General features: G+C 46.3%; 1 long non-coding RNA gene across 1 annotated transcript; it reads left to right on the top strand.

The window, feature by feature from the left end:
* The first annotated feature begins 27,108 nt into the window (after positions 1–27,108).
* Positions 27,109–53,954, top strand: LOC128061556 (uncharacterized). Its single transcript, XR_008200737.1, has 3 exons — positions 27,109–27,148; positions 36,645–36,724; positions 53,797–53,954. It is a non-coding gene; the product is annotated as an uncharacterized LOC128061556 (long non-coding RNA).
* The last annotated feature ends 18,135 nt before the right edge of the window (positions 53,955–72,089 follow it).

The following is a 72,089-nucleotide window of genomic DNA, read 5'->3' on the forward strand; positions in this document are numbered from 1 at the left end:
CAGACATCTCATCAAGCTCCTTTTCAGCATTTCTGTCTAAAGAATAAGAGGGTAGAAACTAAGGACTTGTGAAACAGGATACCCTCACCCTGGCTAAAAGTTATGTTTGCCAAGAAGTCTTCAATTCCTGAGGAAAAGCTTAAAAATATTTTTAAGACTCCCTCTATGCCACCTCCTTGGAACATGCCCAGTCTGTAAAAAGAGGAGAAAGAGAGGGCATGGATGTTTAGGAGGTGGGAAGGTATGTTCTAGGAAATGAGAATGTATATTAATTTAATTTACAGTGGGAAATAAGAACTGAAGAAAGGGTCCATTAAAAACCTTCAAATACTGAATCCTCTTGGTAAGAGGAGTCACATTTTGTGCATCTCTTGGAACCCAGAAAGGAGTGACCGCAATCCACCCTGGACAGAAAGATCCAGGGAACTTTAATCCACTTTAGAGTATAATCATCTTAATAGTCGGCATGAGTTCCTTCACAGCTTCAGCGTTCATTGCTTTCCTCTTATTTTATTCAGACTGTAAAGCAATGGAGAAGACAGCGCCTTCCCTGTTGTGTTTGGAAGTAGCCTTTCATGAGCTTAAACACACAAACCAAAGCTCTGCTTTGTTTTTCTGCCCCTTTTTAAAATCACCTTGAACCCCTTCAACAACCAGTCTTCAAATTGGCCTCCATTCCATAAGAAGCCAGGATGGGAAGAATATGTCACATGGAAAACTGCTTGTGATAAAATGATAGGAACAAGAAGATATCACAGGACTGAGAAAGAATTGGTTGTGAATTTGTTGACTGTTGTTGTCCAGTTACTCAGTCATGTCCAACCTTTGTGACCCCATGGACTGTAACCCGCCAGGCTCCTCTGTCCATGGGATTTCTCAGGCAAAAATACTGGAGTGGGTTGCCATCTCATCCTTCAGGGAATCTTCCTGACCCAGAGATCAACCTGGGTCTCCTGCATTCCAGACAGATTCTTCACCATCTGAGCCACCAGTGAAGACTGAATTGGATGATAGTTACAAGTATTGTGGAAAAAAACTGAAAGAAATATACCTTAAGTACTACCCATGATGAAATTAGGGAAAAATTTTTTCTCTCTGTTTTCCAAAGGTTTCAAAATGTATCTTTTGCAGAGTATGTATCAGTTGGAGGGGGCCTTGGGTTGTATCAGTCGTTCAGCCTGGTGATTGGCTGTCTTCTGGATTTAAGAAAACTGGGTGGAACTCAGGCATCTTTCCAAACAGAGGATCTATGGAAGGTTTTCTTCCAAGATTCGGTACTTATGTCCCTCATCTCCGATTTTTCCTGGAGCAAGCTGAACACACACACACGTACACACACACTCCCTTCTACCGCAAGCTATATGCACAGAAGGCATTGGAGTGTTTCTGGGAGAGGCATCTGTACAGACGCTGTTTCAGCCCAGCCAGCTGGCCCCCACCTTCTCTCCAGCCACTTGAGATGGTGAGAACTCAGCGGTTGCTGAGTCGGACGTGGGAGAATTGCAGAATCCACTGGTGAATTGCTCCTTTGTTCTCCTCCTAATCATCTAATCCTGGGGAATAGAGGAAGGGGTTTTCCTGGGACTTGGGACTCAGCTCTCCAAATCTGTCTGTCTCTGACCCCACCCTGAGGCTTGGGATGGGGAAGGGCAAGTGGGAAGACACCAAGGAGAGGGCGGTGTCAAGGTTGTGAGGCTTTGATCAATGCTCCCTCCAATTACCTTTCTCAAGGGTCTGGAGTTACACTGACCTCATGTCAGGACCCTTGCCTTTTCTGGGTCTGCGCCTGAGCACTATCTCAGAAAGTTGTCTGTGACCCCCTTCCTGCCTCATGTGCTCTCCAACCCATAGCCGGGAGGTGGCCGAAATCCAGGGATCCAGAGCAGACCTTTCATCTGAATGTTAAGATCTGAAATTCTTACTTCCTGGCCAATCACTCTTCTAATAATCAACTTATCCCATGGTCTATACACATGATAAGTGCTCATTTTCTTGTACTTACCCGGTTAGAGCCCTGGGCAAGAAGGTCAGATTCATGGTCTAGTTTCTTGTAAAAACCGTGTAGCTTTGCTCAGGTCTGTGGCCTCAGTTGTGGCTCCGTGAAGCTTGGCAATGACTTTTGTTAATATGTGCGGCCAGCTGCAATGATAACAATAGCTAAATGTTTATTGAGTGCTTGACACTGTGTGGAGAGCGTTACATGTGTTAACTCATTCAGTTCTCATCTCAGCTCCACGAGTGGGTTCTCTTATCAGCTGTTTAGCAGGTGAGGAGGCTGGGGCACAGAGGTAAGGAACTTGCCCAGGATCCCTCAGCTCAAAAGCAGCAGAACCTCCTGCTGAGCATGAACCCTGTGTTTTCAGAGTCCACGCTTACCCCTGGGCTGTCAGGCTTGCTACCGCCCTGACAAGGGAGCGTGGATGACTCAGGGGGACCCACCCTGCCACCCAGAAAGCAGTCATCCCCTACCGGCGAGGCTGACATGCGCGGGCACCACCTGGCAGAGGTCACATCTTTCATTTGTGCGTCCCCAGTTAACCACCGTGGTGTCAGACAACTCAGTGAGCAAGTTAGGTTGAATCGAATGAATGGATCGCCCAGCTATTTAATATCTGCCTGAGGGACTTCCCTGGTGGTCCAGTGGTTAAGCTAACCACCAATGCAGCTAAGCTAATGCAGGGGATATGGATTTGGTCCCTGGTCTGAGGAGATTCCACATCTTATGCACCACAAACCCACGTGCCACAGCTACTGAAACCTAGAACCCGAGCTCCACTGAGAAAGAAACCACTGCAGCGAGAAGCCTGTGCGCTGCAGTGAAGGGTAGCCCCCACTCACTGTACTTAGAGAAAGCTGGTGTGCAACAATGAAGACCCAGCACAGCCAAAAATAAATAAATAAATACATAAAAAATTAAAAAAAAATCTGAGTCAGGGACGGTGCACTTTCCATTCCCGTAGGGGCAGATGCATCTGATACACACTGCACAAAAGAAGCCTTTTTGGATGAAGCAGAACGTGAGATTTTGTTCTGTTTGCTCTTTTTCGTATTCTTCTCTAATATCTACCCCTTCCCTCTCACTTCCCATACGCGTCATCCTCTCTTCTGATTGTTCTCTGAATGTTGTCCTGGTGCTTGTTCCCACCTGCTGCCTGCCTCTCCTTCCTCACTGACCCTGAGGAAGCAGGTTTTCCCCTGGCTGCCCTCTGGGACTATGAACAGATACCTCTGGAGCAGCAGCTTTGGGGGGTACTCTGAGACCCTGGGACTGAGGCTGGGGGCTCATCAGGCCCAGGTGCATTTTTTGCAAGTTTCTTGGCCTCTCTGAACCCAAAGAGGAAGCTGTTGCACTGTGAAATGAAGGGAAAGGGGTAGAAAAATATCCTGAATCTGGATTCTGAAAACTTCTCTTGAAACCCCAAATTAAGAGAGGCCACACTCTTGACGGCTGGGCTGAGCTGGAACGTGGAAGGTCTGGGCTGGTGGATGAACTTGGTGAGCAGCATGTGGACCTTGAAAGCTGGTCCCACGGCTTTAAAGATCGTTTCTTGTTGCATCTGGTTTTCTTTTTGCCCCATGCCAATCTGAGCCAAGGGGACTGAGGGTACAGGCAAACCAACTCATTCCCAATTTCAATTACATGAAAGTAAACACATTGCCCTTTGAGGGATGCCTAACTCTGCCAACTCCAGCCTCCAGACCCTGGCAAAGACCATCTAATGCGTCTAATGGCTTTGGCATGGACCAGCAGGGCATTCTGGGTATGGACAGGATGTGTGTGGGTAGGCAGAGGGATGGTATGCTTGCAGGTTTTGGGTGTCCTTCGCTCCAGGGGCTGTCAGTCTCTTCCCAATGCAGTGACTTAAGAGTAGGTGAGTGGTGGCAGACAGAGGAGGGTTCAGAGAAAGAAAATCGAGAAAAAGACTGGGCGATGGGAAGCCAGCTTCTGGGACACAGTGCCAGCTCGTGTTTCAGAGACTGCTAGAGAAAGAGCCAGGCCAGGTCTCCCATGAGGCCTCTGTGCTGGCCAGACTGCCTGTCCCGCACACCACACGGACTTTCTCTCCCCGCCTGGCTGGTTCAGCCTCATCGGGAGCCATAACTCCTTCCCTCTTTGTAGCTACTCCTGTTGGTCCCTCTACACACAAGTAGCCCTGCTCTGAGAACATAAAGGCAGGTCTCCTATGTCTTCCTGTTCCCAGGAACGTGGCTCAGCAATCTCCAGCCTTCCCTTCATCTTTCAAGCAGCTGGTTCACCCAGAGTAGTCAGCACCCTGCCCTCCAGGTGCGTGGTCAAGGGATGAATGGACATTGGGTCTCCTCTAAGCATCCCTGGGGGCCCTCCCCCTCCCCCTGCTGACATAACACAGCTCCTACCACTCATTGTCTGCTTCAAATATCACATTAAGATCAGCCATCTATTGGGTCCCGTTTTGGTCAAGGTGAGGTGAACTGCTTCAGCAGTCTTACACTCAGATCTCAATGGCTTTGCTGAGGTCACTGACTTCTTGCTCACATCTTCAGAGCAGGAGGGGTAGACTTGCCTGGAGTGGTCATGGGAGGACTCTGCTCCACGAAGTTACTCATCTATCCAGAGGCTCTTTTTATCTATAATTCTGAGTCCTCTCTGGACACTCGATTCTCGGTGGCAGGGATGGCGAGGGAAAGACCTTGGAGGAACCTGTGGGAAGTTTTATGGTCTGGGTCTGTGGATGTTCACCACCACCGCCCTCCCCACCCCCTCAGCATGTGTTAGGCACCTGGTCGACCTAACATTTGGGAAGCTGGGAATGTGTGGCCCTGGAGGTAAAGGCCAATGGTTCAGTGAACAGATAGACAGTCTTTGCTGGAAACACCTTGTGTTTAAGAGCATAATCTTTGGCATTAGAAAGACTTAAGATGAATACTGAGAATCACCACTGAGTAGTGTGTGCTGAGAACTTTGAAGAAGTAATAGACCACTGGAGTTAAGTGGAGAAGTAGGTGTCTCAATTGAGTTCATTTTGACCCCAGAGCTGTGTGTTTTGGGGCTGGTTGCTTGCTCTCTCTGGGCCTCCAGTTTTTCATCTGTAAAGTGAAGCCAAAAATACTCATCAGAAGGTTGTATGGATGAGAAGATGATATGCTTGAACCCTTAGCACAAGGTCCAATCCATAAAGGCCTGATAAATGTGACCGTCACTATTTCTACTACCCAGCGTCATTATGGTTATTAAGAAAAATAAAGATAATAATCACTCGGTCATGTCTGACTCTTTGCAACCTCATGGACTATGGCCCGCCAGGCCCCTCTGTCCATGGGTTTCTCCAGGCAAGAATACTAGAGAGGGTAGCTATTCTCTTCTCCAGGGGATCTTCCTGACCCAGGGATCAAACCTGGGTCTCCTGCATTGAAGGTGGATTCTTTACCATCTGAGCCACCAGGGAAGCCCACCCACTGTCATTATGATAGTTATTTCCTGTTAAATCCAGTGATGGGGGCTGCGGGCAAAAAGTTAAGCTAAGTAGAAACTATACCCAGCCCTTGATGGTCTCAGTCTTTTAGGGGAGATGTCTCCCCTAAATTTTAGTGTGCGACATTTCTTTGTGAAAGGATGACTGTGGCACAGAGAGGGGTGGACCTCATTTTAGGGTTCAAGGGAATGAAGACCTCTGAGATGCAGATTGAAGAGAGGAGACACTTTGAGAGATGGAGGCGTGGAAAGTGGACACTTGGGGCTGGGGATCAGCAGGTGGGTGAGACAGGAACCAAGGATTCAGGGTGGGAAGGGCTGAGCAGCCCATGGGAGATGATGGGCTGGAGCAGAGCCACCCGCTGGAGAGGTACCAGGTCACAGTTCAGGATAAAGGGTAGGTTAGATGGAGCCGGATCAAGAAAACAAAACTTGACCTGAAATGAAACTTGACTTTGTCCTGTAGACAGCACCTGGGCTTCCTTTGCAACCTCTGGCCTTGTCTTGTGCTTGCCCTGAGACTAGCCTCAGCATGTTGTCACTTAAACCCACAAATCACGTTCCTAAAGTGGGAGAGATGCCCCGAAAAGGTATATTCCTTCCCATATAACAAAGCTTTATAACCTTTAACCATCTGTGCTCTCCATCTGGTGGCTAAGGCATTCTTTTCCTCTCTATTAATATAAATTCTCCCCTTTAGTTTCTGTTTTTCCACCCCAAAGAGGGTCCAGGCCTCCTCCACTCACACAGGATTCCTGTCCTTCCCCTGGGGTCATCTTTCTCTTATGCAGAAGAGTCGAGGGCTCATTTGCTGTTTCCTTATGCATACCTCCACTTCCCCTCCTTTCTGTAAGACAAGGGTCTCCTTCCCCTTCCCCTAGGGGATGGCCGAATGTGTTTTTTCTACCCGTCAAACAGATTAATTGACCTCCAACTCCATGGGAGACACTGTGTGTGATCATCGTTAGGGCTGTTTACAGGTATGGGGTAGAGTCACCCTTCCCTGCCCATTTGAATCCAGATGTGGCCAGTGACTGGCTTTGGCCAGTTGAGGGTGTGTAGAAGTGATAAGTCTCACTTTCTGTTAGAGGTTTGCAAAGCTACTGTGGATTGATGTTCACCACACTCCTTCCTCTTTGCCTTTTGTCATTGACACTGATGATGCTTGAGATGGTGCAACCTGGGTCATCTCAGACTGGCTCGTGGAGGGAGGAGAGACAGGTCCTGCATCAGAGCTGCAATCCAGTTCAGTTCACTTGCTCATTCGTGTCCGACTCTTTGCGACGGCATGGACTGCAGCACACCAGGCATCCCTGTCCATCACCAACTCCCAGAGCTCACTCAGATTCATGTCTGTGGAGTCGGTGATGCCATCCAACCTTCTCATCCTCTGTCATCCCCTTCTCCTCCTGCTTTCAATCTTTCACAGCATCAGGGTCTCTTCTAAGGAGTCAGTTTTTCTTATCAGGTGGCCAATGTATTGGAGCTTCAGCTTCTGTATCAGTCCTTCCAATGTATATTCAGCACTGATTTCCTTTAGGATTGACTGGTTTGATCTCCTTGCAGTCCAAGGGACTCTCAAGTGTCTTCTCCAGTGCCATAGTTCAAAAGCATCAATTTTTCAGCACTCAGCTTTCTTTATGGTCCAAATCTCACATACATACATGATTACTGGATAAACCATAGTTTTGAATAGATGAACCTTTGTCAGCAAATTAATGTCTCTGCTTTTTAATATGCTATCTAGGTTAATCATAGCTTTTCTTCCAAGAGGCAAGTGTCTTTTAATTTCATGGCTGCAGTCACCATCTGCAGTCCATTTTGGAGACCAAGAAAATAAAGTATCTCACTGTTTCCATTGTTTCCCCATCTATTTGCCCTGAAGTGATGGGACCAGATGCCATGAGTTTTGTTTATTTAATGTTGAGTTTTAAGCCAGCTTTCTTACCCTCCTCTTTCACCTTCCTCTTTGCTTTCTGCCATAAGGGTGTTGTCATCTGCATATCTGAGGTTATTGATATTTCTCCTGGCAATCTTGATTCCAGCTTGTACTTCATCCAGCTTGGCATTTCACATGATGCAGTCTGTATATAAGTTAAATAAACAGGGTGATAGTATACAGTCTTGATGTACTCCTTTCCCAATTTGAAAGCAGTCCCTTGTTCCATGTCCAGTTCTAAGCGTTCCTTCTTGACCTACATACAGATTTCTCAGGAGGCAGGTAGGGTGGTCTGATATTCCCATCTCTTACAGAATTTTCCACAGTTTGTGGTGATCCATGCAGTCAAAGGCTTTGGTGTAGTCAATAAAATAGAAGGTTTTCTGGAACTCTCTTGCTTTTTCTATGATCCAGTGGATGTTGGCAATTTGATCTCTGGTTCCTCTACCTTTCTAAATCCAGCTTGAACATCTGGGTTCACATACTGCTGAAGCCTGGCTTGGAGAATTTTGAGCATTACTTTACTAGCATGTGAGATGAATGCAATTGTGCGATAGTTTGAGCATTCTTTGGCATTGCCTTTCTTTGGGATTTGAAGGAAAACTGACACTTTCCAGTCCTGAGGCCACTGCTGAGTTTTCCAAATTTGCTGGCATATTGAGTGCGGCACTTTCACAGCATCATCTTTTAAGATTTGAAATAGCTCCACTGGAATTCCATCACCTCCACTAGCTTTGTTTGTAGTGACGTTTCTTAAGGCCCACTTGACTTCACATTCCAGGATGTCTGGCTCTAGATGAGTGATCACAGCATCGTGGTTATCTGGGTCATGAAGATCTTTTTTGTACAGTTCTTCTGTGTATTCTTGCCACCTCTTCTTAATATCTTCTGCTTCTGTTATGTCCCTACCATTTCTGTCCTTTATTGTGCCCATCTTTGCATGAAATGTTCCCTTGATATCTCTAATTTTCTTGAAGAGATCTCTAGTCTTTCCTATTCCATTGTTTTCCTCTATTTCTTTGCACTGATCACTGAGGAAGGCTTTCTTGTCTCTCCCTGCTATTGTTTAAAACTCTGCATTCAGATGGGTATGTCTTTCCTTTTCTGCTTTGCCTTTTGCTTTTCTTCTTTTCTCAGCTATTTGTAAGTCCTTCTCAGAACAGCCATTTTGCCTTTTTTGCATTTCTTTTTCTTGGGGATCCCTGCCTCCTGTACAATGTCACGAACCTCTGTCCATAGTTCTTCAGGCACTCCGTCTATCAGATCTAATCCCTTGAATCTATTTGTCACTTCCACTGTATAGTCATAAGGGATTTGATTTCGGTCTTACCTAAATGGTCTAGTGGTTTTCCCTACTTTCTTCAGTTTGAGTCTGAATTTGGCAATAAAGAGTTCATGATCTGAGCCACAGTCAGCTCCTGGTCTTGTTTTTGCTGACTGTATAGAGCTTCTCCATCTTTGGCTGCAAAGAATATAATCAATATTGTTTCAATATTGACCATCTGATGATGTCTGTGTGTACAGTCTTCTCTTGTGTTGTTGGAAGAGGGTGTTTGCTATGACCAGCGGATTCTCTGGGCAAAACTCTATTAGCCTTTGCCCTGCTGCATTTTGTACTCAAGGCCAAACTTGCCTGCTACTCCAGATATCTGTTGACTGCATAGTTTTGCATTCCAGTCCCCTATGATGGAAAGGACATATTTTTTGGTGTTAGTTCTAGAAGTTCTTGTAGGTCATCATAGAACCGTTCAACTTCAGCTTCTTCGGCGTTAGTGATTGAGGCATAGACTTGGATTACTGTGATAATGAATGGTTTGCCTTGGAAATGAACAGAGATCATTCTGTTATTTTTGAGATTGCACCTAAGTACTGCATTTCAGACTCTGTGTTTGTTGAGGGGAGTGTGGAGAGGATGAAATGAGGAACAGTGAAAAAAGGAAACAGAAAGAAGCCAATGGACCAAGAGAAATGTCTTTTGGGGACAAGTGGTTACATGAGGATGGTACATGATGGGGCTGGTGGTGTGGGAGCATGATTAACTCAAACTTCAGTGCCGAGAGCTCCCCAAGAGTTAGTAAATTATATCCAGTTTGAATCATCCTCAGTGCTTGAATCATGCATTCATTCACTTAAACTAATTACCTATTATGAATTATAGGCACCATGCATTTGAAGATAATCAAGACATAGTTTCAGACCTCCAGTTATGCCAAAGCAAATTTGTGATTAAAACATGGTATGCTTACTCAGGACTACTGGTGTCCACAAGGGAGTGGGCATAACAGTTAAATAGTCAAGTTCCCAAATCACTACAGGTCCTGAGGGATGAACATCAAATCCATTTGTAACCTAGTCTCCAAATAGGACCTTCCCTTTCCCTCCAAAAAAGAATTTGAAATGATCCTCCAAGCCTGGCAGTAGAGAACACTGGGAGTCTGAGATCTTAATGCCTGGGTTAGCCCAAGAGTTGCTACAGGCTCAGACTTTTGCACTGTACTATTACTAGGGAAAGGTTTGATTTTTTTGTTTGTTTGTTTAATTAAACAGACTGAGCAATTTGAGCTTTAGTAAGTGAGCCTGGGAGATGATGAGTAAGCCATGGGATGCACAGGTAAGGAGAGAGGAGCTGTGAGCGCAGCTTGGGGGACAGGCCAAGACTCAACAGTCTGTTCTCTAAAAGTTGAGGCTTTTTATGCTTTGGTGGGAGGAAAAACTGGCAGATGATGAGACCCTCAACACCCCCCCCCCCCCACACCAGACTTGTGTTTGCTTTGGGCAGGTAAAGTTAATGGCTTAGTAAAATGTCAGGAGTTGGGGAGTTGGGGCTCTGCCTGCCTCATCAAACCATCTGGGCATCTTCAGACAGCTCTGAGTTAAAATGCTGCAGGTTCAGGTTATTGCTTCCAGGCTGTGAGAACCTGGTTTGACAATCAGACAAGATTCTGGCCTCCAGAGTCACAAAACCACACAAGATGCCCTTTCTTGCGGCTCTGTCTTTGCCCAGCTTTTTGATCTTCTGGGAGGGCTATGGTTGACACAGGAGCTAGTCAGCAGAGTCAGTGTTGGGTCCAAGGAGAGAGCAATGTTCTCTTCTGGTGCTGGAGACTCCATCTCCTCCTAGAGCAGGTCAGGGAAGGTCCCCAAAAAGGCAAGTCTAAAAAGAAAAAGTTGCATTTTCTGGATGATTACAGGTGTTTCAAGCAGAAAGCTGTTTTTGAAAAGGCACAGAAGGATGAAACAGCCTGATGAAGTCAGGGAGCTGTGAGTGAAGTTAACTAAAGAATAGCGTGCTGTCTAAAGAGTTATGTTCTTACCACTGGTGTTGGTTTTAGGGTGAAACTGCCTTTCTCTCTGCCACTTCATCACTCCTTCCAACCCAAATTCTATTCTTGTTCAGTGTCTCTTTAGCAGGGCTTTCTTCCTTGGGCATTTGGTCTTTTGAACTAACTGAATGTTGGTCACAATTGGTACCTTGGCAATTTTTTTTTTCTTCCTAAGTGGGACCTTAACTATTAATAAATGGCACATCTTACAATGAATGCACTTTAGGTTTGATGAATTATCATTTAGTTGGTTGTTGTACTTATACTTACTTCTCCAAATTCATTGAAACACCACCTTCAGTCTTTTATATAGGTTTCTTTCAGTTTCCCTTGGTTTTTCTCCCTGTTCCCATCATAGTTATCATCTTACATGGATGTCAGTTAGATATTTGTTAGTAATCATGAAAGGAGCATGCCAAAGACTCGCTTTATCTTTGACAACCTTTTCCTCTGTAATGAATTGTAGATTAGGATCAATACGTAACACCTTTCCAGAGGATAGCTTGAAGTAGTGAAAAATTAGAAGTGGACTAAACTGCCAATGTGGAGAAGGAAATGACAACCCACTCCAGCATTCTTGCCTGGAGAATTCCATGGACAGAGGAGCCTTGTGGGCTACAGTCCATGGGGTCACAAAGAGTTGGACACGATTGAATAACTAAGCATAGCACAAATTGTCAATGATAAAGGGTAGCTTTAATAAATCATGATACACTCGCAGGATAGCATGCCATCTCCAATTAAAAATCATGTTGGCAAAGATCGACATAATTGACAGGAGAAATATTCCAAAAAAGTAGAAGATACACCAAAAAAAAAGCAGAAGAGATATGGTATGATCCTGATTATGTTGAAATATTTATGTAGATAGATACACAAAATACGAGTTTTGTTTTCTTCTGTCCCTTTTCTTTATTTTACAGATTTCTACATGAACGTGTGCTGCTTTTATAATCAAAAAAATCTGTTAAATTTGTTACACATATTTGAGAGGTGGGAAAATCTTCACTGTGACTTTAGGGTCAGGCAGGACTTCTTTAATTTTGGTTGGAATTTTGCAGCCCTAAAAACAGAAACTAAGAGTTTTGCAGACTGTTTCCTGAAGACAGTGCCATTAGGTGTGGCAGAAGGAAGCCAATGCCATGCTGAGCTTCAAGAAGGATATTTAAACCAAAAGTCACTGCCCTGTCCTCCTCATCCAAACTTGGTGCCAAAACATGCTACCTGCTGGGTCTCAAATAAAAATAACAGAGAAGTTCACAGCATAACCCAGCTTATGGAAGACATTCTGTCTGCTTTTACAGAGGATTCTCCAGGCTGAAAATGTGGAGCCTGGGGAATTACATATGGTGCATATTTGGTGCATATGGTACATATGAAGCTTCCAGAGTTGGAAGGTGACAAAACATGGATATGATCTTCAACATCTTCCCTATGAGAAGAAGGGAACATCCTTAGAAGCATGAAATGGGTAATTTTAATTTTTTTTTTTTTTTTTTTTTGGTTAATGGCACCACACGGCATGTGGGATCTTAGTACCCCCACCAGGGATTGAGCCCATGCTCCTTGTATTGGAAGTGTGGAGTCTTAACTACAGTCCTGCCAGGGAAGTCCTGCTGATTCATTTGTTAAATGAATGAATTAGGTATTCTTGGTGTTTCAGAGGACCATTTTGTCAGTAGGATATTTTCTTTGCTCTCCCTATGGAAATCTCTGGGGTTCTGACAATTCATTTATTCTTTATGTCTAGCTGTATTGCCCAACTCTATGTTTAAAATGAGAAACAGGCTAGGGTGAGGGATGCCACATTCAGGTGAGAGAGGACTTACTTCGGGGGAGACCACAGATTAGAGGCATCTTCCTGCTTAGCCCAGCTTCTTAATCTTGGCTTCATGCCAAAGCCTAACTAGTTGGTAAAATAGTAGATCAAATATTTGTGTATTCGGGGTGGTTTGCATATTGGTTAGATTGTATCCTGATGCCCTCACAGATTAAGCTTTCAAGGCCAGGTCCTTACAGAATTATGATAATTCTGATGGAGTAGAGAATGTTTCTGTTGCATGTGTTTGCCGGCGGGCTAGGGTGGACTGTGTGTGTAAGTTGAAAACAATTTTCCAGCTGATTCTTTTTTAAAAAATAATAATTTTATTTCTTTATTTACGGCTGTCCTGGGTCTTCGCTGCTGTGTGGGCTTTCTCTAGTTGCAGTGTGTGGGTTTCTCATTGCGATGGCTTCTGTTGTTGTGGAGCACAGATTCTAGAGCTTCCCAGCTTCAGTAGGTGTGGCACACGGGCTCAGTAGGAGGCTCCCAGATTCTAGAGCACGGGGTCAATGTTTGTGGCTCATGGGCTTAGTTGCTCCGAGGGATGTGGGATCTTCCTGGACCAGGGATCGAACCCCCTGTCTCCTGCATTGGTAAGCAGATTATTTCCCACTGAGTCACCAGGAAAGCAAACCCCTCCCCTCAAGGTGATTCTGATTCACTTTTCACTTAAGAACTGCTCATTAGGTAATTGTCGCTTCACTTTTACATCTTCATGAAGGGGTTCTTTTGATGTTGTTTCTCTGGAGCTCCTTCATCTACAGTCTAGGCTGTTCTCTTTCTAGAGTGAAGAAAAGCCTAGCTCATTAATAAGTGGATGCAATTCCAAATGCCCGATTTTGCAGAGCAGTGTCTGGGTGTAAGAGGGGCAGCACCCATGTGTTTCTATTAATCAACTGCTAGATCTCAGTGAATGGACAAGTTCAAAATCCCAAAATTTCTTTGTCTTTTTCATGAGTCAGGCTGGGCTGAAGTTCGAGTTTGCCAAATGGAGACTTTTCGAGTCTTTGATACTATCTGAGGAGGGATAGGATAAGGCCCAGAGAGGCTGAGGGTGTGTGTCCCTTGAAATGGAACAGCAGGCAACAGATCTGGTGTGGGAAGGGAGAAAGTTTGTGGATAAACAAGGAAATATTGGGGATCTGGAGCTGAGCATGAGAGAAGTCCTATGTTCTCTCTCCTTCCCCTCTCATAAGACAAGCTCTGCTCAGTAGCAGGCACTCTGTTCCTCCTTCAGTCAGTCAGTCAGTTCAGTCGCTCAGTCGTGTCTGACTCTTTGCGACCCCATGAATCACAGCACGCCAGGCCTCCCTGTCCATCACCAACTCCCAGAGTTCACTCAGACTCATGTCCATTGAGTCGGTGATGCCATCTAGCCATCTCATCCTCTGTCGTCCCCTTCTCCTCCTGCCCCCAATCCCTCCCAGCATCAGAGTCTTTTCCAATGAGTCAGCTCTTCACATGAGGTGGCCAAAGTACTGGAGTTTCAGCTTTAGCATCAGTCCTTCCAAAGAACACCCAGGACTGATCTCCTTTAGAATGGACTGGTTGGATCTCCTTGCAGTCCAAGGAACTCTCAAGAGTCTGCTCCAACACCACAGTTCAAAAGCATCAGTTCTTCGGTGCTCAGCTTTCTTCGCAGTCCAACTCTCACATCCATACATGACCACTGGAAAAACCATAGCCTTGACTAGAGGGATCTTTGTTAGCAAAGTAATGTCTCTGCTTTTCAATATGCTGTCTAGGTTGGTCATAACTTTCTTTCCAAGGAGTAAGCGTCTTTTAATTTCATGGCTGCAGTCACCATCTGCAGTGATTTTGGAGCCCCCCAAAATAAAGTCTGACACTGTTTCCACTGTTTCCCCATGTATTTCCCATGAAGTGATGGGACCAGATGCCATGATCTTCGTTTTCAGAATGTTGAGCTTTAAGCCAACTGTTTCACTCTCCTCTTTCACTTTCCTCAAGAGGCTTTTTAGTTCCTCTTCACTTTCTGCCATAAGGGTGGTGTCATCTGCATATCTGAGGTTATTGATATTTCTCCCTGCAATCTTGATTCCAGCTTGTGCTTCTTCCAGCCCAGTGTTTCTCATGATATACTCTGCATATAAGTTAAATAAGCTTAGGCAGGTTTATTCCTAGGTATTTTATTCTTTTCAGTGTAAAGGTATATAACATTCTTGAAATAATAGAATTTTAGAAATGGAGAGCAGATTGGTGGTTGCCACCAGTTGAGGAGAGGGTAGAATGGGAAGAGGGGGTGTGGCTCTAGAAGGCCAACAGGGGACCCTTGAGGTGATGGCAACCTTTTGCATCTTGTCTGTATAAACAGCAGCATGCTAGCTGTGATATTGCACTACAGGTCTACAAGATGTCACCCTGGGGGACTTGAGTAAAACGGTACGAGGAATCTCTCTGTATTATTTCTTACAACTGCAGATGAGCCTCCAATTTTCTCAAAACTGTAGATTCACATGAAGCTGTCACAAACTTTAATTAAAAAAACAAAAAGGCTTTTGACTTCCAGTGCCAGGAACAGGGCTTGGAGAGGTTGCCAGTCTTCCAAGGAGGCACAAGGGAGTTCTAGGAGGCTGCATGTGTGCCCTGAGGGCACGTAAGTGGGTTCAGGCCTTGTCTCTAACACAATTTATGCCACTTTAGAAACATTTCATCAGTTTTGAATATGGGCAACTAAACCATTTCCTGCAATGCCAAGACCCTAGTTTTCCACATAGCACCAAGTGTATGGGGCCACGGAGGGTTCCAGATGACAGGAGGTCTGGTTCCTTGGTGAAGGTCTGTCTGTCTGCCTTTGTTCTCTCTCACACCCTCCCTCTCATTTCTCTCCTCCCACAGGCTTCACGAATCCTGCTGGACCTGGTGCTTGGGTGCTGGGTCCTGGGGATACAAGGGTAAGCGGAGGGGTGGGGCTCTCTTTCTTGGGGACCTTGGCCCCCCCTCCCTTTCTCTCCCCTCCCGGGTTGCCGGGGGCCCAGCCACGTGCAGGCTATGGCGGGGGGAGCCATGGGGGAGAGCGCTGGGTCAGCAGCACCAGGCGGCTCCTGGCTGGCTCCCCGGGTTGGCTTTGCTCAAGGCGAGAGCTGTCAACTCTGCCCTTTTGAAAATGAGCAACAAAGGGGAAAAGAAAGAAAAGAGAAAGGGAAGTGGGGGAGCCCAGGGTGGGAGAACAGGTGGGGACTATTTAAACAGAAGGCCTGACTCAGCCGTTTTCTTTCACTGAGTTTCCAAAAGACTGTTTGTTTTAACTCCTCCAGGCGGGTGACAGGAGCAAGGCTGGGGGGTGGGGTGGGGTGGGGCCCATGGCCTTCGATGGGGAGGAAGGAGCCTGGGCTTTGGGGGAGGGGGAGAGTGGGGGTTGGGTGGGGCAAAGCAGGCAACCTCTGGGCTCACAGCAGCCTGTTCTTCTCCAGGGGCCCAGGTTAGGGGTTTCCTTTTGCTTGCTTTCTGGTTTCTGAGCTCCAGGGTTAACATTTTTGTCAAAGGGAAAACTAAGAGAACTTTGGGCCATACAGAGGCTGGGGAATGGGGCCGAGAAGCTTGGGGAAGAGCTATGAACACACCCTGCCCTGAATGGAGAAGAGAAAATAAATGCCATATGTTAGAGATTCCAAAAATGGATCTCAAAGCCTGTAGATGGGAAAAATGACAAGGGGTGAAGAAATCAGACTTCTCAGAATCTCCCCAGTTTAATTATTGTAGGACACCAGAAAGTCACTTCTCTCTTCCCAGAAAAAGGCCTACACTTTCTGAGTACTTCGTTCCATAATTATATTCACAAACAGGGTAGAGCCTGGGGCTTGTAACTAGTTCCTAACAAAGCACACCGCCTGCAGGAAGGCCTCCAGGTCATCACCTTAAAAGGACTTTCATTTATATTTGGTCTCCTCAAACTCTCTTTCTCTCAATGAATATATGGAGTATAACCCCAGAGATGAGTGATGGGGTCTGTAGCTGAGAAGAAGCATGATTTGTAAATTTAGGGAGGTGTTTTTTTTTTTTTAATGTGTGTAAGCAACCATTTTGAAAGATGATTGCTTTCAGAAAGTTCAGCCTAATTGGAGCACTGTTAATGTGATGAAAAAATGAAGTATTTTTTGGATTTCATCAATTTCTCCCTGGGGAGTCAGATTCAACCTGAATTCCAGCTTGAAATACATTCTGAGGAACACAAAGTTGTACTGAGTCCAACAAATAATTAGCGTTAAAAGAAAAGAGTGGAGAAAAAAAAAGTGTGAATAGGACGCTAGGTCGTGCATTTGTTAACTCACCCCCACCCCCACACAGCCTGCAAGACTGCAGCCTAGGTTGATCTTATCAGGTACTGTCCACATTCTCAGGCTCCACTCTGATTGGGGTTCCTGACCCCTCCTTTGTCTCGCCTTCTTCATCCATCCCCCAGTCCTCCCTGGGGCTGCCTGGAAGTAGCTCAGCAAGGCTTTGCCTGAGCTTGTCCACTCCCGCAGGTCAGGGACTCTTGTATTGCCCCTGCACAGAACCCAGCGCGGTGTCAGGCATACGTGCTTATTAATAAATGCCTGTTGACTTTGATGATGGTGAGTAAGGGAAGGAGGTGGGTCTTGGGCAGACCTGCAGTATTTCACCTGGTTGTTTCGCTTGACATCGAATCACATTCAAAAGACAAAAGAAGGAAAAGAAAAGAAAAGAAAAGAAAACTCTCCGAATTTCTACATTTGACCAGATTCCTAATCCATCCAAGGGAATGTTCTCAAATCCTGAAGATACAGGAAAGTTAATTCCTACTCAAATGCTTCTACCTTAGCAGGGAATCGGGTGAGGGGGTAGGGTCTGTGCCTTAAGAGTCTTCTGGAGACTGGACTGAAAAATTAAGAGGTTGGATGAAATGAGAACTTCTCCTCTTTTTCCAATCACTGAGGATGCCATAATTTCCTTTATTGTCACCTGAGCTCCACATTATGGAATATTCATGATTAGGAACTTTAAGTGAGCGTTCCATGTTCCAAGTACTTAAAATCAAAACCTTAAGTGCTAATTAATGCATAACTGATATTTACCATATGGAGTCCACTTAGTTATAGGAACAACAACAACAACAACAACAAAAAACCCAACCCTGCAATTATTCTAAGTATTGTTGTGCTTCCCAGGTAGCTCCGTAGTAAAGAATATGCCTGCCAGTGCAGGAGATATGCATTCAATTCCTGGGTCAGGAAGATCCCTTGGAGAAGGAAATGGCAACCCGCTCCAGTATTTTTGCATGGGGAATCCCATGGACAGTGGAGCCTGGCCAGCTACAGTCCTTGGGGTTGCAAAGAGTTGGACATGACTTAGTGACTAAACAACAGAGAAAAACAAGAACAAAATAGTTGTGCTAGGTCCGTACTAAGCTCTATATGCTTGATCTCTTTTATCTTCATCAAAACCCTTTTAGGCAGATATTATGTTACCTTTTCATCTATTATACCCACTTTATTATTTATCCCTTTTATAAGAAAGGTTGGAGAAATTATGTAACTTGCCTAAAGTCATACAACCGGTAGAATGTGGCGTAGCTGTGATTTGAACCCACATCTATTTTAATCTAAGACTCTCATTCTTCTCTACCATTAATACTCCCTACTTTCCCGTGGGCTTCCCTGGTGACTCAGATGGTAGAGAATCCACCTGCAATGCAAGAGGCATGGGTTTGATCCCTGTGTAGGGAAGATCCCAGGGAGAAGGGAGTGGCTGCCCACTCCAGTATTCTTGCCTGGAGAATTCCATGGACAGAGAAGCCTGGTGGGCTACAGTCCGTGGGCTACAGTCCATGTGCTTGCAAAGAGTCGAACATGACTGAGCAATTAACACGTGTGCACACACACACACACACACTTTCCCCAACACAGAATATTACTATCATATCATTTGCCTTGTTCCTTTCCTTCAGGATTAGTTTCTATTCTGCCTTTTAACATCCAGAACACAGCCTGTGAACCCTCATCATAAGTCTAGTTTGAACTACTTCAGTTCAGTTTAGTAGCTCGGTCGTGTCCGACTCTTTGCAACCCCATGGACGGTAACAAGCCAGGCTTCCCTGTTCATCACCAACTCCCAGAGCTTGCTCAAACTCATGTCCATGGAGTCAGTGATGCCATCCAACCATCTCTTCTTCTGTCGTCCCCTTCTCCTTTTGCCTTCAATTTTCCCAGCATCAGGGTCTTTTTTAATGTCACCTCTTCGCATCAGGTAGCCAAAGTATTGGAGCTTCAGCTTCAGCATCAGTCCTTCCAATGAATATGCATGATTGACTTCCTTTAGGATTGATTGGTTTGATATCCTTGCAGTCCAAGGGACTCACAGGAGTCTTCTCCAACTCCAGAATTTGAAAACATCAATTCTTTGGCACTCAGCCTTCTCTATGATCCAACTCTCACATCCATACATGACTACTGGAAAAACCATAGCTTGGGGTGAGTTGCCATGCCCTCCTCCAGGGATCTTCCTGACCCAGGGATCAAACCTGTGTCTCTTACGTTTCCTGCATTGGCAGGCAGTTTCTTTACCATTAGCACCACCTAGGAAGCCCCTATAGGTATGTATGTGTGTGTATATATATATATATATATTTATACTCATATGTATTTGAAAATATTTTCAACCTTGTTAGCCATCAGAGAAATGCAAATCAAAACCACAGTGAAATAGCTCTCCACCTTCATGACTATAATTAAAATGTCAGATAATAATAGTAACAAGTGTTAGTATGGATGTGGGAAATGAGACCTCTCATACATTGGTTTCCTCAGTGGCTCAGTGGGTAAAGAATCCGCCTGCAGTGCAGGAGACACAGGAGATGTGGGTTTGATCCCTGGGTTGGAAAGATCCCTTGGAGGAGGAAATGGCAACCCACTCCAGTATTCTTGCCTGGAAAATCCCGTGGACCGAGGAGCCTAGTGGGCTACAGTCCAGGGGAACACAGCTGAGCTCACGGCATACATTGCTGGCGGGTGTGTGAAGTAGTACAGTCTCTATACAGAATAGTCTGGGGGTTCCTCAAAAAGTTAAACATAGAGTTAACATGCTGCTGCTACGTCGCTTCAGTCATGTCCGACTCTGTGCGACCCCATAGATGGCAGCCCAGCAGACTCCCTTGTCCCCGGGATTCTCCAGACAAGAGTACTGGAGTGGGGTGCCATTGCCTTCTGCATAGAGTTAACATAAGACCCAGCAATTCCACTCCTAGTATAGACTCAAGATAACTGAAAACATGTCACACAAAGGCTTGTACATGGATATTCATAGTAGCATTGTTCATAACAGCTAAAAAGTGAGGACAACTTAAATGTCTATCATTTTATGAATGGATAAATCAAATGTGGTCTGTCCATGCCATGGAATATTATTTGGCAATAAAAAGGGCTGAAGTACTGATACATACTGCCGCATGGCTGAACTTGAAGACATTATGAGAAGTTAAATCAGTTAAACAGAAAAGACCCTGTACTGTAGGATTCCATTTATACGAAATGTCCAGAATAGGCAGTGCTTTAGAGGCAGAAAGAAGTTTAAAAGTAAATTAGTGGCTGCCTAGGGCTGGAGAGTTGGGAAGGAATGGGGAAGGAGGAGGTAATTGCTCAAGCATTTGGGGTGTCTTTTCAGGGTGATGAAAACGTTTCAAAATCGATGTGATGTTGGTTACATTTTGTGACTAATGAGTGACTCTGAATATACTAAAAACCACTGAACTGCACATTTTATTTTATTTTATTTTTAAAGACGTGGACCTTTTTTTTTGAAGTCTGTGTTGAATTTGTTACAATATTGCTTTACTTCATGTTTTGATTTTCTGGCTAAGAGGCATGTGGGATCTTAGCTCCCAGACCAGGGACTGAACTCTCACCCTCTGCATTGGAAGGCAAAGTCTTAACCACTGGACCACCAGGGAAGTCCCTGAATTGCACATGTTAAATAAATGATCATGTGGTGTGTAAATTAAATTAAAAAAAAAAAGGAGTTAAGTACTAAACTCTCTGCAGTGTTGGTGAGGGAAGAGCATTGAAACAATCAAGCATAGCTGCCCAGAGGAGGTGGGATTCCAGCTGAGTCAGGAAGAAAAGTAGGATTGACTGTGGAGAAGCAGCTTGAGGTCTTCCCAGACTTGGAGGGACAGAATCAGCAATGGCCTGGAGGCAGGGGTCGCCTTGGCATGTGTAGGGGGTGATGAGATGGTTTCCCTGGCTAGTGAATAGCATGCCTTGAAGAACTTCCATAGGAGAATAGTGATCAGGTACTGTAGGATCAACCTAAAGTCCCAGAAATCCAAGGTAGGGCACTTAACTCCACAAGCAGGGAGACACTGAAGTTCCTTGAGTAATTTGGGGAAAGCAGTATTTTAGGGAACTTCAAAACTTCATTTGGCAGAGATGCACAGATGGAGTTAGAGTAGGGAGAGGTCAGTGCTCCTGCTCAGTTGCTAAGTCATGTCCAGCTCTTTGCAATCCCATGGACTGCAAGGTTCCTCTGTCCACGGGATTTCCCAGGCAAGAATACTGGGGTGGGTTGCCATTTCCTTCTCCAGGGGATCTTCCTGATCCAGGGATCGAACTTGCATCTCTTGCGTCTCCTGCATTGGCAGGTGGATTCTTTACCACTGCCATCCTCTGAATGTGCCAACCACAGAGCCTTCCAATTCCTAATGTTCATGCTGCTTTGCACCTTGATTCCCCTTTGCAGACCTTCCTCTACCTGCAAAGCCATGTCCCTTCTCCACTTAGTAAACTTGTAGTTGGCCAGCTTGAATGGGCTCATGTTCCTCTGGCAGGGGGTGAGAGTCAGGATGGAGGGTCCCCAGAGCACAGAGAGCTCTACAGGGGATCAGAGATGGTATTCTGAGCAGTTCTGCCAAGATGGACAGCTCAGCAGTGGTCTGGAGAAGCCAAAGCCTTGTCTTACATCCAAGACAGAGGACAAGGCAAACACGGGGCTTGAGACTTCGTGAGGAACCTGTGACGAGGGCTGCAGAGACTGGTGAGGAAAGTTCAGGATCAGGCATACTTGTCTCAGCCCACAAATGGCTTTGCAGTGGATGTATCCTGGCAGCAGGTGCTGTGAAGGAGCCAAGCTGGGCTGAAAAATGTTACTTCCCTGGACTCTTCTTTCAGGAGACAGAGTGGCTCCCTCTTCTCTGCATTTATATTTGTTACGCTACACATTTAAATGTGTGGGGTGTTAGTGCTTGCTCATCTCCCTGCTTGTGTTGAACAGTAGACTGGTGGGAGCTGGTGATCTTGCGTTTTCTTCCACAGTGGTTCTGCAGGAACCGTCCTGACACATGGTTTGTGCCTTAGTAAAGGATTCATTTGTCCTTTCAATTAATGCTGACCCCTCCAATTCTCCTTGAGGACTTCAGAAGGAGAATTCATGGCTTTGAGATGACTCTGGCTAATATGCTAAAGTTCTTAAAACTCACATGGTCAGTATCCACTTATCCGATGTCGCCTAATTTGTGACATGCAGATGATATCTCACCAGTTGTCTTCTTCCCTGGTTATCATGATCTTATTCCAGTTCACCTCCAACAGTGGATTCTCAGGTGGATCACAAATATTAACTCCTCCTTTTTTTCTATAACTACATTTTCTACGACAGTAGAGGTGGGGGTGGTTCTGGGTCATCTACCCCTTTATCTGTTAGATGTTCCTCTTTAGTCACTTGGGGTTCCCCTGGTGGCTCAGATGGTAAACAGTCTGCATGCAATGCAGAAGACCTGGGTTTCATACCTGAGTTAGGAAGATCCTCTGGAGAAGGAGATGGCAACCCACTCCAGTATCCTTGTCTGGAAAATCCCATGGATAGAGGAGCCTGGCAGGCTACAGTCCATGAGATTGCAAAGAGTCCGACAAAACTGAGTGACTTCATTTTCACTGTTAGTCACTGAGCAATGAGCAGCCATCGAAATGTCATTGAATTAAATAATATGAGTTCAAATGTATGAAACTGAAAGACAGCAAGCAAGAAAGAGTAAGCTGATTGCATGCAGTGAAGTGAGCTTGAGATGGGTGGGTTGATCTGCCATTACCTTCTAGCTTCGGTCCCCAAGCATCACCCAGCACGAGGGGCTCGCTAGCTGAAGGGTGGCTCTAGGTCTACACCACGGCCCCTAAACGCTGCTTGGAGACTTCCCTTGCTGCACAGGATCTCTTTCCGTGTGTGGGCTAAGTCCCTTTACTCATGTCTGACTTTTGTGACCCCATTTACTGTAGCCTGCCAGGCTCCTCTGTCCATGGATTTCTCCAGACAAGAATACTGGAGTTGGGTGGTCCTGCCCTCCTCCAGAGGCTCTTCCTGACCCAAGGACAGATCTCGTGTCTCCTATGTCTTCTGCATGGGCAGGCGGGTTCTTTACCACTAGTGCCATCTGGGAAGCCCTGATCTCTTTCTACCCTGGAATTAAAATGGAGTTTGCTCGACCTACTGAGAGCTAATGTAGTCTCTGTAGCGGACAGAATTGAAAGCCTGTGCTGACCTCATGATAGAGTTGCCTTAGATGCTGACTTTGTATCCAAATCCTCAAGTGAGATGCTTCATGGAGCCACTTCTCATACCTTCAGCACCTGTTGCAATGATGATATGAACTAGGTTCATCCCCGAGGGAGCTCACACAGATGTGTTCTCTCCCTGTAACACCCCCAGGGGGGACTTCTTGTGTCTCTGCAGATGACCAGATGACCCTGTCCTTTCTCTTTGTAAGTGATCTGATATGGGAGAGTGAGGAGGGGGTTGATCTGATCCAGTAAATAATTTCTAACAGATCCAAATATCAGCTTTTGATTTCTCCTATTCTTTTTATTCATTAAGAGGTAAAGGATACCTGACTATTTCTGGCATTGAGAATGAGGTTTAGTCAGCCTCTCATGATATGATGGCTGGCACACCAAACCTAACCACAACAGTGGGTTTAAACAACTGCCTTAGATTGTTCCTTGTTTATCATCCATCCATCTACCTGTCTACTTATTTTAAATAAAAAATGTCCTATACACCTTGGCAAATTTTTGTATATTATAGAAGGAGTGATAGTGACAAGCAAACTCTCTTTTCCTGCTCGTCCTATTTCCCTACTTTCTCTTCCCAATTTTTAAGGTATATTTCCACAAATATTTCTTGCAAAAAAACATTGTGTTCATTGGGGAGGGATAAATTAGGAGGTTGAGATTAATGGATATATACTGCTGTACATAAAATAGATAACCAACAAGGACCTATTGCATAGCACAGGAACTATATTCAAAGTCTTGTAATAACATATAATGGAAAAGGATCTGGAAAAGAATATATATATATATGAGAATCACTTTGCTGTATGCCTGAAGCTACATGACAGTATAATTAACTATACTTCAATAAAAAAACATTAAAAAAGCATTATATTTAAATCCTTATATTTTATTTATTTTTTCTTTGCTTGCTTTATTGATTTCAATATTTACTACATTCTCAGATGAGAGGCTCCTTCTTCTGGGCTGGGAACTGCCTTTCATCCCTACTGCTGCTGCTGCTGCTAAGTCGCTTCAGTCGTGTCCGACTCTGTGCGACCCCAGAGACGGCAGCCCACCAGGCTCCCCCGTCCCTGGGATTCTCCAGACAAGAACACTGGAGTGGGTTGCCATTTCCTTCTCCAATGCATGAAAGTGAAAAGTGAAAGTGACGTCTCTCAGTCGTGTCCGACTCTTAGCGACACCATGGACTGCAGCCCACCAGGCTCCTTTGCCCATGGGATTTTCCAGGCAAGGGTACTGGAGTGGGGTGCCATTGCCTTCTCCTCATCCCTACTAGGAGTGATCAAATTCAAACAGGATCTGGGATGATAAAACTGGGAGTTGTGAAGCAATACATACTCCTGCGTGGAATGCAAACATTTACATGTATTCTCACCTTCCAGGGGGGCCATCTATGGGGTTGCACAGAGTTGGACACGACTGAAGCAACTTGGCAGCAGCAGCAGCAGCAGCGGGGATTACCTGATTGGAGAAAAATTGGGCCATAGCAAGTTCCCAAAGATTATTTCTTTGCTCTGGTTGACGTGTCTTCGGAAAATCTATGCAACACTCCCTCTAATTTCTCCCAGAGAGGTTTTGGAAACCTAAAGAATGTCTCATGAGTGCTGCACAAATCAGTCCCCTTGACCATCTCCCCTGGAAGCTGCCTGTCCTGGCTCCCGGCCAGGGTGCCTCTGATTGTGCAAAGGCTGCAAGAGGCAGTTATGTCCCAGATGGCTGGCCAAGGGGCTGCCCCGCTGGTGCCTGCCTGCCCTGCAGTGAGAGGAGATAAGTGCCCTCCAAGAGCTCTGAACAAAGTGCTTGGAGAGGAGGCCCCGAGGTTGGGGAGAGCCTTTGGATCTAGGGCTTGGGGAGTACTCGCCAGGGGATGCCTTTGATCTGGAGATCGTGTTAGTGGATGCAGGCAGATGCTATTCTGGGCAAGGAGGACATCACAGACGAGACACACAAATCTGTCATCTGGGACAATGTGAGCGGTGCTCTGTGCTGAGCCCTGAACTCAGCTGGAGCTGTCCCTAGTTTCCCAGTGATTCAGATCTTACTTGACTACACAGGCCCGGGTAAAGTTCTGCCTTCTCCCACTCCAGCCCACCTTGGACTTTGGCAGCATTTATTATCCAGAAGAAATGAACACATATTTATTGACAGCCAGCTGTTTGCCTAGCAGCACTGCTTCCATTTGGTGAATATCTTCACTGGAGTTGGGTTGGGTGGGGTGAGACAGGACCCTTCTCTCCTCCTACATCACCTCTGCCCCTCTGCTCATCGCAGATTGTGAAGGTTTTCTGACTATTCGGCACTCATTGAGTGGTTGGCAGCCATGGCCAGAGCATGGCCTAGAATTGGGTTTCCTAGAGCTCAGTTTAGATTAGATGCTTATAGTTGATGAGATGGGCTTCCCTGGTGGATCAGATGGTAAAGAACCCACCTGCAATGCGGGAGACCTGCGTTAGATCCCTGGGTTGAGAAGATCCCCTGGAGAAGGGCATGGCAACCCACTCCAGTGTTCTTGCTTGGAGAATCCCCATGGACAGAGAAACCTGGCAGGCTACAGTCCATGGGATCACAAAGAGATGGACACAACTGAGTGACCTAATCACACAACACAGCTGACGAGATAGAGCATGAAGGGAAGGAGAAGATGGGTGGCTGAGTCCATCAGCATTGGAATTGCCTCCATCTCAAGGTCCTGAGATGCAGTCTCCTCCTTAACATTTGTAAGTTACTGGTCAAGTTCTTTGACCACAGGTTGCCTTTGGGGGTTAGAAAAAAAAAAAGCAAAGAAGAGAGAATATTTTCAGACAGTTCAGAGCCGTTAATTTCTCCAAAAAGGCAGGCAATGTGAAGGTGGGACTAGACGGAGACCCTGACACCCTGGGTCCCAGACTCAAGTTCTCATCCATATGTGCTGCTGCTAATCAGAGCCTGGGATTTCTTGATGCTGCTTGCATGGAATTTTCCGAAAAGATCTGGGTCTCTCCATACACCAGAGAGGAAAGCGGCTCCCAGGATCTTAGGCTGTGTGACTCGAAACTAGGTTAACAACAAAGGAAACCACAACACAGCCGCATAAAGAGGGGCCAGGCTGTGGAGGTGGGTGGGATCGCCTGCCTTGAGAAAAGATGCTCCGAGCTCCATGAAATTTGAGAGCAAGAGTCAGTCCTTATTTTTTGAAAAGAAGTGGGATAGGAATGAAAAGGAATCAGTCCCCGCAAAGTAGGAGTTGAGTCTGTGGAAGGATATTTATTGTAAATATCCCCCATAAGCTTTTGAAAATGATGAGAAGAGGTGTAGCACTCTGGAGAAGTTGGGGGAGATCTGGGTTGCTCTGGAAGGCCAGAGAAGTTGAGTAGGAGAGGGAGGAAAGCGGTGTCTAAAAATACTTGGTGGAGGAAGGGCCCATGAGGTCATCTCCCCAGGATACTCTGTCCACCCTGGCCAGACTCTGGCTCCCGCCCCTTGTCCAGTTCCGAGTACAGTCATCTGAACAGAGCTGGGGCTCAGTAATGAGTGTTGACTGACGGGCAGCCTGAGAGGGACACGAGGAACCTGGAGAGGGTTCAGAGGTGATGAAATGGCTGGAAACTGGAGCTCAGTGGCAAGGTCAAGGGAATGGGACTGGCTCCAACTGGACAGGGACAGGGTGAGTGTGAGGACTGGAGAAAGAACCATTTCTAGTCATCGAGGGGTCAGGTCTTGGCTCTGCTCTGGCCAGGCCAGGATTGAATCAGAGTCAGATGTGACTTTGCTCTTGGAGGTGGACCGTGAGTTCCAAGTTCATTTGAAACCCCGAGGCAAGGCAGAGATGCATTTTCAGGTTATCTTCACAATTACTCCCTTCTGTAAATGAGAGTGGCCAAGACTCTCAGCCTTTGCAACCAACAGATCCTAAAGCCCTCCTGGCCTTTGAGAGTGACTCGTGAGTGGTGTGTTTCAGACAGCTGACATGGGGGTGGCGGAGAGAGTCTTGAACAGGTGGAGACCTTGTCTAGTGCCCATCAGTCACACTCTGCATGAGATCACCCACTTCTACACTGGACCCTGGAAGGACGAACTGCAGTGAGGCCAAAGTGGGTGGGTAAGGACTCTTCTTCTGGGGGAGGGGAACAAATTCACACTTATTGAACCCCTACTATTGCCAAGAACTGTATGAAATGGGTTTCCCATTTAATTTTTTAGTAATTGTATGAGGAAGAGAGGGGAGGGATTACTCTCCCATTTTATAGATTAGAAGATGAAGGCAGGAAGAGAGCAAACAATGTATCCAAACCTGCATAGTTAATGGGGCTTCTCTGATAGCTCAGCTGGTAAAGAATCTGCCTGTAAAGCAGGAGACCCAAGTTCGATTCCTGGGTCAGGAAGATTTGCTGGAGAAGGGATAAGCTATCCACTCCAGTATTCTTGGGCTTCCCTGGTGGCTCAGATGGTAAAGAATCTGCCTGCAATGTTGTACAGTTGGAGTTTGTATCAGGACAGATCTAATTCTAGAGCCCATCTGCAGCTGGTAAGGGGAATGTGGAGAATGCAGTCAGATTTCCATTTGGCAACATGATCTTCATTGGTACCCAGGGAGCATCCTTAGGTCAAGCTCTCTTCTGACTCTCAGGGTCCATGTCTAAATTAAGAAGCTAGTTGAAAGTTTCTTCAGCATCCCTCCCCATCTTTTAGGTCTGGATCTGCTCTAACTAGAGGGTCCAACTTGGAGACTCTCTGAAGCCCCTTCCAGGTTGAGACGGAAGCTGCCTGGGGAGGAGAAGGGTTGCAGTTTATGTCTGGAAGCTGCGAAAGAGATACAATCCCCAAGCTTGGATTTACAGTGGGTATCTTGTTGCCTCAGCCTGGAATCTGAACCAAACCATTTTCCATGGGTGAATTAGCTAAACAATCCAGCCCACAAAGGGAGCAGCTCTGCTCTGTCAGTTAACAAGCTCTGAGGGGTGGGGGTAGGGGTGCACCGAGCTTGGAGGGGAGGGAGGAGACTGCTGGCGAGAAATTGACCTCCTCTTGTCTTGCTGCCCTGAGTCCAGCCTCTCTGCTTGGGAAACTGGGCAGGAGGCTGGTCTGATTTCCCTGTGGTCTGAACGGTGGGAATATTTTTTAGTGGCAGATTATACTTTCCCCGAGGTGGTTTGAATTACACCTGCCCCATTTCATTTAATTAGGGCTGGTGCTGCTGTCTATTGTGTCCAGTGGACCTTCCTGCATGAATAAATAGTAACATGTTTGTTTTCTTTTGGGTGGGGTATTTTTTTTTTTTAAATGATGGGGTTGGCAGAAAATGGGAGACCATAAGAAACTGTGATGAAATCATCAGGAAAGAAGATGTTAGAGGGCAAATTCTCATCCCATTAAGCCTGCAGGGGTGACTCCCCCTCTGCTTCTTCTTGAACCCACTTTCACACAATGTATTCAGAACCTCCTCTGTTTTCACTTCTGTTCTCCAGCCAGGCTTTCTTTCTCTTTGCAATATACCTGGGAATCAGGCATTTCCTCCTTTAGTACTGATTTTCTTCCCTGCCCCTTCTCATTTTACTGTAGTTTTCCATCCAAACTCTCTTTCTCTCTCTCTTCCTCTCTCAATAGCTTCTGTCTACTATGAAATCATTAATAGGGAACTTGTTGAATAAGTCATGGTATGGTCTTGTCATGGGATGTTATGAAGCCAGGAAAAAGAAAATAAAGAACTCTATATGTGTTGACTTGGAACACTTGCCAAGAGACATTGCAAAGAAAAAATGCAAATATTTAACTCTCTTTGTATAATAAAGGGCTGCTTGTATGCACACATACATTTCTGGAAATATACAAAAGAACAGGCAGCAGTGGTTGCTTTTAGGAAAAGGGAATAGAGCCTGAATTTGAAAAGACATATACTCTTATATCGCATATCTTTCTGAGCTATTTGATATATATATATTTTTATCATCTGCTTCCCTGCTGGCTCAGACAGTAAAGAATCTGCCTGCAATGCAAGAGACCCAGGTTCTACCATCGGTTGGGAAGATTTTCTGGAGAAGGGAATGGCAATCCACTCCAGCATTCTTGCCTGGAGAATTCCACGGACAGAGGAGCCTGCTGGGCTCCAGTCCATGGGGTTGCAAAGAGTCTGACATGACTGAGAGACTAACACTTTCAGCTTTCACTTTCATTATCATCTGCATGTATTGGGCTTCCCAGGTATCTTAGTGGTAAAGAATCCACCTGCCGAAGCAGGAGACATGAGTTCAATCCCTGAGTTGGGAAGATCCCCTGGAGAAGGAAATGGCAACTTACTCCAGTCTTCTTGCCTTAGAAATCCCATGGACAAAGGAGCCTGATGAGCTGCAGTCCATGGGGTTGCAAAGAGTCAGACTCAATTTAGTTCTAAACAACAACACAGTCAAAGGCTTTGACTGTGTGGATCACAATAAATTGCGGAAAATTCTGAAAGAGATGGGAATACCAGACCACCTGACCTGCCTGTTGAGAAACCTATATGCAGGTCAGGAAGCAACAGTTAGAACTGGACATGGAACAACAGACTGGTTCCAAATAGGAAAAGGAGTACGTCAAGGCTGTATATTGTCACCCTGCTTATTTAACTTATATGCAGAGTACATCATGAGAAACGCTGGACTGGAAGAAACACAAGCTGGAATCAAGGTTGCAGGGGGAAATATCAATACCCTCAGATATGCAGAGGACACCACCCTTATGGCAGAAAGTGAAGAGGAACTCAAAAGCCTCTTGATGAAAGTGAAAGAGGAGAGTGAAAAAGTTGGCTTAAAGCTCAACATTCAGAAAACGAAGATCATAGCATCTGATCCTATCACTTCATGGGAAATAGATGGGGAAACAGTGGAATCAGTGTCAGACTTTATTTTTTTGGGCTCCAAAATCACTGCAGATGGTGACTGCAGCCATGAAATTAAAAGACGCTTACTCCTTGGAAGGAAAGTTATCACCAACCTAGAAAGCATATTCAAAAGCAGAGACATTACTTTGCCAACAAAGGTCCGTCTAGTCAAGGCTATGGTTTTTCCAATGGTCATGTATGGATGTGAGAGTTGGACTGTGAAGAAAGCTGAGCACCAAAGAATTGATGCTTTTGAACTGCAGTGTTGGAGAGGACTCTTGAGAGTCCCTTGGACTGCAAGGAGATCCAACCAGTCCATTCTAAAGGAGATCAGTCCTGGGTGTTCTTTGGAAGGACTGATGCTAAAGCTGAAACTCCAGTACTTTGGCCACCTCATGTGAAGAGTTGACTCATTTGTAAACACCCTGATGCTGGGAGGGATTGGGGGCAGGAGGAGAAGGGGACGACAGAGGATGAGATGGTTGGATGGCCTCACAGACTCAATGGACGTGAGTCTGAGTGAACTCCGGGAGTTGGTGATGGACAGGGAGGCCTGGCGTGCTGTGATTCATGGGGTCGCAAAGAGTTGGACACGACTGAGCTACTGAAGTGAACTGAACTGAAACAACAACTGCATGTATTACTTTTTCAATGAAGAATTGATTTATAAAAGGAAAACATGAAATATGAAAACATAATGTAAGACAATACATATTTTATTACCAACTGAAGTAGTGATTAAGATCTGGCTTAGAAGATCCAGGTTTGAATCTCAGTCACACCAAATATTAGGTGTATGACTATAGGTAATTTATTCAACTTTTCCAATTCTCAATTCCCTCATCTATAAAATGGGGATAATAAAGAAGGCTGAACCCAAAGAATTGATGCTTTCAAATTGTGGTGCTGGAGAAGAGTCTTGAGAGTCCCTTGGACAGCTAGGAGATCAAACCAGTCAGTCCTAAAGGAAATCAACTCTAAATATTCACTGGAAGGACTGATGCTGAAGATGAAGCTCCAATACTTTAGCCACCTGATGTGAAGAGCCCACTTACTGGTAAAGACCCTTATACTGGAAAAGACCCTTATACTGGAAAAGATTGAGGGCAGGAGGAGAAGGGGATGACAGAGGATGAGATGGTTGGATGGCATCACCGACTCAATGAACATGAATTTGAGCAAACTCTGGGAGATGGCAAAGGACAGGGAAGCCTGGCATGCTGCAGTTTATGGGGTCACAAAGAGCTGGCACAACTTAGTGACTAAACATGCGGTTTTCAATCTTACAGTTTTCAGGGAAGGATATTTGTTAAATATATGAATAAATGGATTTAAGTTTTAAATTCTTTATATAGTTTTCCATGTAAGTAAATGCACGGATCATTAAAAAAATCGTTAAGACCATGGATCTTGATTTTCTGTTTAGAAAATGATGGAGCTGGATAAAGGAAACTCTCAATTCATAAGGGAATAAGTGCCTTGTTTACCTGGCATGTTCCTAGAGGCTGTGGGGAGGAATTGTCAACAGCTGAACCTTGAGGGGGTGAAGACAATTTTGTTGGGCTGCTTGGTGAGGCCATTCTAGTCAGGCAACAGTGAGGTCCAAGGGACCAAAGAAAGAACAGAGGATGTTGGTGAAGTGGTGAGTAAACCAATTTGTTACGAGCTGAAGTTTCTTCCAGAGGGCAATAAATGGAGGCTAGGAGGTTGGAAGCAGCTGTTGAGGGTCTTGAAGGCCAAACCTAGGGTTTCACAGTGTATCCTAGAGGCAATGGGAGGCACTGCAATTGGGATAAGGTAGTGGTTTAGCTGTCTATCACAGTAGAATTAATTATCTCCAAACGCAGTGGATAAAACAACCATTTGTTATGTTCTCAGAGTCAGATGTGTCAAAGATTTGGACTGGGCATAGCAGGAATCATCTGTCTTTGCTTCCTAATGACTGGGGCTTTACTAGACTGAAAATTGGTGGTGACTTGATGACTGGGGCTGGAATCATCTGATGGCTCGTTTACTAGTATGTCTGCAATTGATGCTGACTGTCGGCTGTGTCCTTGGCGATGTCTGTCTGCCAGGACATGTACTCATGGCCGCTCCTGGAGGCTGGGCTTTCTTTTAACATGGGTTTCAAGGATTACCATCCCAAGAGAGGCAGAAAGCTGTAATGCCTTTTCTAATGCAGCTTCAAAAGTTAGGCAGGGTCTCTCTACAGATTCTGTTCATCAAGACAGTGGCAAACTCTTGACAAATTACTAGGGGAGGGAAAGTAGGGTCTATATCCTGATGGAGGAGCAGTATATGGGACCAAACATATACTCATGTTGGGCTCGTTTTTTCAAAATATAATCTGCTCTAAAGAGTGACATGGGAAAAGCCATTCATTCAGAACAAATATTTGTAGAGTGTCTGTTATGTCTTAGGTATCATACTAGAGACTAGGGATAGAATGACAAGTAAAAATTGACATCATTCCAACCGCCTAGAGCTGACAGTCTTGTGGTGCAGACAGACATTAATCAAACCATCATACCAAAAATTTAAAATTTTGACAGTGTAATCCTGGAGGGAAACAGGGGGTTATGAGCTCGTATAGCAGAGTGTGGATTTTATACAGTTAGAGAGGGCAAGAAAGTTTCCCTTAAGGAAGCAATGTTAGGGCTGACAAGTGAAGGATTATAGAAGAAGAGCAAGCGGGGTCATAAGGAAGTGGGTTCTCTGTGTGAAGGTCCCATGACAGATAGGAGAAGGTGTATGCGATGACTATTCGTATAGCCCTGATGAGAGAGGACAGTGGCAAAGAGAATAAATAGCCATCTGTACTATTGAGACAGAAGTTTTATTTTATTTTTTAAAATTTTATTTATTTATGTGTTTCTTTATTCTTATTTTTGGTTGCCCTGGGTCTTCAGGGCTGTGGGTGGGCTTTCTCCAGTTTCGGTGAGTGGGCGCTACCCTTGAGTTGTGGCCCATGGGCTTCTCTTCTCAGTGGCTTCTCTTGTTGTGGAGAAGTACGCTCTTGAGTACGGGTGTCAGAAGTTGCGGTGCAAGGACTGAGTTGCTCCATGGCAAGTGGAATCTTCCCAGAGCAGGGACAGAACCCATGTCCCCTGTATTGGCAGGCAGATTCTTAACCACTGCACCACCAGGGAAGTCCAAGAGAGAAATTTTTAAAGAAAGAATCAGCCAGCTGTACATGGGGAACTTAGGAGAAGTGAAGGGTCAAATGTTTCTATATAGTTTCAGGTCAGGATGAGAACAAGGATGATGCTAACATGAATGAGCATTAAGAAGTCAGAACAGGGAATAATTTCAGTTCAGTTCAGTTGAGTCACTCAGTCATGTCCGACTCTTTGCGACCCCATGAATTGCAGCACGCCAGGCCTCCCTGTCCATCACCAACTCCCGGAGTTCACTCAGACTCACATCCATTGAGTCAGTGATGCCATCCAGCCATCTGATCCTCTGTTGTCCCCTTCTCCTCCTGTCCCCAATCCCTCCCAGCATCAGGATCTTTTCAAATGAGTCAACTTTCAAATAAGGTGGCCAAAGTACTGGAGTTTCAGCTTTAGCATCAGTCCAAAGAACACCCAGGACTGATCTCCTTTAGAATGGACTGGTTGGATCTCCTTGCAGTCCAAGGGACTCTCAAGAGTCGTCTCCAACACCACAGTTCAAAAGCATCAATTCTTCGGCACTCAGCTTTCTTCATAGTCCAACTCTCACATCCATATATGACTACTGGAAAAACCATAGCCTTGACTAGATGGACCTTTGCTGGCAAAGTAATGTCTCTGCTTTTGAATATGTTGTCTAGGTTGGTCATAACTTTTCCTTCCAAGGAGTAAGCGTCTTTTAATTTCATGGCTGCAATCACCATCTGCAGTGATTTTGGAGCCCCCCAAAATAAAGTCTGACACTGTTTCCACTGTTTCTCCATCTATTTCCCATGAAGTGATGGGACCAGACGCCATGATCTTCGTTTTCTGAATGTTGAGCTTTAAGCCAACTTTTCCACTCTTCTCTTTCACTTTCATCAAGAGGCTTTTTAGTTCCTCTTCACTTTCTGCCATAAGGGTGGTGTCATCTGCATATCTGAGGAATAATTTAGAGGGTAAGAAATTGTATTCAGATTGAGAGATGTTGAATCTGAGGCAGTAGTAATATGAAATAACAGAGATATGGGTAGGTAGTTGATTTGTCTGAACAGGTAAGGAATGGAGCTATAGATTTTGAAGCTATTGATAAAAAACTGAGAGATGACACCATAAGCATGGGTTAAATTTTCAAAGAAAGAGGAGGAAGGAAGCCAAAGAAGTAGACAATGAGAATGGTCTGAGACAGAACAGGGGTAGGGAGTCATCTGGAAAGTCAAAAGGGAAAAACATCTCAGGAGGAAGGGGTGGTCCATGATGCCACATACAGCAGCCAGAGCAAGAAGATCCAGCACTGGGCAAAAGCCCACAGGGTAAAGAATCCTCCTGCCGTATGGGCTTCCCAGTTCCTAGGTTGGGAAGATCCCTAGGAGAAGGGAATGGGAATACCCACTCCAGTATTCTTACCTGGAGAATTCTATGGACAGAGGAGCCTGGTGGTCTACAGTCCATGGGATTGAAAAGAGTCAGACATGACTAAAGGACTAACACTTTCACTTTTTGTACCAAGCTAAATGGTTTGGTATAGAGTTTTCCCAGGGACTGGAGACAGAAGGAAGTAGAAGGGTAAGTACGAGTAGAGAGGGTGGTGAGGAACAGAAGGCAGATGATGGGAGTGGCTTGGAAACTTCGTCAGTAAAAGGAGGGACCACGCTTTGGGGAGAAAGCACAGACAGTCAGGTCAAGGAGGCTGGATAAGTTCGAGGAGACCTACTTTCATGAGAGAACAAGAGGAAGGAGCTGGAAAATGCTGGAGAAGCAGCTAGAATGTGGTGGAAGGCAATGCCTTTGGGACTTTAGCTATCACTCTTTGTCTAAGGATTCTCTACTTATATTTTAGGATGGCAACCCCACAGGGTCATGGTTAGGGAAGACCTTGTCAGCTAGAGAGGCATAAACCTAGTAGAGATTAATTAGTGTTTTATTTTATTTTTAAGACCATGGAACCTCAGCTTATTATTTTCTGCTCTGGTCTGAATAAATAGAGGGACTGTACCCACCCACTCCAAACTCTTCCTTCCCGTCCACTCCCAGTGTCTCCTTTTTATTTTTAATTTTATTGAAGTATAGTTGATTTACAATGTTATATTATTTTCAGGTGAATGAATGTTTTAAATCCATTCCTGCCAAGTAACTAATGTCAAATTATAGCTGGAAACCTCTCATCCATATAAAGTTTTGCCTTAAGTTTCCTTAATAATTAAAAAAAATTTAATGTTAAAAATCCCTCCAAAGATGTCTCCTATACTCTCATCATGGCATTTACAATACTATTTCGAAATGTTTTACCTCAAATGTTTACATACTCCCCTCTTCTAACTAGCACCCATCTCTCCAGGCCAGGGGTTGTGTCTTATTTGTTTTAGACTCACTAATGATATTCACAAGATAATTGCAGATTTATTAAAAAAAATATTCTTAGTGAATAATCTTAATTCAGTTCTTTTAGTCAGTCTCCATGACTTTGCATAGTCTCATTGAGAGATGAGATCAACATCTATATTTGAGGCTCTTAAGCCTGTGAAAGAAAAGTGAAAGAAAGTGAAGTCAGTCAGTTGTGTCCGACTCTTTGTGACCCTGTGGACTGTAGCCCGCCAGGCTCCTCTGTCCATGGGATTCTCCAGGCAAGAATACTGGAGTGGGTTGCCATTTCCTTCTCCAGGGGATCTTCCCAACCCAGGGATCGAACCTGGGTCTCCTGCATTGTAGGCAGATGCTTTATCTTCTGAGCCACCAGGGAATCCTGTGAAGCAAAGGCCTGCGAGGCAAAGGCCAAATGACCCTCTTGCCACGATAGCTTCCCCAGTTACCCCTAATCCTGCCTAGCCTGCTGCTGGGCACTGTGGCAAAAGAGAACACATGCGCTGTTTCCTCAGCTTGGAACGCAATGTTCGTGGACATCTCTTTCACACCATCCTTCACCTCTTTATTCAAAACACTTTGGAGTGGCCTTCCTGCCACCTCCAAGTTCCTTCTCAGCTTTATTTTTCTCCATCGCACTTATTATTACTCAATATTTTATACACATTGCTCATTTGTTTTATTGTCTATTCTTCTCTTCTAGAATGTGAGCCCCATGAAGGCATGAATGAAAGCATGCGGCTTATTGTTGGTATAACAAAAAAAGACCACAAATTGGGTGGCTTACACAGAAAAACTGTATTATCCCCCAGAACTAGAGGCTAGAATTTTGAAATCAAGGTATTTGCAGGTTGGGTTTCTTCTGTGAGCTGTGACAGAGAATCTGTTCAAGCCTCTCTCCTAGCTTCTGGTAGCCTCAGGAGTTGCTTGGCTTGTAGATGGCATCCTTCCTGTTTTGACATTGCCTGTTCTTTGTATGTGTTTGTATCCAAATTTCCCCTTTTTATAAGGACACCAGTCATACTGGGTTAGGATTAGGGCCCATCTTAATGACCTCATTTTAACTTGATCATCAACAAAGACCCTTCTCCAAATAAGGTCACATTCATAGGTACTGGAAGTTGGGACTTTAATATCCTTGGGGGGGGGGGGGTGTGTGTTACAATTCAACCCATAATAAATATTTATTGAATAATTAAATGAGGTCACTTCTTTTATTTAGGAAGAAGATGGACCATGTGAAGGTAGAACTGATGCTGGCATTCCTTGGTGAATATGTGACAAGCATCTGTTGAAGACCTGGTAGGGCAGGAGGGTGATGAGGAGGGAGGCTGGGATTGCTGAGCCATGAAAAGCAGGGACTATCTGCAGCCAGACTGAGGCAAGGGTGCCCTTCATGCTCAGCAAAGCAGAGACCAGGCAAGGCTCCGAGAGGTCATCAAGGAAGTGCAGAGTGCTCTGCAAGGAGATGTGAAGCCAGAGGGGATGGCTCATTCTGAAAGCGTCCAAGAATCGCACCAAGCTTGGCAGTGGAGAGCTTGACTTTCTCGTGATCTAGAAGGATGAGCAACTTGGTTTAATGTCTTACCTGGGTCACAGGTGAGCCTGGAAACTAGGAGCTGAGTGCTCTGTGTGTTGTCTTATGTCATGTGATGATAGAATTCTGGGCCATGTGATCTGCCTGCGTCTATGCTTTGGTATGTTATTTTCTTTTCCTTTAACTTCTTTCTTGGTGAAAGTTACTTTTGTCCTTAAGAGGAAAGGGAATTGCTGGTGGTGAGACCAGTTGGGGAGGTTGAAAGCTCCATGTGGCTGGGGAGCAGCCAGCCCAGTTTGAGAGGACAAGGAGATGGGAGCAGATAGACTCGGGAGGGTCCAGACCCAATGGGTTGGCCGCTGAGCCTTTCACATTTGAGGTTTTGATTCACAAGATATAGAACCAGAAAAAAATGTAAAAGGCACGTCTGTGGCCTCCTGTTGCTGTAATATCACTGGATGGAGAAGGCAGTTACACACATAGTCACCGTGGCACAGACTCAGCATCCAGGACATACGAAACTTAATTCAGTTCAAGGAGAAACTGTCAATCATCAGCCAGCAAAGCCTAGACCTGGGATTCAGAGATAAGCTAACAACCTAGAAGAGGAGACATGCATGTAAATGAAAGTTCAGCACCACAGGGAGAGTGTCACATGAGGTACAGAGCTTGCCTCTATTCATTTCTCAGGGCCAACAACCAGAAACCGGGTGGAACAATAGGGAAGTATTGTCTCACCACCTGGAGGCCAGAGGTCTGAAAGCAAGGTACTGGCAGGCTCATGCCCTCTCTGATGGCTCTAGAAGAGAATCAGTCCTTGTCTCTTCTAGATTTTGGTGTTTGCCAGCAATCTTGGTGTCCCTTGACTTACAGATGGATCAGTTCAGTTCAGTTCAGTCGCTCAGTCGTGTCCAACTCTTTGTGACCCCATGAACCACAGCACACCAGGCCTCCCTGTCCATCACCAACTCCCGGAGTCCACCCAAACCCATGTCCATTGAGTCGGTGATGCCATCCAACCATCTCATCCTCTGTCATCCCTTTCTCCTTCTGCCCTCAATCCTTCCCAGCATCAGGGTCTTTTCAAATGAGTAAGCTCTTTGCATCAGGTGGCCAAAGTATTGGAATTTCAGCTTCAACATTAGGCCCTCCAATGAACACCCAAAACTGATCTCCTTTAGGAGGGACTTGTTGGATCTCCTTGCAGTCCAAGGGACTCTCAAGAATATTGTCCAACACCACAGTTCAAAAGCATCAATTCTTCAGCACTCAGCTTTCTTCACAGTCCAACTCTCACATCCATGCATGATCACTGGAAAAACCATAGCTTTGATTAGATGGAACTTTGTTGACAAAGTAGTGTCTCTGCTTTTTAATATGCTATCTAGGTTGGTCATAACTTTCCTTCCAAGGAGCAAGCATCTTTTAATTTCATGGCTGCAATCACCATCCGCAGTGATTTTGGAGCCCAGAAAAATAAAGTCTGACACTGTTTCCACTGTTTCCCCATCTATTTCCCATGAAGTGATGGGACCGGATGCCATGAGCTTAGTGTTCTGAATGTTGATCTTTAAGCCAACTTTTTCACTCTCCTCTTTCACTTTCATCAAGAGGCTCTTTAGCTCTTCGCTTTCTGCCATAAGGGTGGTGTCCTCTGCATATCTGAGGTTATTGAGATTTCTCCTGGCAAACTTGATTCCAGCTTGTGCTTCTTCCAGTCCAGCATTTCTCATGATGTACTCTGCATATAAGTTAAAGAAGCAGGGTGACAATATACAGCCTTGACGTACTGCTTTTCCTATTTGGAACCAGTCTGTTGTTCCATGTCCAGTTCTAACTGTTGCTTCCTGACCTGCACATAGGTTTCTCAAGAGGCAGGTCAGGTGGCCTGGTATTCCTATCTCTTTCAGAATTTTCTACAGTTTATTGTGATCCACACAGTCAAAGGCTTTGGCATAGTAAATAAAGCAGAAATAGGTGTTTTTCTGGAATTCTCTTGCTTTTTCAATGATCCAGCAGATGTTGGCAATTTGATCTCTGGTTCTTCTGCCTTTTCTAAAACCAGCTTGAACATCTGGAATTTCATGGTTCCCGTATTGCTGAAGCCTGGCTTGGAGAATTTTGAGCATTCCTTTACTAGCATGTGAGATGAGTGCAACTGTGTGGTAGGTTGACCTTTTTTTGGTATTACCTTTCTTTGGGATTGGAATGAATAACTGACTCCAAACACATGGCTGCATTCTCCCTTGACCTCACACCATCTTCCCTCCATACATGTCTGTCTCTGTGTCTTGATTTCCCCTTCTGATAGAGAACACCAGTCATTCTGGATCAGGGCCCAGCCTAACGGCCTCGTTTTGTCTTGATTACCTCTGTGAAGGTCGTATTTTCAAATAAGGTCCCATTCTGAGTACTGGGGGTTAGGACAAAACTTGTTTCCTTTCAGAGTAGGGATACAATTCAATCCATTGTTGTTTAGTCACTGAGTCGTGTCCGACACTTTTGCGACCTCATAGACTGTAGCCCGCCAGGCTCCTCTGTCCGTGGGATTCTCCAGGCAAGAATATAGCAGGGGGTTGCCAGTTCCTTCTCCAGAGGATCTTACTGACCCAGGGATCGAATCCACGTCTCTCACACCGCAGGCAGATTCTCTCCTGTCTGAGCCATCAGAGAAGCCCCCATGACATCAGCATGATAATACCTAATTCAGTGTTGAACTGGGTGTTGGATGAGCTCAATATACATTCTGTTAACATTAGAGTGCTTATGTGCCTTCCTGCATGCTCAGTCACTTCAGTCGTGTCCGACTCTTTGTGATCCTATGGACTGTAGCCCACCAGGCTCCTCTGTCCAGGGGATTCTCCAGGCAAGAACACAGGAGTGGGTTGTTATGCCCTCCTCCAGGGGATCTTCCCAACCCAAGGATCAAACCTGTGTCTCCTGTGTTTTCTGCACCACAGGTGAATTCTTTACCACTGAGCCCCTGGTGAAGCCCCTAGAGTGCTGTGTATAGACAAGTTATTTGGACTCTTGGTAGAGCTAAATGAGATCGTCTCCTCTTTAAGTCTTTCTCTTTTGAGCAGGATCCTCTAAAAAACGGGTCTATGGACCATGGCCCATAGGCCAAAACTATCCTGTCTCCTGTGTTTGTATAGCCCATAGGCTGAGAAAGACTTTTATATCTTTAAACAGTTGGGGAGGGGGGAAATCAAAAGAATACTATTTCCTGACATGTGAAAATGATATGAAATTCAAATTTCCATGTCAATAAATGAAGTCATATCAGGGTATGACCACACCTGTTGGTTGATGTCTGTGGCTGCTTTTGCGTTACTAGAGCAGAGGTGAGCTGCGCGACAGTGTATGGCCTGCAAAGCCCAGCGTATTTACAGTTTAGTCAAAAAGTTTGTTGCCCCATGCTATAGAATAATCAAACGAAGCAAATAGAAACTCTGAGCCAAGACCCAGCCTTTGAACGTTCACACTGGCTGTGTGCACAGCCCTTAAATCTTGGGTCTTTGCATCGTCACTCTAAATCTGACTCCTTGGAGTCTGAGAGGAGCAGCCTGAGCGGATCATGGCTGGAGCTGACTTGACAAAGCTCCCAGGGGGAGCCCCGGGATAGGGTGGTCCCCAGATCTGCCCCGCAGGAGAGTAGCAGAGCCACGCAAATCCGATCCTGCCTGCTGCACCTCAGTCATTGAAGCTGCCTCATGTCAGCCTCATGGACGTCGCCTACTGAGAGATCTCCTTTTAGACATAGTCACCTTTCTATATACATGTAGCTCTCTAAATGCCTCTCCCACCCCAGAGCTTTGCCTGGTGATCGAAAGGAGCTAATCCAACAAACAGAATGATCATCTCCGATGGCCTCAGTTTATCACCTGGACAAGCACAGAAGGTTCCACTCTGAGCTTCTCTTTGTTGTAGCAACAGGTGCTCAGGAAGGGGATTGGGGGTGGCTGAGGGGGAGGATGGGTTTAAAGGCCGGAATGGGGCGAGAGGAGGGAGGCTGTGGAATGCTCTTTGGGGGAGAGCTTTAGAAATAGGATCAGCTTCGCTAGTTTGGAATGGTCTGGGACACAATTCTCGCAGGACTCAGGGGTGGCAGATGACACTAGAACCCTTCGAAGTTCTGAAGAATAGTCCATGACAGATATAAGTGTTTTCTGTCCTAAATTGAGAGTTCTTTTTTTTAAATTTTTTTAAAATTTTTACTTTATTTTGCTTTACAATACTGTATTGATTTTGCCATACATTGACATGAATCAGCCACGGGTGTACATGAGTTCCCAATCCTGAACCCCTCTCCCACCTCCCTCCCCATACCATCTCTCTGGGTCATCCCAGTGCACCAGCCCCAAGCATCCTGTATCCTGTATCGAACATAGACTGGCGATTCATTTCTTACCTGATATTATACATGTTTAAATGCCATTCTCCCAAATCATCCCACCCTCTCCCTCTCCCTCAGAGTCCAAAAGTCTGTGCTATACATCTGTGTCTCTTTTGCTGTCTCGCATATAGGATTATCATTACCATCTTTCTAAATTCCATATATATGTGTTAGTATACTGTATTGGTGTTTTTCTTTCTGGCTTACTTCACTCTGTATAATAGGCTCCAGTTTCATCCACCTCATTAGAACTGATTCAAAGATATTCTTTTAAATGGCTGAGTAATACTCCATTGTGTATATGTACCACAGCTTTCTTATCCATTCACCTGCTGATGGACATCTAGGTTGTTTCCATGTCCTGGCTATTATAAACAGTGCTGTGAGGAATATTGGGGTACACGTGTCTCTTTCAATTCTGGTTTCCTCGGTGTGTATGCCCAGCAGTGGGATTGTTGGGTCATAAGGCAGTTCTATTTGCAATTTTTAAAGGAATCTCCACACTGTTCTCCATAGTGGCTGTACTAGGTTGCATTCCCACCAATAGTGTAAGAGGGTTCCCTTTTCTCCACACCCTCTCCAGCATTTATTGCTTGTAGACTTTTGGATCGCTGCCATTCTAACTGGTGTGAAATGGTACCTCATTGTGGTTTTGATTTCCATTTCTCTGATAATGAGTGATGTTGAGCATCTTTTCATGTGTTTGTTAGCCATCTGTATGTCTTCTTTGGAGAAATGTCTGTTTAGTTCTTTGGCCCATTTTTTGATTGGGTTGTTTATGTTTCTGGAATTGAGCTGCATGAGTTGCTTGTATATTTTTGAGATTAGTTGTTTGTCAGTTGCTTCATTTGCTACTATTTTCTCCCATTCAGAAGGCTGTCTTTTCACCTTGCTTATACTTTCCTTTGTTGTGCAGAAGGTTTTAATTTTAATTAGATCCCATTTGTTTATTTTTGCTTTTATTTCCATTATTCTGGGAGGTGGATCATAGAGGATCCTGCTGTAATTTATGTCGGAGAGTGTTTTGCCTATGTTCTCCTCTAGGAGTTTTATAGTTTCTGGTCTTACGTTTAGATCTTTAATCCATTTTGAGTTTATTTTTGTGTATGGTGTTAGAAAGCGATCTATTTCATTCTTTTACAAGTGGTTGACCAGTTTTCCCAGCACCACTTGTTAAAGAGATTGTCTTTAATCCATTGTATATTCTTGCTTCCTTTGTCGAAGAGAAGGTGTCCATAGGTGTGTGGATTTATCTCTGGGTTTTCTATTTTGTTCCATTGATCTACATTTCTGTCTTTGTGCCAGTACCATACTGTTTTGATGACTGTGGCTTTGTAGTAGAGCCTGAAGTCAGGCAAGTTGATTCCTCCAGTTCCATTCTTCTTTCTCAAGATTGCTTTGGCTATTCGAGGTTTTTTTGTATTTCCACACAAATTGTGAAATTATTTGTTCTAGCTCTGTGAAAAATAGCTCTGATAGCTTGATAGGGATTGCAAAATTGAGAGTTTTTAAAGAATTTTCTTAAAAAGTAGTAAGGGAAAAAAAGATTCTAAGGGATATATATATCTTTTTCTTTTTCTTTTTTTAAACTTTTACTTTATTTTACTTTACAATACTGTATTGATTTTGCCATACATCAACATGAATCCACCACAGGTGTACATGAGTTCCCAATCCTGAACCCCCCTCCCACCTCCCTCCCCATACCATCTCTCTGGGTCATCCCAGTGCACCAGCCCCAAGCATCCTGTATCCTGCATCGAACTTAGACTGGCAATTCATTTCTTACATGATATTATACATGTTTCAATGCCATTCTCCCAAATCATCCCACCCTCTCCTTCTCCCACAGAGTCCAAAAGTCTATTCTATACATCTGTGTCTCTTGCTGTCTTGCATACAGGGTTATCGTTACCATCTTTCTAAATTCCATATATATGTGTTAGTATACTGTATTGGTGTTTTTCTTTCTGGCTTACTTCACTCTGTATAATAGGCTCCAGTTTCATCCACCTCATTAGAACTGATTCAAATGTATTCTTTTTAATGGCTGAGTAATACTCCATTGTGTATATCCATTCATCTGCTGATGGACATCTGGGTTGCTTCCATGTTCCGTATATAACTAATCTCTATGGCACAAGCCAGTTGAGAGACCACACTGTCTACCTAGTCCTATCTGACAAGGGGGTTCCAGAGGGATCCAGGAGGGTTCCAGAATGGTTACAGGTTTGTGTATAGCTGAGTCCCTTTGCTGTCCACCTGAAACTATCACAACATTTTTAATCAGCTATGCTGGCGTGCATGCTAAGTCACTTCAGTCGTGTCTGACTCTTTGTGACCCCCCTGGACTGTAGCCAACCAGGATCCTCTGTCCAGGCAAGAATACTGGAGTGGGTTGCCCTGCCCTCCTCCAGGAGATCTTCCAGGTTCAGGGATCAAGTTCACATCTCTTATGTCTCCTGCCTTGGCAGGCAAGTTCTTTATCACTAGAGCCGTCTGGGAAGCTTGTTAATCAGCTATACTCCAATACAAAATAAAAAGTTAAAAAAAAAAAAAAGGAGCCTAGGAAGTTCCATATGTCTCAAATTCTGATTTTTTTTTGAGATATTATGTTTAAACATTAGTGTAAAATTTGATATTGGGGTGTCTGGAGCTAAAGTTCAGAGAAAGCAGTCTGGTGTAGGGCAGCTGTCGGTAAAATTTTTTTGGAAAGATCTAGATGGCAAACAGTAGAGGTTTGCAGGTCATGTGGTCTCTGCTGCAGCTATTCAACCCCACTGTTGTATAAAAGCAGGCACAAATCATATGTAAATAAATGATTCTGACTGTGTGTTAATAAAACTTTATTTACAAAAGCAAATGGCCAGCCAGATTTGGCCATGGGCTATCGTTTGCTGATCCCTGGTAGAGAGTTTTATTCTCTTCTATGTTAGCTTTCTTTGTTCTTCCCTAGCAGATGCTAGGGACTATTTATTGGAGTCCTACGTCAAGGCTGTATATTATTACCCTCCTTATTTAACTTATATGCAGAGTACATCATGCAAAATGCTGGGCTGGAGGAAGCACAAGCTGGAATCAAGATTGCCAGGAAAAATATCAATAACCTCAGATATGCAGATGACATCACCCTTATGGCAGAAAGCAAAGAGGAACTAAAGAGCCTCTTGATGAAAGTGAAAGATGAGAGTGAAAAAGTTGGCTTAACACTCAACATTCAAAAAAATGAAGATCATGGCATCCAGTCCCATCACTTCATTGCAAATAGATGGGGAAACAGTGGAAATAGTGACAGACTATTTTCTTGGGCTCCAAAATTACTGCAGATGGTGATTTCAGCCATGAAATTAAAAGATGCTTGCTCCTTGGAAGAAAAGCTATGACCAACCTAGACAGCATATTAAAAGCAGAGACATTACTTTGCTGACAAAGGTCCATCTAGTCAAAGCTATGGCTTTTCCAGTAGTCATGTAGGGATGTGAGAGCTGGACCATTAAGAAGACTGGGCACTGAAGAACTGATGCTTTTGAAATGTTGAAGAAGACTCTTGAGAGTCCCTTGACTGCAAGGAGATCCAACCAGTCCATCCTAAAGGAAATCAGTCATGAATATTCATTGGAGGAACTGATGCTGAAGTTGAAGCTCCAATACTTTGGCCACCTAATGGGAAGAACTAACTCACTGAAAAGACCCTGATGCTGGGAAAGATTAAGAGCAGGAAGAGAAGGGGATGACAGAATGAGATGGTTGGATGGCATCACCGACTTAATGGACATGAGTTTGAGTAAGTTCTGGGAGTTGATGATGGACAGGGAGGCCTGGCATGCTACAGCCCATGGGGTTGCAAAGAGTTGAACATTACTGAGCGACTGAACTGAACTGAACAGATGCTAGAGCACAGAGAGTGTGTCAGTATATGGCAGGAGTAGCTCTGCCATATGGGAGAGCTGAAATTTGAGTAAGCAGAATCCAGGAGAAAAATGATGAGATGCTCAGAGTCTAGGTGAGATAGTGGTCGACAGTGGAAGGAAGAATAGTAGCAGAAGGGGAGGAGCTAGGTTCGCTTAGTGGCAAAACTTCTGAATATAGATGCTGAAGTCAGGGTAGGCTATAGAGGGAAGACATCTGGTTCCTTGAGCTGTCTAGGACCCTGAACAACCTCACTCTTCCAGGCTCCACGTGACCCACTTCTACAATGATTTCTGCTCTTTTTGGCTACCCTTGCAGTCTCCTAGGATTTCTGTCTCTTTTGTCCCATCCATATTATTGGTAACTTTCAAATCTCTGCTCTCTCAAAAGCTGTTTGTAATAACCCTGCCTCATGATACCTGTTCCAGGCTTATGACCTTCAGAGTGAATTAGCCCTCCTCTATGCTTCCCTGGTCTGGGTATAAATTCCATAATAGCGCAAATTATGGTTTTGCCTTCCTCATTTCTTGACTGTGAAATTTTCATGTGTATGTTCTATTTTACATTCTCAGTGGTTAGTTGGGGAAAAATGCCTATCAAAGGGAGAAATACATAGGTGTGTAAGGAGTTAACTCAAAGCTACTCAATCAGTGCCATCTTGCATGGCTCTCCAGTTATTTTGTTTACAATGTCTTCTTTCTCAGGAGGTTATACTGGTTTTGAAGGAGGGGACAAGGTTGAAGTATACCACCTACAATTGTACTGGGCTGGCCATGAAGTTCATTCAGGTTTTTCCTTAAGACGTTACATAAAAACCCAAATGAACTTTTTGGCCAACCCAGTGTTATATTGTGAGTAGTATATTGTAAGTAGTATAGTCACAAATGGCAGAATTTCTATAGTCAGCCCAGGCTACAAGGGGGATTTGTTGGTTCCTGTAAACATAACAAGGGGAGGCCAAGTGCAGCTGGCCTCAGAGACAACTGGGAATGGGGAAAAGGGGAGGGACAGTCCCTTATCTTAGTTTTTGCTCATGTGTCAGGTTTCACGCCTACTATCTTTACCCCAAGCAGGAACTGCCTTTTTTGTTTCCAGAAGTCTAGTCCAGAAAGTCTTAGGAAAGCATTGGCCTACCTTGGTTGTCTATCCAACCTGTGATCAGAGAGGCAGATTTTCATCACTGGTAGCTCCTGGTAAAATACCAGTGGCATGGGGTGGGAGGAAGACACCCTGATGAAAGGAGGGTGCCTTTCTTAGAAGCAGGGAGAAGGTGTGCCAGGCAGACAGAATGAGAGACACCACGTCAGTGTCTGCCCTTGCTCAGTGCTTGGTCCTGAATTGGGCGGAAACTCAAGTGACCAATATCAGCCATTTTCTTCCCAAAGTGTCACTGCTCATCTCTTGTTCAGTTGATCTCTGGGCTGTGACTGCCAAAACTTTCTCAGAGTAAATGCAGTCCTTCCCTTCCCATGAATAGATTAAGAACCCACCTTTTCCATAGACGTGATAGGGTAGAAATGCTGCCATTGACTCTGCTCTTCTTTGTCAGTCCTTGAGTGTTGAATAAATGAGTCCCAACCATTCATCCTCCCTTCAACACACATTTGTCCAGCACTGTTTTTTTTTTAAAAATAAAATGTCTACTTAGAAAAATAACTTTATTTATTTTGGGGTTGGCTGAGTCTTCTTTGCTGTGCAGGCTTTTTTCTAGTTGCGGTGAGTGGGGGCTACTCTCTAGTTGCGTGCAGGCCTCTCATTGTGGTGGATTCTCTTGTTGCGGAGCACAGGCTCTAGGGTGAGGGGGCTTCAGTAGTTGTGGTTTTGGGGGTCTAGAGCACAGGCTCAATAGTTGCGGCACATGGGCTTAATTGCCCTGCGCCCATGTGGGATCTTCCTGGACCAGGGATTAAACCTATATCTCCTGCATTGAGGAATCTTTACCACTGAGCCACCAGGGAAGTCCTGTCCAGCACTATTTCTTAAGAGTAGTTTAAGGTTTGCAGCAAAATCAAGCAGGAAGTACAGAGTTGCCACTGAGCTTTTCATGAGCTATAGCGTGATCACCTTCTGTTGATGTCATCTCATTTGTTCTGCTCAACAACTCTGTGAAGTAGGGATGCATTCTCATCTCACTTTTCAGATAAGATAAAGGTCTATAAGGGTAAAGAGGCTTGACGAAGACCTCATGGTTTTTGAGGGGTCAGTTTGGGATGTTACTTTCATTTTCATTGAAAACATTCAAAGCAGAAGATTCCAAGGCAGGAAGGGGTGACTCTTCAATGGTAGAATTCTCTACACCTATATTTGATGCAGAGAGAAGTAGCATAGGTCTTGAAATGTTTTCAAAACCCTGAATTCAGCAAACAGACCAGATTTTTTGCCCAAATCCATTCAAGTCATCAATCTTGAGTCCCACTGCGTCTCTTGGAAATGAATCTGACAATTTGGTTAAATGATGGGGATCTGCTGCATGGCCCCTTCTGCAATGCAGATGTGGACGCCCTGACCCCTCCATGCCCATTTCACTGGCATCGAACAGCAACGTCTCTGGAGGGAAAGGTGCCAGGGACAAGGAGGAGGTGGCTGGCAGGGCTCCCCAGATGCCCCCAGTTGATTTCTTCCAGGACTAGTTCTCATGCCCAAAGGAGTCTTGTGGTTCAGCTCATGAGGTCTGCAGGGCTACACTTCCAGTTTCTTCTTTCTTTGGCTTCAGTGTCTCTGAGCCCTGATCTCTTGGGATTAGGGTGTATATGGCTGGGAAGTGAAGACTGGGGCAAGGGAGGGGGCAGTCGAGTGGAGTGGGTGGCTGGTAATATTTTCCAGTTCTTTCTAAAGAGTCTGCCTTCCCTTAATGGACACGGAAGTGAGTCAGCCAACAGACTGCTCCAACTGCAAGATTGGTTACTGGTTACATCATCTGGGCAGCCAGACTTGGGAGGTGGGGAGAAACTGAGCAGGGATTAACCCAGCCCCGAGTGAACTGATAGACAAAGGCTGTGGTGATCAGGTAACCTTTTTCCCAAGCACTGGCCTCAGGGAGGTGGAAGGTAGCCAGATAGTCGTAATAGTGCCCACATGGGTGCTGGGTGGCTGCCCGACCTTTACCAACATTTTAGCTCTATTTTATTCCACTCTATGCTGCTCCATCCTGAAAGTTCTGACTGAGAATTGAATCCCAGGAATATACCAGTGTGTGCGTCCTAAGTCACTACAGTCGTGTCTGCCTCTGTGCAATCCCATGGTGTAGCCCACCAGGCTTCTTTGTCCATGGGATTCTCCAGGCAAGAATACTGGAGCAATCTGCCATTTCCTTCTCCAGGAGATATAATATACCAGTGAAGAGATGATATTGAAACATCTAAGATGTGCAGCCTCGAGGCACCCCCTTTTCCAGTGAGGCACAGGGGTACACATCAGTTAGCTGGTGCTGTGTGCTAAGGCATGCCCAACATGAGTGGTTTCTGACACCATTCCTTAGTGCTGTTTCTGAGTCTAATGAGCTGCTGGGCAGCTCTGCTGAATTGGATTGGGCTCTGTGGTGGGTGGCTCAGCTGGCTGATCAGTGATGGCCTGGACAACTACAGCCTTTCTCTATACGCCTTCTCATCCTCTCCCAGGCTAACTTGATCACATGCAGGGGAAGGCTTCCAAGGGGGCAGCAGGCAAAGCCTCTGGAGGTCCAGGCTTGGGACACATTTGAAGTTGCTTCTGGTCACATTCTACTGACCAAAGCAAGTTTCAAGGCCAGCCTGGATTGAAGGAGTGGGGGAAAGGGCTCCACCTTTGGGGGAAGGGACAGAGACATTTTTGTCCTCTACTCTAGACCCATGAACCCTTATTATGGACAGAAGACTGATAATGCTGTATTATAGCTCTTATCACAAACTGCTAGGCAGGACAGAGGAGGAGGAGGAGTACATTCTGATAGCGGTGGGTGGGGTGGGAAGGAGTTTGGGGAAGAGTTCACAGAGAAGGAAGCCTTGAAGGGCAAATAGCATTTCAACAAGAGCAGAAACACACACCCATTTTGCTTCCTTTTCTGTTCTGTACCTCTTGCCAAAATCCGGCCCTGGACTCACCAGCTACCACCACTGGTCTGATTGCAGGGATTCTCAGCAACCCAGGGAGGGAGGAGCATCATCTCTGCCCCTTACATCTGGAGACAAGAAGGGCTCCAGCAAGTCCTTCCTGTAATTAGAAAAAGGGAGATTCCTTCACTCGTGTTTTTGCCAAACTGTGGCATTTCTCATCTATCTCTCGTCTCTTCTTGAGCTCTGCCCCTATTTCTCTATCTTTCTCCCACTGTGATTTCTGATGGGACTGGTCACTGGAAGTCAGCAAGGAAAAAGATAAATAAAAATTGCTTTCATTCCATTGTCAGTGGAAAACAAATTTGTTTCTCTTGTTTTGTGGTGGAATCGTGCAGCATGTAAAGAGCTTCACCCAGAGCAGGGGACAGAGTATATGTGTGCACTCAGTCACTCAGTTTGACTCTTTGTGGCCCTTTGGAGTCTAGCCTGCCAGGTTCTTCTGTCCATGAAAATTTTCAGGCAAGAATACTAGAGTGGATTGCCATTTCCTGTTTCAGGAAATCTTCCCAACCCAGGGATGGAACCTGTGCCTCCTGCATTGCAGGTGGATTCTTTATTACTGAGCCGTGGGGGGCAGGTGTTGGAGGGAGAGTGGAGGGGGGCAGGGCAGAGTAGGTGGGTTGATAAATGGAGTGGGAGTGGCAGGAGCAGCATCAGTTGCTGTAACTGTTACACCTAATGAGTCTTTGGAACAGAAGCATTGTCTGAACAGACCTCTACTGCCTTAGCAGAATTGCTGGCATGCTTGACAAGTATGATCATTAAGAACAAACAACTTTCTGTTTCAGCAAATGCTTGGGTAGCTCCTTTCTCCTGAGAACAAACAAACAAACAAAAAAATCCCAGAAAGAATCTGTCTGGGGTTGGTCATCCTCTGGTGAAGTCCACCCTTGGAAAAATCCTCAGCCCTCACTTACTGCTGCAGGACCATTACCCTCCCCCCGCCCCCCACCACGCTCCCCCTCCCCCATCCCAAGTGACCCTAGCACCAAGTAGAAAAGGCAGGGATTCTGAGGGCACAGGCATTTCTTAGGTTCCCCAATTGCCATGGCCAAGAATACTTCTGCAAAGAGAAGGATGATGCCCTCTAATCCTGATGTGTCCTTTCTCTGCCTCTGCTTTGCCTTTGAAGTTTCCAGGGCCTTGCGTTTTCTCGGGTCCTGATAATGGAGGCGGTTGGAGTCTTTGGTGGGCCTCCTGTTCAGTTTGCTTCCATCCTGGAAGATGTGGCTGAGAGTAGGATGTGAGAGGGCACCAAGGCAGCCCTGGCTACCTCCACTCACACGTGGATGTCAGATCTCCTTCTCTGTTATTTGTGACACCAACTGTGTCTAAAGCGGAAAGGTTTGGTTATAAGGAGCAGAAATGTAGCTCCAATGAGCTTAGACAAATGAAACATTTATTCCATAATTGAGCCAGACACTGAGGTGCACACAGAAATAAAGGAAGAGATACAGAAATTGAAACCAAGCAGAACCCTGTGGGCATGGGTATGGAAACCATCCTGTCATGGAAGCCTTTCTGTCTCTTGAAACCAGTGTTTCTTGTTTGCAGGGAATAGACCCAGCCTCCTTGACCTTCCCTGAGTTTCAAAGGGATGCAAGAGACAAGGGTGGAACAGCCAAGAAACAATAGCGCAGCCTTGGGGCAGGGTCCTGATTACACCTCAAGGACTATACATAACAATATCTTTGAGCTCTTTATAGAACTAAGTTCAGTTCAGTTCAGTTCAGTCGCTCAGTCGTGTCTGACTCTTTGCGACCCCATGAATCGCAGCACGCCAGGCCTCCCTGCCCTTCACCAACTCCCAGAGTTCACTCAGACTCACGTCCATCAAGTCAGTGATGCCATCCAGCCATCTCATCCTCTGTCGTCCTCCTCTCCTCCTGTCCCCAATCCCTCCCAGCATCAGAGTCTTTTCGATTGAGTTAACTTTTCGCATGAGGTGGCCAAAGTACTGGACTTTCAGCTTTAGCATCATTCCTTCCAAAGAACACCTAGGACTGATCTTTAGAATGGACTGGTTGGATCTCCTTGCAGTCCAAGGGACTCTCAAGAGTCTTCTCCAGCACCACAGTTCAAAAGCATCAATTCTTCGGCGCTCTGCCTTCTTCACAGTCCAACTCTCACATCCATACATGACCACAGGAAAAACCAGAGCCTTGACTAGACGGACCTTAGTCAGCAAAGCAACGTCTCTGCTTTTGAATATGCTATCTAGGTTGGTCATAATTTTTCTTCCAAGGAGTAAGCGTCTTTTAATTTCATGGCTGCAGTCACCATCTGCAGTGATTTTGGAGCCCCCCAAAATAAAGTCTGACACTGATTCCACTGTTTCCCCATCTATTTCCCATGAAGTGATGGGACCAGACGCCATGATCTTCGTTTTCTGAATGTTGAGCTTTAGGCCAACTTTTTCACTCTCCACTTTCACTTTCATCAAGAGGCTTTTTAGTTCCTCTTCACTTTCTGCCATAAGGGTGGTGTCATCTGCATATCTGAGGTTATTGATATTTCTCCCGGCAATCTTGATTCCAGCTTGTGTTTCTTCCAGCCCAGTGTTTCTCATGATGTACTCTGCATAGAAGTTAAAGAAGCAGGGTGACAATATACAGCCTTGACGTACTGCTTTTCCTATTTGGAACCAGTCTGTTGTTCCACATCCAGTTCTAACTGTTGCTTCCTGACCTGCATACAGATTTCTCAAGAGGCAGATCAGGTGGTCTGGTATTCCCATCTCTTGAAGAATTTTCCACAGTTTATTGTGATCCACACAGTCAAAGGCTTTGGCATAGTCAATAAAGCAGAAATAGATGTTTTTCTGGAACTCTCTTGCTTTTTCCATGATCCAGTGGATGTTGGCAATTTGATCTCTGGTTCCTCTGCTTTTTCTAAAACCAGCTTAAACTTCAGGAAGTTCATGGTTCATGTATTGCTGAAGCCTGGCTTGGAGAATTTTGAGCATTACTTTACTAGCATGTGAGATGAGTGCAATTGTGCAGTAGTTTGAGCATTCTTTGGCATTACCTGTCTTTGGGATTGGAATGAAAACTGACCTTTTCCAGTCCTGTGGCCACTGCTGAGTTTTCCAAACTTGCTGGCACATTGAGTGCAGCACTTTCACAGCATCATCTTTCAGGATTTGAAACAGCTCAACTGGAATTCCATCACCTCCACTAGCTTTGTTCGTAGCGATGCTTTCCAAGGCCCACTTGACTTCACATTCCAAGATGTTTGGCTGTAGATCAGTGATCACACCATCATGATCATCTGGGTCATGAAGATCTTTTTTAAAGCTCCCAACTAATGGAAGATGTCAGCATACTTCATTCCAGAGAGACCACCTGAGGCCCAGGTGGCGCTAGTGGTAAAGAACTCGCCTACTAATACAACGGACTTAAGACATGCAGGTTCTATGCTTGGGTTGAGAAGATCCCTGGAGCAAGGCATGGCAACCCACTCCAGTATTCTTGACTGGAGAATCCATGGACAGAGGAACCTGGCAGGCTACAGTCTGCAGGGTCACACAGAGTTGGACACTGAAGTGACTTAGCTCTGCACACACAGATTAAAGGAACTAGAGAAGCTCATTGAGGGATTAACTGAGACCAGATTAAAGGAGTGTAGGCCCTGCACATACTCTGATGTTTTCAACAACCCACCCTTGAACCATTGCTGTAAAACTCCTCTCCACATCCTTCCAACTTGGGACACAGTTTCCAAGGCAGGAGTCTGCTGTGCTCCCCTTTGCCTGGCAAAGGAATAGAGCTCTTCTTTTCCACTTCACCCAAAACTCTGTCTCTAAGATTTGATTCGTGCACAGAGGTGGAGTTTTTGGCATCAAAATCAGGACCCCTCTTCATCACTGTTTGCCCATCTCCACTTCTTTGTGCTTTTCTTCAACAGCTAGCTAGTTGTGACTCCTTCCGAGAGGCTTTCCTCTGGTAGGTATGTGATCACTAGCAGTCCCTACTTAGCAGCTTTGCAGAAAGAGGGTATTGTCGTTCAGTCCTAGGGAAGGGTTATGAGTTTTCCTACTTGGGTTATAAACCAGTGTTGTCTGAACATGGCTGCTAGGCTTTGGGCCCTTGGACTTGTCCCCCTCCCTCTATATAGGACTTTAGGTTCTGGCACCAGAAGAAGGAAGATGAAAAGGTTTGCTAAACAGATCACAGCCAATAAGTGCTCCCACAGGTACAAAACTTTAGGAGATATATACTCCTTTTCCATAGTCAGCAGAACCCATTAATGTCTTCGCTGTTTACTCTTCTTTTAAGAAACAAATTAGTATAACCTAATTACTGTTGTTCTGTCGCCATTGGCAGTGGTTGGTTTAGAAACAGTGTGGGATGTAATTCTGGCCAAAGTGTTATAAAGAGACACTAACTGAAAGACTTCAGAGAAAAGTTCTCATCCTAAAGAAGGGTGATCTCTTTTACAGGCCACCCACTGGTCTTCAGAGGATGCCTGGAGCTGCTGGATCAGGTTGCAGCTGTGAGGACCAAGTCAAGACTGAGGCTGAGATGCTGAGGAAGACAGAGCAGGGTACAGCCAGGTCCTAACGGACCTGATCCAGCCAGCGTGTCAACTGACCTTGGACCACCCTCTCCAAGGACATTTTGCTTATGAGAGGACATTTTCTTTGTTGTTTAAGCCAGTGGTTTTCAAACTATGGTCTCCAGACTAGGAGTTTCAGCCTCCCTTGGGAACTTGTCAAAAATATAAAGTCTTGAGTCTCACCCAGACCCACTGAATTCTGGGGATGTGGCCCAGGCCTGTGGGTTTTAAGGGGCCCTCCAGGTAGTTCTGGAGAGAACTACAGCTAGAACCCAGAGAGGATAGTTGTCATGGGGTGAGTGGTGGCCCCCAAAAGATAAATCCACACCCTAATCCCTGGAATCTGTAGATGTTACTTTATTTGGGAAAAGAGACTTTACAAATCTATTTAAAGATTTTGAGATGATAATCCTGGATTATCCATGTGGGCCCTAAATTCCAATGATGTGTCCTTATAAAGGAAGAGCCGAGGGAGTTCAAGACAGACAGCAAAGGAGAAGACAGGGGAAAGGGGGAGGCCACGTGACCACGGAGGCGGAGATGAGTGATGGGGCCACACGGGTCCTGACAGCGCTGGAGTCTGAGAGGCAGAGCACAGATGCCCCTCGGAGGATCCCCAGGGAGCGTGGCCCTGCCGACACTTTGGTTCCAGACTTCTGACCTCCAGCACTGTGAGAGGGCAAGTTTCTGCTGCTTTAAGCCACCAAGTTTGTAGTGATTTGTTATAGCAGCCCCAGGGGATGAATACAGTCCTCTCCTCTACGGGGAGGACTGCATTGCTTCTTCTGCAGAAAAGCTGGGTCAACCCGAGAAAGTGTGGCAAGGAGGGAGCGGAGGGGGCTGGTTTCTCACTTTCTTCATTCTCTTTGACCTCCAGATAGTGCCTCCCTCTGGCCCACTCCAGAGGAAAAGCACAACGGAGACCCTTTGATATGGTCCATTGGGGTCAGCCTCCAGAGACTCAGAGCAGGGTGGAGCAGGAGGGAGAGGGGCTCTGGAAGGGCAGCTGGAAGCCACCCAGAACACACACAACTGCGGGCAAAACACAACTGAAAGGTAACCTTTGAACAGACCTGGAAGGATAAGGTCCAAACACGTATATGAGCTGAATGTGGCAAGAGTTCGTGCTTTGTGAAGTGAGAGAACGACAACATTCACCTGGCAAAAGTGGCCAGAAGAAGTGGAGATTCTAGTGATGTCTAAGTAATGGGACAAAGACGGCTGGAGGCCCTGCGGGTGAAGAAGTGACTCCTTGCATCTGTCCATGCTTGAAGATAGCTAGAGATGATAGCGAGAGAAGAGGATGAAAGATGTGCAAACAGCAGGTGCTTAAGAGGGGTAGGGAAACAGAATGAGGAGAGGGAGGGACTAGGGGAACTACTATGTCACCTAACGGAGGATTGTGACATTTTTGTACATTTCTGACATTGTGGTTCAGTCAACAATAGGGTCACTATTGCCCCTTTCAGCCTCCTAGTCATTTCTTCTACCGACAGATGAGGACAACCTCATAAGATTTAGGCCCAAAGCCCCAGGAGTTCTGCTTACAGAAAGGTGGCAGAGGGTCTGTCATTTAGATGAGGGGGGCTCAGGGCTCAGAGGACAGACATGCGTGTCCTGGGCTCATCTTCTCAGCCGGAAGTTGCCAGGCAGGGTCTGGGGATAGGGTAGGGTCCATCACAGCCACCATTCTCTGTGGCCCCAGACCGAATCTTTTGCCTTTTCTGTGCCTCAGAACCACGGGAAGAATGAGGTTCTCTCTATCTTGAAGAGACTTTGAAAAGAACAAATAATGGTAAATAAACCAAGGGAAATAAATAAATAACAACCAGTGATTTACCAAACTACACAAAATTATCTAATTACAGAACTGGAAAGAAAAACAAAAGGCTAGGGAGGGGAGGGTGAAAGCGTCTTGGGGTGAGGGGGTGGGGTGATGGCTACAGAGGGATTAAAGGAATTTAGATTTATTAGCAGGAGAGACAACCTGGCTCCCTCTCCTAATTCTTCTTAACAAAGCTTGCCTCGCTCCTGCAGATGCTCAGAGAGGGAACATCTGTCTACAGGCTCCTGGATTCTGACGTGTGAGCCTTTGGTCTAAGGAGTTGTTTTCAAGCCTGCGAACTGCGTGGCACACTCTGGTCTGGGACATTTCCTTATGCACCAAGTAAGGCATAAGCTACAACCACCACCACAATAAAGAGCCCAGTTGCTTAAGGAAATACACATCTGTCAGTCACTTGCCAAAATGCCCTTCTCTGAGTCAGGGGGGTGGGTGTCCCACACCTGCAGAGTCCTACAGCCTGCAGAATAATTCTTGCATGGTGCAAGAATGGTGTTTCATTGTGAGCAGAGACTGTCTCTAACACGTAGGGAGAAGCAGAGGGTTCATAGTAGTTTGTGTTTGGAGTGTGTGTGTGCTTGCACGTGTGCGTGTATGCCACTGAATGTATCTGTGTGCCTGCATGTGATGCTGGGCCAGCAGAGATGGACACACTTCCACGCATGAGATGAGGCCCTGGCCTAGCAGCGAGGGGATGTACGCGTGGGCGTTGAGTGTGAGCCGACACGGAGTCCAGCCCCAGGGCCTCTGGGGGCCTGTCGCCTGCAGGGCTCATTATAGAGGAGACCAGGTGCTTGGAGCGTCCCCAGAGCAATACAGAGTGCAGTCATGAGTTTGAAAAATATTCCTGCGAGAGATATAAATAAAGACTCCAAGCCCAAAGCCAGGGTTTGAGAAAGCCATCCTTAAACACAGGATAATTTATAGCTGCTGCCGTCCTGTCCCGAGGATGACTCAGCTCTCCTAGCCTGAGCAGGCCCAGCCTGCTCCAGTAACCTTTGGGTTTGGCTGAAAGGAAGGCGCTAAAAAGAGAAAGCGCTCCAAGGAAGCCAGTGAGCTAACCACCCGGCTACCGGCTGCCCCTGCTGGGTCCTCTCTCCGCCACCTCCTCCTTCTTCTGGGCAAACTCCAGCCTGTAGAGGACTGATCAGACCCTGGAAGCTGAGGAACAGGCCCCTTGGCTATTCCTGGCTGGCCAGCCCTCGGGAAGTCTCTGAGATGGATGTTGGTCTACCTCTGGGATCCGGTGGGTTCTGGTATCCACACAATGGGCCAGTCTTCCCCAGGAGGCACGATCTCAACACAGACACAAGTAGAACTGGAGAGCTATTCTCAGTCATGGAGACTGTTGAACCTCACCAAAAGAATAGAAATGAGAGTACTTTCCTCTTTAATTAAAAAATAACTTACTCCAGTCAAGTGCCAAAAGTGGGCAGTGAAGAGGGGCAGATAAGCTTCAGCGCTGTGGTAAGTGTGTGGGGGGAGCAGTCAGACTTGAACAGGAGTTAGTTTCTATTTCTCTCCGTAGCCCCCCACCCACACCCCGGCCACTGCCTGCCCCCCTTCCTACATTATATTTTTAGCAGACTCTTTGGCCAACCAAGGCGAAAGAGACAAACGCAAGTACAGAGAGTGCTTATCAAAACCCGTGGATGTTTCTTTTTCTCTTTCTTCTTTTTCCCTTAAAAACCTTCCAGGAGCAGGGAAAGGACTGGAAGTACTTGAAGGTCTTTTTAGCTCCAGGCCTCACCCCAGCTTGGATCTCAAGAATGTTTCAATGCCAAGGCCGTGTGCCTGACTGTCCAAGTGTAGAGAAGAAAAAGCATCATTCAGAGCTATTTTAAAAATAGTTTTGCTCTTTGATTAAATGGCTAAACAGCCCTGGATCAAGTTTTCTCTGCTCTAGCAGACGAATTTGTGTAACTGGCCTAATTTTAACCTGGATCCTTGCATATCAGGAATGTAATCATCGCTAAAGAGATGAACAGTTTCTGAAATCTGTAACTAAGTGTCTTCTTTCAACGTATGTTTAGTAAGCCATTGTGTGTGTGCGTGTGTGTGTTCGGATGTGTGTCTGCAAGCGGGGTTGTTAAAGATCTAAGTGAGGAGGAGTTGGCGTGTGATGCATGGTGAAGTCCAGCATCTTGTGTAGGGTGGGCAAGGGCTCTGACCTCTGGGCAGGACATTATCTTCGGTGCCTCTCTCTGCTGCATGCAGGACTTATTGCTAAGCTATTGTCCAGGAGGGGTGACACTAGGGTGGGACACCTCAGCCTGGGTTATTTATTGCTGTACATAGTGTTTATTTGTGGCACATAGGTGTTTTTTTTAAAAATTGTGTATATGATCCATAAGGGAAGACCCCTTGGAGGAGGGGATGGCAGCCCACTCCAATATTCATGCCTGAAGAATCCATGGATATAGGAGGCTGGCGGACTACGGTCTATAGGGTCACATGACTGAAGCAACTTAGCAGTAGCATGATCAATAAATACTGTTAAAGAGAAGGAAATTTCTTCTTCCATGAAGGAAGTTTCAAGTCAGTCAACTTAAAACACATGCACATACCTCCTCCCAGATCTACACAAGCTGCCTTCATAAATGATAGAAAGCAGAGGACCACGGTAGCTGCATACCTAAAACTACACAGTTTTGGCCTGCTGGGTCGCGTTGGAAAAACAAGAAGCCTGCTTCAGATTTTGCAGCTCAGTCTTTTGAAGTCCACCCTCTGTCCCCTGCCTCCTCTTTTTTCTAATCTCTCCCTCTGGGAGTATTTTCTTTTTTTTTCCATCTTCCCCCAGTTTCTAAAGGCCCCCTGCTCTTTCAGTCACCTGTTTTTTCACATGATCAAAATAAGAAAGGCTGCCGTGATTGGTGTGTGGATTGATTAGCACATGCAGGTTGACTGGCACATATAGATTGATTAGATACTTCTAGATTGATCAGACGGACTTCCTTGGTGGTTCAGATGGCAAAGAATCTGCCTGCTGTGTGGGAGACCTGGGTTTGATCCCTGCGTCAGGAAGATCCCCTGGAGAAGGAGTGGCTACCCACTTCAGTATTCTTGCCTGGAGAATCCCATAGACAGAGAAGCCTGGAGGGCTATAGTCCGCGGGGCTGCAAAGAGACACGATTGAGTGACTAGCACTTCCCTTCAGTTTGATCAGACCCCTGCACTTTATGGGAAGAAACAATGTTGGGGAGAAGTGAAGATTCTCAAGATCCCACAGCCATGGACGAGCAGTACCCTAGCCCTCTGAGACTGATGGGGAGTGAATCTACAATAATTGGTAAGTAAGAGCTGGAGAGAAATTCCACGAGCCTGCCAGATAGAAACCTGGAGGTGGAACTGGGGCTGAGTCAGGCCTCTGCCCTTTGCTAGCTGGTCGCCCTGCTTGGATTAACACTAGGGTGTATTTGGTTAGGCTGTCAGTGGTTTGTTTCTTCTGCTCTCTTTGGAGTAATCCACACACCTGGCAGGGCTCCCCCGATGTCATCTGTTCTCCGAGCAACTCAGCTGCCAGGCAGAAGAGCCCAGCCCAGCAGTCTTGGTTCTGAAGGTTATGGGAAGGCCCTCGGTAAGAAAACCAGCCTTGAATTTCTGGATTCTCTTCCAGAGACAGTGAGGCCCCTTGGATTGGGTTTGCAGTTAAGCTTGAATGCCCCCTCTGCGCACACACTCTGACCATCTGCAGTTCTCGGGGAAACACTCCAAAGATACAGGACCCATCTTGGGTGCAGCAGGGGACCGCAGAGCCAGAATACAAACTTCTGATCCCCCAGGATGAAGGTCTGAAGGAAGAAGCGTATCTGTTGCTCAAAGGAGAGGGGCTGTGTGTGTCTGCACAAGGCAATGGATGGGATGGCCTTTGTCCAAAAGCAACAAAGTTGTGATCTGACAGACTTGTGAGATGGGCTGCTCATGTGCATCACAGCCCACGCTGAGGTCACTTGAACCTGCACACATGACTATCTTGGGAAAGGAGGAACGGCAGCTTCTGGAGAGAATTCAGAGGGGTGCAGGGGGAGAGGAGAAGGTGGAGAACTGAGAGGGAGGCGGTCCACCTTGAGTATCCCCCCTCTGCTGCCCTTCCCCCACCCCTCTCCCCTAAGGCAGAAGCCCAGGGCAGAGGTCAGACTAAAGCCAGCTGATTCTGTGGCTGTTTATACCCTGTAACCAGAGCCTGTGCCTGCTAGGCTGCCCAACAGCTGCGGAGATAAGGGGACGGGCCGTTGCTTCCAAAGGCTGGGTGACCTGTGCTGGCGTCTACCTTGGGGGCAGCTTATCCTGATCATATACCTCGCCAGGGGGTGGGAGTGGGGAGAGGTGGGGCTGGCTGCCAGCTCCTGCCCGGGGTGACCTTCTCGAATCCAGGGTGAATCTTCGAGCTCCATATGGGACTTCCTCCTAGACTCTGTCCAAAGCCCCTGTCTCCTTACAGGGTTGCTTTTTACCCAGTCAAGAGATGAGGAAGGAGTTCTGCCTGTTTCTTGGGTTTGTTTTCCTCTCTCTTTATCTTTGTCATCACAGAAACAGAAAAAACACTTGGTAAAGCTCTGGGTCAGGTGAAATTTCTAGATTCTGCTGCCAGATGCATTTCAGGCCAGGGCATTTCTTGCCTTGCACCCATCCCAGGGCTCCCCTCTGAGGCCTTGTCTTCCGTCCCATCTCCATCCTCTCAGCCCTCCAGGCAAGGGGAGGGACCTCTCTGCCCATTCGGGACTCCCCGAAATAAGGCGGAGGTAGTGAACCCTCCCTGCTGGAAGTCTCCAAACCAGGCTCAATCTACTGGTCCTTCAGTGAGCGGTCCTTCTGTTCCATATCCCCAACCTATGGGGGCAGGCTCCCTCCACCTCCACCTTCCAGTCTGCCCTTTCCCTCTCCCATTCTTTCCCCTCCATCTGCTTCCTCTGACCATCTCCAGCCCTTTGGTCCTGGGCACCCCTCTGGAGCAGGTGGACACCGTGTTCTGTTTCCCAGTGTTCACACCTCTCCAGTATGAGATTTGAAGATGGCTCACATGTTCTTTCCTTTGGTTTCTTGTTCCCCTGCCACTTGGGCTCATCTTAGAGCCCAACACTGGCATGGCGCATGACCTGGGACACTCAGCACTGCCTGCCAAGTGGCTTTTTTCTTTTTTTTTACTGTCCCTGCCTGTCCCTTACCTGCTGGTGACCTGGGCAGGGGTGGAGGTGGAGCTCATGGAGTTGGCTGAGTTTGTTCAACAGCTGCCTCAGAATGGTAAAGGTGAGGGCAAGGCTCTAACGTATGGGAAAAACAACGAAAACCAAGGAGTTTCGACTAAGAGAATCCTGAGTTCAAGTCCACACACGACCAGTGACCAGTTGTGGAACCTCGGTGTCCTCATCATTTAAAATGGGGAAGATGACACCTCACACTTCAGGGTCAGAGGAGATAATGAAAAGGAAGATGCTTGGGAAATTGTTTTTCTTTAGTGTGTCTGACAGTAGGTCTCAGCAATCTTTGCTGCCTGCACGAATACAAGGCAGGAAAAGAGAAGGGTGAGGAAGGAGGGAAGGAGAGAAGGGGAGAGGAAAGAAAGAGAATGAAGCTTGCAGGGACCCCCTGCTTTTTCAAGCATCAGAATCTGCAGCAAATTGAACTTAGAGACTGCTGAGCTTGCAGGTTCTGGCTCCAAGATTTTCTGTGTCTTAACTTTGTAATTGGATACTCACTGACAAAGCTTTTTTTTTTTTCTTTTTCCTTCCCCTGATCAGAGTCTAAGTGAGCTGAGAGTGCATTAATCTAACAGCCAGAACAGAGGGGTTGATTAATAACTGTTGGTGTGTGTCTAGAGGACTTCTCCAAAGAGAGGGTTTCCTAAAGCAGCCAGGCTCACCTCTCCCTGATCCCCGCTGCATTCTGTCCCCCCATTCTGCTCCCCCCAATTCTGCTCCCCGCCGCATTCTGCACCCCACCAATTCTGCTCCCCGCCACATTCTGCAACCCCCAATTCTGCTCCCCACCTCATTCTGCTCCCCCCTGCATTCTGCTCCCCCCCTCATTCTGCCCCCCCATTCTGCCCCCCATTCTGCTCCCTGCTGCATTCTGCACCCCACCAATTCTGCTCCCCCCTCACTTTGCCCCCCCATTCTGCTCCCCACCTCATTCTGCTCCCTGCCGCATTCTGCACCCCACCAATTCTGCTCCCCACTTCATTCTGCTCCCCCCTCATTCTGCTCCTCCCCATTCTGCCCCCCATTCTGCTCCCTGCTGCATTCTGCTCCCCACCTCATTCTGCTCCCCACCCTCATTCTGCGCCCCCATTCTGCTCCCCCCTCATTCTGCTCCCCACCGCATTCTGCTCCCCGCCGCATTCTGCACCCCACCAATTCTGCTCCCCACCGCAATCTGCTCCCCGCCGCATTCTGCACCCCACCAATTCTTCTCCCCGCCTCATTCTGCTCCCCACTGCATTCTGCTCCCCCCCATTCTGCCCCCCATTCTGCTCCCCCCGCATTCTGCTCCCCCCTCATTCTGCGCCCCCCATTCTGCCCCCCATTCTGCTCCCCGCTGCATTCTGCTCCCCACCTCATTCTGCTCCCCACCCTCATTCTGCCCCCCATTCTGCTCCCCCCGCATTCTGCTCCCCCCTCATTCTGCGCCCCCCATTCTGCCCCCCATTCTGCTCCCCGCTGCATTCTGCTCCCCACCTCATTCTGCTCCCCACCCTCATTCTGCCCCCCCATTCTGCTCCCCCCGCATTCTGCTCCCCCCTCATTCTGCGCCCCCCATTCTGCTCCCTGCCGCATTCTGCTCCCCACCAATTCTGCTCCCCACTTCATTCTGCTCCCCCCTCATTCTGCTCCTCCCCATTCTGCCCCCCATTCTGCTCCCTGCTGCATTCTGCTCCCCACCTCATTCTGCTCCCCACCCTCATTCTGCGCCCCCATTCTGCTCCCCCCTCATTCTGCTCCCCACCGCATTCTGCTCCCCGCCGCATTCTGCACCCCACCAATTCTGCTCCCCACCGCAATCTGCTCCCCGCCGCATTCTGCACCCCACCAATTCTTCTCCCCGCCTCATTCTGCTCCCCACTGCATTCTGCTCCCCCCCATTCTGCCCCCCATTCTGCTCCCCCCGCATTCTGCTCCCCCCTCATTCTGCGCCCCCCATTCTGCCCCCCATTCTGCTCCCCGCTGCATTCTGCTCCCCGCCGCATTCTGCTCCCCACCAATTCTGCTCCCCACCACATTCTGCACCCCCCCAATTCTGCTCCCCACCTCATTCTGCTCCCCCCTGCATTCTGCTCCCCTCCTCATTCTGCTCCTCCCCATTCTGCCCCCCATTCTGCTCCCTGCTGCATTCTGCTCCCCACCTCATTCTGCTCCCCACCCTCATTCTGCCCCCCCCCATTCTGCTCCCTCCGCATTCTGCTCCCCCCTCATTCTGTGCCCCCTGCATTCTGCCCCCCCTCATTCTGCTCCCCCCCATTCTGCCCCCCATTCTGCTCCCCGCTGCATTCTGCTCCCCACCTCATTCTGCTCCCCACCCTCATTCTGTCCCCCCATTCTGCTCCCCCCACATTCTGCTCCCCACCCTCATTCTGCCCCCCCATTCTGCTCCCCCCGCATTCTGCTCCCCACCTCATTCTGCTCCCCACCCTCATTCTGCCCCCCCATTCTGCTCCCTCCGCATTCTGCTCCCCCCTCATTCTGCGCCCCCCGCATTCTGCCCCCCCCATTCTGCTCCCCCCATTCTGCCCCCCATTCTGCTCCCCGCTGCATTCTGCTCCCCACCTCATTCTGCTCCCCACCCTCATTCTGCCCCCCCATTCTGCTCCCCCTGCATTCTGCTCCCCCCTCATTCTGCGCCCCCCATTCTGCTCCCCCTGCATTCTGCTCCCCCCTCATTCTGCGCCCCCCATTCTGCTCCCCCTGCATTCTGCTCCCCCCTCATTCTGCGCCCCCCATTCTGCTCCCCCTGCATTCTGCTCCCCACCTCATTCTGCTCCCCACCCTCATTCTGCTCCCTGCTGCATTCTGCTCCCCCCGCATTCTGCTCCCCCCTCATTCTGCGCCCCCCATTCTGCTCCCTGCCGCATTCTGCTCCCCACTTTCACTGCCCCCTTCACGTCCTAGGCTTCTCCTGCTCCCTCTGGAGCCTGAAACGTGTCTTATGCCACATCCCCCTTGGGCCTGGAACATTTCTGATGCCAATCACTTCCAGGACTCTGCCACTTTCCAATCGACCTGGGTAGATCACTGAACCCCTCTGGGTTTCAGTTTCCTTATCTGCAAAGAGAAAAATTAGATACAGCCTTTGTTAGGAAAGCTAAATGGGATCATGTAAGGGAAAGACCTAGCCTAAGGCCTGGCTTCGGGCTGTAGCACAGGTGATGGCCTCTCCTGCTTGGGTTCATCAGAGTAGCTTCCCCCTTCCTCTCTCTGGAGGAACTGTCCCCTTCCCTTCCATTCCTTCCTCTGCTCCTCCCTCTCCCCCAACAAAGACTGGCATTAGCCAATTTCCTCCCTGTCATCAAAAGTAAGCCCATCACCTCCTACCCTACTTTGTGTATCTTTGTTTTACTGGATGTGGGAGAAGTTATAGATTTTAGAACTTTGCACAGTCTGGCAAGCTTACAACTTCACATCTTCTCTGGTGGGATAATAGCTAGAAGCTCTGTTGGGCGTTAGCCTCCTGCTTGAATTCTTTTATTTTAAAGTAAAACCACATTTATGAGACTTCCCTGGCAGTCCAGGGGTTAAGACTCTGTGCTTCCAAAGCAGGGGGCGTGGGTTCAGTCTCTGGTTGGGGAACTAAAGATTATACATGCCACATGGTTAAAGAAAAAAAGAAAGAAAAACCACATTTATTTACTAACCACAGGGTTGATCCTAATTAAAGGAAGACTTTGAAATAGTTGCATGTGAAATGTTTGTGATAAAAATAATTGAATGCAGTGATGAAAAGGAAAAAAAGCATATGGAGATATAGACAGAACTTGCTTATCATCTCAGAGCTAATTGTCATCAAACATGATGATGACATTTTTATTCTGCTTTTTCATAGATCTGACCACAGGTGACATTTTTCCTTATACATTGCACCCACTAATTTTCCATCTCTCACTTTTCTTGTCATTATGCTTTCCTTTCTCCTTCAGTTCCTGGCGTTCATTTGTAAAGTTACAGATCTGAGTTTTTTTGCCATCAGCTGCAGTTTCTTCAACTCTCTCTCCCAGGTTCCAAGAAAACAGTGTTGTTTTCAAAGTGCTCTCAGCCTTTACTGGAGGCCTTTGTCATCAGAAGAGATGACACAATCTAGGTTTTGGCCATTCCCCTGTTTTTGACAGAGGCGTTACTACTTTTACTGCCTTCGTGTATTTATCAAAGTCCATGCCCTTTACCAGACACCAGAGGCTGGTTCTTACACCCTCTTTTCGTGAAGTGTGAGCATTTCTAACATATTTTAGCCAATCTACATATTGTTTTTCTAATTTCGAAGAAAGAACCCATTTCCATTACTCTTCATGCTGATAAACAAGGCACCAGTTAAAAAAACCCGGTTTCGACTAGAAAATTAACAGTGTTGTTGTTGTTTAGTTGCTCAGTAATGTCCAGCTCTCCGTGACCCCATGGACTGCAGCACTCCAGACTCCCCTGTCCTTCACTGTCTCCCGGAGTTTGGTCAAACTCACGTTCATTGAGTCGGTGATGCCATCCAACCATCTCATCCTCTGTCGTCCCCTTCTCCTCCCGCCTTCAGTCTTTCCCAGCATCAGGGTTTTTTTTTTTCCCAATGAGTCAGCTCTTTGTATTAGTTGGCCAAAGTATTGGAGCTTCAGATTCAGCATCAGTCCTTCCAATGAATATTCAGGGTTGATTTCCTTTAGGATTGACTGGTTTGATCTCCTTATGGTCCAAGGGACTCTCAAGAGTCTTCTCCAACACCACAGTTCAAAAGCATCAGTTCTTAGCTGCTTAGGATTCTTTATGGTCCAGCTCATATGACTACTCGAAAAACCACAGCTTTGAGCTTCCATACTTCAAGCTTCCATAATCAAAGGACTTGGGGTGGCTGACCCTGGAGACAGGACTTACCTTCCTGAGGCCCTGGGAGATTGGTTGGAAGCCACCCTCTGCTGGACTTCACATTCTTCCTGGGTTCCTCCCTTCTTGCTCTGCTTCCACATTTTCTTATCAGCCCTTTGGGGGAGCACTTTCATAAACTGTGTGAGATCACTGTGTAAGATCCCTCCTCTCAGATCTGCTTCTGGGGAACTGAATCTAAGACAGCTGGCTGTGCATTTCTGCATGTTGGCGGTTCTCGGAGTTGAAAGAAAATTGGAATTACTAGGGGAGATTGTGAAAAATGCAGATTTCAAGGTCAGGTCCCAGAGAATGTAGTTGACTGAGGGGGGCCCTCAAATCGGCAATTTGGTGAGCTCTCTGGGGGGGTTCCTGCATCGTGGCCCTGGAGCCTCGTTTTGAGAGCCACGGCTGTGGCCCCGGGACAGCGCTAGTTACACCCGTAACATGTTGGTTGCTAGCTTGGGCTTCTTCAGCCCCACCCTACCTTGACATCTGCTGATCCCACAACTCCAAGTGGCTTGGCTTCAACCAGGAACAAATTGCTGCTGCCTATGTTCCAACTGGCACTCCCCTGGTGTCAGGCTGATCCTTCAGACAGGGTCACTTACACACGGCTCTGATTCAGCCAGGGCGCTTTTCAGAGACCTCCATGTTTGAATGCTTGGGAATCACGAGACTTCTCCTTGGCTCCCATTCCTCTGTTCTTTCCAGCATCTGCCCAAGTTGCCCAGTTTTCATGTTCTGGTTACCGAGGCCCCCTTCTCCCCTGCTACACACATTCTTTATCTCAGATCTCAGCAGCATGGGGCGTGGGACAGAGCCCTGAAACTGCCACTTCTGGCAGTAAGTGTGGTAGTTACACACACGAGCATGATTGTTGTGCTTCTTGGGTTGAATCAAGGCTCCCTCACTTACTAGCTGTGTGGCTCTGGGCAGGCTATTGATATTTAAACTCTGTGTGCCTTAGTTTTTTGTTTTGTTTTGTTTTTTAAACTGAAAATCATGAGAATAACTACTTCTGAGAGTTGATCTGTTGCTGATCAGTAAAATGCCCAATACATAAAGCGTGATCAATAGATATTTGCTAAACTTATTGTACAAGCAGAACAAACTTCTCTGACTGCCAGCCAGACAAGCCACCTGGAGATGAAGGTATGTTGTTTGCACCCTCCATGCACGGGGGTACATCCCTCAGGAGCCCTGCTTCCTTTCAGCCCTGTACATTCTCTGCTGTGTAGGATATGAGCAGTAGAAATAAGTTGCCGAGTCTTTTGTAGCTCTGCATGGTTATGCTTTGACTGCTGACAGACATATGGAAATTTTGACCCTAGGGATAGCAGAAGGGACAGAAAAACGACAGGATTTGTACTGGAAAGCAGCCTGGTCCGACGCACACTCACACATACATTCTCATTCACTCATTCAAACACAGACTCACGTACACTGCCTTCCATACATACTCTCACACACGATTTCAAGCAGACTCACACAGGCTTGGTCACCCACTCTCACACGTTGTCTCAGAAATACTTTCTCCATTCCCCACAGTCTCATGAGTGATCCCTGTGGAGTCATAATTAAAAAGACCTTTGAATATTGTATATTAGCACATATACATGGAATCTAGAAAAATGGTATTGATGAACATACTTACAGGGCCAGAATGGAGATTCAGACGAAGAGAATGGACTGTGGACACAGCAGGGGAAAGGGAGGGTGGGACGAATTAAGAATAGTCTGTGTGCATACAGCACCATGTGTAAAATAGATAACTAGTGGGAAGCTGCTGCAGAGCACAAGGGGCTCAGCTCAGCACTCTGTGGGGACTTAGAGGGGTGGGAGGGGGGCGTGGGAAGGAGGCTCAGAAGGGAGGGGTATATGTATGCATATAGCTGATTCACGTTGTTGTACAGCAGAAACTAATACAACGTGGTAAAGCAACTATACGCCCACTAAAAAAAAAGTAAACAATTCAGAGAGGGGCAAAAATAAATAAAAAGAATTTTATTGGAAGTCGGCGGGGGTGGGGGGGTGGTGGCAGGATCTGAGCAGAAGGTTTTATGGGGTCTACTGTGTGCCGGCCGGGCTTGGGAGGTGACCGGCCAACCAGGCTGGATTCCTGAGTCTTCTGGAAAAAGTCTTCAGGCAAAAACAATTTCATTACAGAACCAAATAATCAAGCCCTGTACCTGAGATTCAAGCAATCTGTGGTTGAAGAGTCTGAGACATCTTCCTGGGAGGCACCATCACCAAAGGTAGAAAGAAAAACAACCCAGGTGTGCCAGGTGTGATGCTACACACTTTTAATGAAGTAGGTCATTCAATCTTCTAACAACTGATAGGCAATGCTATGGTCCCATTTTACAGATGAGGAAAATGAGCCATGGTGGGATTTGGTAACTTTCCTGAGGTCCCTCAGCTTGTATGTGTGCAAGCTGGGTGGGAACCCAATGGCAGCTTGCCTCCAGGATCACACGGAGGGGCTGATGTCTGAGCTGAACTTGGAAGCCCTTGTGCAAGTGTAGGGTGGGTGTTGGGGATGAGGGAGGCAGCGAAAAGGCACTCAGGTGGGGAAGTGGATGGCGTGTCCCAGAGAAGGCAGGGCAGCCAAGGTAAGTGAGAGTCAGATCTAGGAGGAACCTGAATATTTGTTTAAGGAGATTGGCTTGTGTTTGGCCCTGTGGGCAATGGTGGAGGGCAGAGGCCAGGAGGAGAACAATTTGCATTTTGGGAGGATGGTTCTGACAAAGTGGATGGAAAGGACCACAGGTTAGGACCACTGTTGGGATGCTGTTACAGGGATATGGTCACCCGAGAAGACATGGGGGCCCACTAAGCCCAGAGGCAGAGTTCAGGCCACTGCAGGGGTTGGATGGGCAGGACTTGCTGACTGATGGCGGGAGGTGATCTTGGAGGAGAAGGAAGGAAGAAGAAAAGTGTGATGGGAGGTTTCTAGCCAGGAAGCTGGAAGGATGGTGGGGGTGGTCACTGAAATAACAACAAAGGAGTAGAGGAAATCAGCTGCTCGGTGAAAGATGAAGAAATTGTTGGTGGTGAGGACATTGTAGAGTAATACAGGACTAGAAATATAATGTTGTACATGTGAAACAATAATTTAATGTTACCTAGGTGAGAAATTTTAAAGTATATACTAATTAATTAAAAAAGTTCGTAACCTAAAAAAAGAAAGATGCTTTTGAATTGTGGTATTGGAGAAGACTCTTGAGAGTCCCTTGGGCAGCAAGGAGATCAAGCCAGCTAATTCTAAAGAAAATCAAGCTTGAATATTCAGTGGAAGGACTGTTGCTGAAATTCCAAGACTTTGGCCACCTGATGTGAAGAGCCGACTCATTAGAAAAGATCCTGATGCCTGGAAAGATTGAGGGCAGGCGGAGAAAGGGGCAACAGAGGATGAGATGGTTGGATGGCATCACTGACTCAATGGACATGAATCTGAGCAAGGTCTGGGAGAGGGTAAAGGTCAGGAAAGCCTGGCATGCTGCAGTCCATGGGGTCGCAAAGAGTCCCACATAACTTTATGACTCAGTTCAGTTCAGTCACTCAGTCGTGTCCAACTCTTTGTGAACCCATGGACTGTAGCACGCTAGGCTTCCCTGTCCATCACCAACTCCCGGAGCCTACTCAGACTCATGTCCATCACATCCGTGATGCCATCTAATCATCTCATCCTCTGTTGTCCCCTTCTCCTCCCGCCTTCAATCTTTCCCAGCATCAGGGTCTTTTCAAATGAGTCGGTTCTTTGCATCAGGTGGCCGAAGTATTGGAGTTTCAGCTTCAGTTCGTCCAATGAATATTCAGAATTGATTTCCTTTAGGATTGACTGGTTGGATCTTCTTGCAGTCCAAGGGACTCTCAAGAGTCTTCTCCAACACCACAGTTCAAAAGCTGTCAATTCTTCGGCACTCAGCTTTCTTTATAGTCCAACTCTCACATCCATACATGACTACTGGAAAAATCATAGCTTTGACTAGATGAACCTTTGTCTCTGCTTTTTAATATGCTGTCTAGGTTGTTCACAGCTTTTCTTCCAAGGAGCAAGCGTCTTTTAATTCCATGGCTGCAGTCACCATCTGCAGTGATTTTGGAGCCCAAGAAAATAAAGTCTGTCACTGTTTCCATTATTTCCCCATCTATTTGCCACGAAGTGATTAGACCGGATGCCATGATCTTAGTTTTCTAAATGTTGAGTTTTAAGCCAAGTTTTTCACTCTCTTCTTTCACTTTCATCAAGAGGCTCTTTAGCGACTGAACAACAACAAAAAAGAAAAGACTTTCTTCCCAAGAAATGAATGGAAAAAGAGCTGATGGAGTAAGGTCTAAAATGTATTGTGATTTCAACTTTCTTTCTTAAAGAAAAATATGTATCTTTAAAATTCTTCCCCAAATCAAAATCTTGGAAAGCATTTGGTTTATAGTATCTTATATAATTGTAATAAAATAATTGTATGAGAAAAAAAGAAGACTAAGAACTTAGACAAGGTACACTACTTAACATATATATGTTTCTCTTATTTAGCTGATTTGCATAGCCTATTAAAAAAAAATAGAGCACAAGAGGGGACTTCCCGGGTGGTCCAGTGGTTAGGACTTCACCTTCCACCGCAAGAGGTACGGGTTTGATCTCTGGTCAGGGAGCCAAGAGCCCACATGCCTGTGGCCAAAAAACCAAAACATAAAACAGAAGCACTATGGTAACGAATTCAATAAAGACCTAAAAAAATTAAAGCATCCTAATGTGACATTTGTAGGAAAGAAAACAAAAGAACATGGGAGAAGACATGGGTGGGGGAGGTGGTGTAGAGATGTACTCGTTTGGAAGGGATCCTGAAGCAGGCACAGGGGACACTGAGCTGCAGGAGGCTCTGCTGGCCCCAGGGCCTGTGGGGAGGCACGTGGGGGCAGTGCCCTAGGAGAATGCCCAAGTGGGAGGAGGGAAGAGCCAGAGGCGCTGGTCGTTAGAGAGGTCAGGCAGAGAGTATTCCACCGGGAGAGAAAGGTCAGTGTATGTGTTCTGAGACTGCACTTATCATTCCCTCCAGCGCTTCCCCTTGGGGCCGGCTTTCTTCAACTGACCTCTTCCCCGTGGCCACTGACCTGGCCTGAGCCCCGGCTTCCACCTCCAGCTTCCCTCCACAGCTTTGCTGGCTTGGAGGGAACCAGCAGCCTGTGGGGAAACCTTTCCCTGAAAAATGTATAGCTAAGACTGAGCCAGCACTGGGAACCGGTGAGCTGAGGGAGCGTGGTGGTAGTGAGATCTGTGGTGCCGATATTGACCAAGATCTCTACTCTTCCCAGCTTTGGGGCACAAAGATGAATGAGACCCATTCTTTGCCCTCAAGGCCTTCAGAGATCAGCACATGTTGGTCTCAGGGTGGAGATGTTGTAATGGAGTCATCAATAGAGGATCTGGAGAAAGAGGATTGACTGATTCTTTCCGGGAGCATGGCGGACACTGCCCCCAAGGAGGAATTTTTTGCATTGGGCCTGGGAGTGAGCAGGGTTTTCTAGGCAGACAGGAGCAGCCCAAAGTTACATGACTATTAAATATCAGAACCAGGATTTGAATGCAGATTTCCTCTATAGTGAGATGTTCATGGTTATTGGCCTGGGCAGCATGAGGCTCTGACGTGTGGTTAAGAATAAATGTTCACCACAGTAGTTTTTGAAAACTGGTTTTTGAAAAACATGGGATCCAGGGTAGGGAGGGCATTCTCAACAAGAAAACCATAGGAAGCAAGTCACGGTGGAAGTAACAGCCAGGAAGAACACGTGATTTGGTGGAGAATATAAAAGAGCAGATGGTTGGGTGTGACAGGAGAAGAACCTGGACAGGAAGGTTGGGACCAAATTATGAAGGACCCCATGGCTGATGTGTTTTGGGTATCCTCTGGCAGCCTTGAGGAATAGCATTTTCTGTGATGGATCAATGTTCTGTATCTGTCCTGTCCAATATGGTAGCTACTGGAGAGGGAAAAGGCAACCCACTCCAGTGTTCTTGCCTGGTGGGCTGCCGTCTCTGGGGTCGCACAGAGTTGGACACGATTGAAGAGACTTAGCAGCAGCAGTCACATGTGGCCACTGAGCACATGCAATGTGGCTTGTGAGGATAAGGAATTGCATTTTTACTTTATCTTATTTATATTTCAGCTTAAAGAACCACATGAGGCTAGTGGCTACTGCATGAAACAAGGGAAGTCATTTGCTCCTCACAATAAGTTGGGCAGAGATCACTCGTCCATTTTTAGGCAAGCTAAGGTT

This window comes from Budorcas taxicolor, chromosome 2 (assembly GCF_023091745.1).
Source record: "Budorcas taxicolor isolate Tak-1 chromosome 2, Takin1.1, whole genome shotgun sequence".
In the NCBI taxonomy this organism is placed as follows: Eukaryota; Metazoa; Chordata; class Mammalia; order Artiodactyla; family Bovidae; genus Budorcas; species Budorcas taxicolor.